Genomic DNA, 72,089 nt, shown 5'->3' with positions numbered 1-72,089 from the left:
TAATAGTCATTTAATGCATCATGCGAGGATACCTTAGCAATTGGGACAATCATCTCATAAGGCAACATCGAGGGAGTTTCAATAACTCTAAAGGCGGCAGGCAACATTGCTTTAGGTATCCTCGGAATCGAGGGACTTTGACTATTAACACTTTTAGAGGCAACAGGCAACAACAAGGCAACAGTATAAGGCAACAAGGCAACCAGAGGGATTACCCTAAAGGTGTGTGGGTGCAACAATCATGTGGTTCAATTCAGTTATTTATCTTATAATTAGTTATCTAATTCTGTTAAAGGCTTGCACTCCCTAAGATTACTAACCACGCAGTTAATATTACGGAAATGAAAGGCAGGAAAATAAAAATCCTACGCTATTACAATAAACACCTGCGGGGATGGGGGAATAAAAACAGAAAATAAAAAAACATAAATAATTAATATGAACTTCTTGAATGCCTTGATCGTCCTCGCACCCTTGATTGATTATCTGAAAATTAAAACGAAAGTAAAACGAAAGTAATAGGGGAGTGAGTGTATGTGGAATTCGTCGATATTGAAACAAACCCTATTTAATTCCATGAGGTAAAATAAAATTAAACTGATAATCAATAGAGAGAGGGTTAGAAACTTAGCTTTTGATTTGACGGCGCGCAGTCGGAGGATACGGGGTAACCCTGAAAAATTCGCACAAAGAAAAAAAAGAAAACTTTTAGTGTATGAATGATTTATAAACCCTAAAGATCTATAAACCCTAAAAGGTTTACAAACCCTATCCCTGAACCTAACATGTTTATTCAAGAAAATTTATTGTGACCTACAGGGTTTGTAAGGCTAAAATATGTGTTAATGGATAACACCTACCAATGCCAGTGATGTGATAGTGATCAAAGGGTTTAAGACGTAAAAAAATCAACTTGATTAATTAATTGATTAAAATATATATACAACAAATAATATTTTTAATGTTAATATTATAAAAAAAATCGAATATTCGATTAACTTAAATTAATTATATAAAATTATTATAGTACAAAAATGTTTAAATTAAATGAAAACAACAAAAAGAAATAAATAAAAGGGAATGAAGAATAACATAGGAATTATGTAATGAACAATAAAATAAATAAAAAGAAGAATTACTTAGCTTTGCATGAGTATGATGCTCTCTTGAGGGTCCATGAAGGGGATTCACGCTGGGGCTATTGGATCTGGCTTTGATGAGATCTGAAGGCTAGCACGCGAGGGTGTATGGTAGGTCCTCATGGCGCGCGTGTATCTGATCTATGAACAAGAGAATATATAAAAATGTTCTTGAACACCTGGGTTCGAACCCAGGTCTTTATGGTTAAAGCAATGTTCTCTCAGCCAGCAGTGACATGCGTTATATTTGTTAGAATAATGATAGAAAAGTAATAAATACAAAATAAAACAACAATATGGAATGGTCAAACATGTGGACCCCAGGCGTCATGGATGATCCAATCACAATGAGAGAGAGAGAGTCAAGGCGCTGACTATCCAATGGGGACCAAAGCTTTGCCACGCGTGTGAGTCAAATCTTCCATTATCACTGTTCATCGTCCTCCTTCCCTTACCTGCGGATTTTATCATGGAGTTTACTGCGGATTTTCCTGCAGAAAAACCTTTGAATAATTCTGTATTTTGAAACCTGCAAAAATCGAATCAAACAAAGATGCAAACAGCCCATGTCACATTAAATAAGCTTCTTATCAAGAATATGGTATTTTCGGGGCCTGAAAACGTCTGTAATCATGGAACCGAAAGCAATTATAGTTCATGCCCTAATAATGGCAGGTTGGGTTTCTCGCGTTAGAGCTTTGAGCTAACTGCCTAAATCTCCTCTAAGCTGCATATTAAACTCAAATATGTAATTAGTTTTGATTAGAACACGAAAATATGCAAGGTATGAAAGTCAGAATATGAATGGAGATGGAAAACGTGACATGCGTGATACAAACGTTTCAAACCTCGGTTCTGGACTCCTTCCCACCTTTTGATACCTCAGGAACGTGATGCCAGGTTCAGGATTGTTTGAGAATGGCCGTGGAGGAAAAGATTTTGTGCCCTAGCTTGAAAGAGTTTTTTAATGTGTAACCCTAGTGTTAATTCTCTCTTTTTCGTTCCCCTCATGATTGGTCTTATTAGGATTATATAGAGGGTGTATTTAGGGTTAGAATAAGCATTGGTTGGTGAGAGAAAAGATTCAAGAAGATTTGATTCAATTTTGCATAAAATCTTTCTCTTTTGAACTCCAATTCTATTTTATGCCCTTATTATCACGTGTCATCACTTTTCAAGATGATTTTGGATTGATTAGAATATTTGGAAATTAATCACATGATTCTTAAGGATCAAGCTATAATTTATTTTGATTTTATTTGATTTAAATTGAATTTAAATAAATAAATTCAAAATAAATGAAATAAAATAATAAATTAAATATCAATTCATCCTTGGGCCTCTTTTGACTGATTAAAATTGATGGGAAATCGAATCCTTGATTAAAAACTAATATTTCACATTTATATGATTTACTCATATTTAAACGAATTAAAATTCAAATAAATAAAATAAATCTTATAAAAATAAAATAATTAGTTTAAAGGTCCATATAAAGCCCATAGACATGTTTCAAACCCATATTTTAGGTCCATTGATCCAAAAAGTCCATTTTGCTCACATTGACTTTTGTGCATTTCTCCAAAATTGACCAACTTCAACAAGTCATAGCTCTCTCAATTTTTATTGTATGGAGGTACTGTAGGACTTTTTAGAAAGCTTAAAGAGTCCTCTAAAAGCTCATTTTGGTTTCATCTCAATTGAGTCTACCATGTTCAAGTTATGAGCTTTGAGAAAAAATGACTTTTTGCGATTCTTTAGAAAGACCTGTAATGTATTGGCTCATATCTCTTATGCGGAAGCATTTCTTGACCTTGGGCCCAACATAAAAGTTGTAGAGAATCAAATTTCCTTGAGAATGAGCTTTGGATGAGGAATTTCTGAGAAAGTATGAGAGAGTTACGGCTGGTCAAAGTTGGGTTGACTTTCTGTTCAAAACCCTAAATTAGAAACTTGGACTTTTGTGGATTTTGATATTTTCTTGATGAATCATGATCAACATCTGATCAAATGATGAATGACACTTCAAAATGAGGATATTGACCAAAAATCAGAAGTTTTGACTGTGGTTTGACCATAATTTGACTTTTAGGTCAACTAGTCGATTATTGATCGTTTCGGCCATTGGATGAGCAATCTTTTGATTCAGAGCTTGAAAATTGATATGAGGATTATTTGAGGCATATAAGAGACCATGGGATCCACTTGAGGTATCAGAAATTGATTTTACTTTGAGAAGATCAAAACCCTAGTTTTGGTCCTCCATACTTAGAAGGAGAATGAATGTGCTTGCAATTAGAGATTGTGTGAGCCAGTGGAGACTACCCGAGCCAAACTATCTTGAAATATAATGGGCAAATTTTGGGGTATGACAGCTGCCCCTGTTCAATCTTCTTATACCTAAGGATGTAGATCGGCTTGTGTGCCTGTCGGAATCTGAAGGTAGAAGAGGATTGAACACTAGAATACCCAGGAATTTGCCCTAGCTGAAGTAGGGACTTTTTGTAGGAGATGGGCTTAAAGATGCCATCTGATCTGGATAAATACGAAGGTCAGAATAAGTCGTACGTTAGACTGTATTCGAGCTTGAAGTATTGAGAGACGTTTGTCGGAGATGGGCTTGAAGATGCCCTCAGGTGTTTGAAAAGTTGTTCGTCTAAAGCAGATGTTTTTCAGACTAGATCATATGCATTGATTTGTACTTGAAGGAGATTCATTAAAATGAAGTAATGTCTTACAGAAGACTACCTGAAGAGGTGCTCGAACAAGATATATCATTGACTGATGTAAAAAGATTAGGCTTTAAACAAAGCTCGAGAAGAAGTGTCTTGTAGAATATTAACGGGGAAACTCCTTGAAAGGGCAGTAGATGTCTTTAGAAGATGTTAGGTAAATATTAAAGGAAGATTTCCTAAAGAGGTTAAGATATGTCTCAAACGAGGCTACCTAGAAAGGCTCCTATAAAGGATATGATATGTCTTAAACAAGACTACCTAGAAAGGCTCCTAGAAAGGATAAGAATCATCTTAGAAAAGATCACCTAGAAAGGTTCCTAGAAAGGATGTGAAACATCTTAGAAAAGATTACCTAGAGAGGTTCCTATAAAGGATAAGAAACATCTTAGAAAAGATTACCTAGAAAGGACAGGAATCTTTGATCGTTTCTGAATTATCTTTGAAGAAAGACCTGGAATGAAGTATCCGAATTGTATCTGTCTTGAATGAGTGTTGAGATCGAATCGTTGATACGATTCTATTTGCACCGTACTTGAATGATAATATTCTTTTGATTATGAAGTGACCTGAAAAGTAAAGATTGGTTTTATGCAATATCATGATGCATGTATTGAGATTCTCGAAATAAACGAGAGTACTGTATGTTATGCATGTATTTATGAATGATGCAGGGATGGACTATATAGTCGAAGCATATTGATAACTCTTGTATAGCAACTGCTGATTGAGAAAACAAATCCCTGTATGCTGTTGGAGATAATGACAAGAGAATTCCTGTCTTTTGTTTGATGATATCCAGCTAGGGATTTTTATCTTCGCTTGGGGATGAGAGTGACTTGAATGATCTGATCCTGATGTATTACGGGGACAAGAGAGATGAGTATACTATCCGACCAGATTTCTGAGCGGCGACTTTAATGGAAATAACGAGTTTGAATAAACCATGCTAGAGAAGGAGATTGTGTCGGAAAACCAGAAATGTCGGAGGTATAAATTCCGTTGGGGAACCAAGTTTCTGTTGGGAATAGATTGCTTGAAGATAACTTCTTAAAGTGCTCTGTGGGGATATATTATGAAAACTGCTTTGTGAGGAAGGTTCCCAGAGATTTTCGATTTTTTATTGCCCCTTGTCTTTGAGTACTTGTTGTTGAAAAACACTTGCGAGAGTATACCTGCCCCTGGAGTCAATAGTTTGGTATGCTCGATGCTTGAATTTGGAATTAGCATTTCAAAGAAGAGACAGATACTGACATCATCTGATGCTAGTAGCTAAATAGCATTCGTTGAGATTTGTGATTGATGCGACATGCCCCCAGTGATGGACTAGCTTCTGATTATTCAGTGCCTCTGAGAGATTATATGAATTGTTACCAGATCTCCCCCAATAGATGGGATAATATGTCATGCCCCTTGTATAAACAAGTTTTTTGCTGATCGAGTCATGCATACGAGATGTCTCTGCAAATTTATATGTTGGGATGACTTTTAGTCGGTAATTATGCCGCATGCAGATTCTTCCTGATGCCCAACATTTGAGATTACGTAGACAAAATTGTTTTATAATGACACTCATTAAAATGCAATGCATATGTCTGTCTTGGAGTTTAAAAACAATTTTAGCAAAACAAGGTATGTAAGAAAGTGATATTTGTAAAAAAATGATATCAACTCAGGATTTTTGGTAAACTTTAAGGAGTCGGGATACCCTTTTTGCGACAGTACGCTTTTTGAACTAACCATGCTTCAGTTAGGACTTTCAAGGGTTGTAACGTGGCTTGGTTCACGGTTTAAGAAACAAAGGATAAAGGCTCAAAGTTTATTTGTACCCATCCCAATCTTCGTGATGTTCTTCGATCTTATGCTCAGTTACCTTTTCATTTAAGTTCTATCAGGTCTTGAAGTCATAATGTTGACATTTGATGATGGTTGAAGCACCGAAAGTTTATTTGAAAAGGCAGCCATCTTTTTTGTAATTTTTTCTTTTGTCGAGAATTTGTAGTAACCTCTTTTTTGACTTTATTATCCCTAACTTTTGCCTGAACTGTTTATTTTGAGATTACAGCCAGCGGGATGTTCCGATTTTTGATGAGTCTCCTTCATAGGTTTTAACTTAACAGTTTTCTTTTTCTTTTATGGATATTGACTGCCTGACTTGAGAATTACGGGAGTCCATCACTTGTGTAAAGCACCTGGTATAATTGAGGTAACTGAGTAACTACCCTGCCCCAGGCTATGATTAAAGGTTTTAATCTGTATGAGAAAGGAAACTTCTACTTCTTAGGCTCAAAGGGGTTGACGAGGGATTAACATCCTTATATCTCCACTGTTTAGGAATTGAAACAATGCCTGTACATCGTCAGCATAGTCCGTTCGAAAGCATACTGTATGAGGTTGCGGTATCATTTTCGTCATCCTCCCTCAAAAGGCTTACCACTTTAGCGAGAGTTAAATATCATAAAGAAAACTAAGTAAAAACAAAGTTTAATATAGAAATAGGAAGAGAAATAAATCAAGACAAACATATGCAATGCATTAATGATTATGATAAAATAAATAGAGTCTGACATAAGACGAATGTTTAAACAAACAGGAAAGAAACTGCGAATGCGAGTAAATTAATGATCTAAATAGCGATCCTTTAGACTTTGTGTGGCTTCTCTGGTTGCCCAAATTCAACGATCCCTTCTTCAATCAAGTCTTGAATTTTATGTTTCAATGGCCCACACTCTTCTGTATCGTGACCAGGACTATTTGAATGGTAAGCACATCTTGCATGATGCTTGTACCCAGGGACGGGATTAGCAGGAGCTGAGTATGGAGGCAGTAGAGTTATCAAACTCCGATCGAGCAAGTGTTGCAAAGCTTGAGCCAATGGCATGTGTAGTGGGGTAAATGACCTCTTGGGTTTTGATTTCCAAGTACGTTGGCCACCTTGTTGCTTGCGTTGATCTTTTTGTTGTTGTTGTGTTGGAGCCAGACTAGAGACCAGGACTGCCCCAACAGTGTTGGATTCATTCTTCTGATTGTATGGTTTTTTCACAGTACGAGAAGAAGTAGCCACCTGAATTTTTCCGCTTCGGATACCACTTTCAACACGTTCTCCAGTCAGTATGAGATCGGTGAAACCAGATGAGGAGCTTCCAAGTAAATGGCTGTAGAAAGGACCAGTCAGTGTATTCATGAACATATCAACCAATTCTCTGTCAGTCAAGGAGGGTTTGACTCTTCCAGCTAGATCTCTCCATTTTTTAGCATACTCCTTGAAACTTTCCTCGGGTCTCATAGACATGCTTTGTAGTTGTATGCGAGTTGGTGCGAGGTCAGCATTGTATTGGTATTGCGGGTAGAAAGCAACAGCCAAATCTTCCCAAGTACGGATGTTGGTACTTTCCAGTTGATAGTACCATTCGAGTTGAGTTCCAGATAAGCTCTCTTGGAAGAAATGGATCCAGAGCCTCTTATCAGTAGTGTGGGGCTGAATCTTTCTTACATAAGACCTCAAGTGCATCTTGGGACAAGAGACTCCATCATACTTAGCAAAGGCGGGAGTTTTAAATTTTGGAGGAATAACGACCCCAGGAACGAGTCCTAGTTCTTCAAAATCCAGCCCAGGTACCTTCTGAATTTCCACGCTTCTCAGGCGCTCTTCTAGTAGTCTATACTTCTCATCAGCATAATCCTCGTCTCGAGGATACTCATCTCCTTCTTCTTCTTCTTCCTGGCCATCAGAACCTATATGGCTTCCCTGATTGTTCTTGACACTAAGATCATCTCCTTCCTCTTCCTCTTCCTCATCTTTAGGAATTCCAGTTTCTGCAGCCTTCTTGGGACGACCCTTGAATCTTCTTCCCAGGTTGATCACTCCTTTGGGCTTCTTGGCCTTTTTCTCCTTCTTAGTCAGAAGGGTTTTCAGCTCGTCTTGCCCCTTGGATAAGTTCAGGATCAGATCTTGAAACTGGGCATTCTGAGCTTGAAGGTCTTTAACTGATTGCTCGAGATTCATGATGCTGAAATAAACAGCGAGGAGGTAAGAAACCTGTGGTAAGAAACCTGTTATGCGATGTTATGAATGCAAATGCAATACTTTCAAGGATCTTTAGGCATTTAGTTAGCAACATTAGAAAATGATTTGGTCGCGTCTTTGTCTTGAAGAAATCTGAATTTTTGTCTTTGAACGTCTTCCTTTGAGAATCAAGCTCACCATATCGAGTGGGTCATCGCCTCTGATTCGGGATACTTCTTAATTTGAAAGTATCTGGCTAGAGGAAAATAAATCCTCTTGCCCCTTGATAGGTACTGTGTTTCTGAACTGGAAGGCACACGGCCAGAGGAAAATAAATCCTCTTGCCCCTTGATTAGGGATTCAGTCTTTGATAAGGGCACCTGAAATTATGCGCCCTAAATTTCTAAGATCCTTGAAAGGGTTAGTTAAATCATGTTATGCTTATGATGTCATGATGTCATGAATGTTATGCGAATGCAGTTCATTAGGCACAACGTGAGATAGTGAGGGCAAACAAATCCCTTAACAAAACCTGCAAGGAAACAAAGGTTAGTAGTAAACACAAACAAGTCACACAAGTGTCCTTAGGTTTAGAGGCTTGCATGAAGTTCGCAGGTAAGTACCCTCCCCACTGAAGTTAAGTTGGTTCAACCTGTCCTATATAAAGATCGGGTTCTAGGGAGCTCATATCATTGACCTTTCTCGAAGGCGCTTATCTCAGTTCGGCGATCGAATCACCAACCGAGAAGGTCCTGAAAGTCTAGTCCATATGAGTGTAGCTTCGAGTATCAACCAACTTCAGTCGGAACCAAAGCCAGCCATCTCGCTACTTTCTAATAGGCCAAAGTCAAGTTCAACTAGGGTTCTAGGGCAAATTAGTGCTTAATGACACCACCCAGCAGCCAAGTGTTTCCTCAAGTCGGATCCCAAGGAACACCAGGACAAACAAATGTGTCACACTAACGATGGCCACCAGATCAACCACATCAGTATACGCTGTGCAGTCTCCTTGGTCTCATGCCATTTACCTAAGGTTCTCAGATCCGGGTTAGGATCTTTCACACAAGCAAATACCCAAAACAGCCTTTGAAATATAAAGCAGACAAATCAAACAATTAAAGTGAATCCTAAACTCTAAGGTAACCCCTCTTTTAATCGAAAGCGTCCCCAGCAGAGTCGCCAGTTCTGTAATACGGTGAACTGACTTTATTCGAAATGTCGCGGATAGCAAGAGTCGCCACCGACTTTTATTTTATCCAATTGGAAAGGCTAAAAGAACAGGAAAGACCTTTGAAAGATTTTGAGTTCGGGGGGTAAGTTATACAAAGGGAAGGTGTAAGGCACCCTTTGTATCCATGGTTATCCATGGGCTCTTAATTGCTTAGCTCACTTTGTTTGAAATGTTTGAAAATGAGGTGTGAAAAGTAAAAACTTTGAAGAAGAACTTTAGCTTGTAAATAAGCGTAGTCTTTTGAAAAGTATTTGAAAATTAGCGGAAAAAAAGTTTGAATTTGATTTTGAATTTGAAAATAGAGCAAGCAATTAATAGCAACTACCCTAAGTTTGAAAATTCGTTCTTTTAGCTTTTCAGACGAAAGGATCTATCCATGCCATAAGAGGGCAGGAAGCCTTTCAATTGGATGTTTGAAGGGTCATCGAGAAATTATCATTCGCCACAAGACCGTCCCTTGCCATAAAGAAGGCAGGTAGTCTAAGGGAAGGACATAATAGTCATTTAATGCATCATGCGAGGATACCTTAGCAATTGGGACAATCATCTCATAAGGCAACATCGAGGGAGTTTCAATAACTCTAAAGGCGGCAGGCAACATTGCTTTAGGTATCCTCGGAATCGAGGGACTTTGACTATTAACACTTTTAGAGGCAACAGGCAACAACAAGGCAACAGTATAAGGCAACAAGGCAACCAGAGGGATTACCCTAAAGGTGTGTGGGTGCAACAATCATGTGGTTCAATTCAGTTATTTATCTTATAATTAGTTATCTAATTCTGTTAAAGGCTTGCACTCCCTAAGATTACTAACCACGCAGTTAATATTACGGAAATGAAAGGCAGGAAAATAAAAATCCTACGCTATTACAATAAACACCTGCGGGGATGGGGGAATAAAAACAGAAAATAAAAAAACATAAATAATTAATATGAACTTCTTGAATGCCTTGATCGTCCTCGCACCCTTGATTGATTATCTGAAAATTAAAACGAAAGTAAAACGAAAGTAATAGGGGAGTGAGTGTATGTGGAATTCGTCGATATTGAAACAAACCCTATTTAATTCCATGAGGTAAAATAAAATTAAACTGATAATCAATAGAGAGAGGGTTAGAAACTTAGCTTTTGATTTGACGGCGCGCAGTCGGAGGATACGGGGTAACCCTGAAAAATTCGCACAAAGAAAAAAAAGAAAACTTTTAGTGTATGAATGATTTATAAACCCTAAAGATCTATAAACCCTAAAAGGTTTACAAACCCTATCCCTGAACCTAACATGTTTATTCAAGAAAATTTATTGTGACCTACAGGGTTTGTAAGGCTAAAATATGTGTTAATGGATAACACCTACCAATGCCAGTGATGTGATAGTGATCAAAGGGTTTAAGACGTAAAAAAATCAACTTGATTAATTAATTGATTAAAATATATATACAACAAATAATATTTTTAATGTTAATATTATAAAAAAAATCGAATATTCGATTAACTTAAATTAATTATATAAAATTATTATAGTACAAAAATGTTTAAATTAAATGAAAACAACAAAAAGAAATAAATAAAAGGGAATGAAGAATAACATAGGAATTATGTAATGAACAATAAAATAAATAAAAAGAAGAATTACTTAGCTTTGCATGAGTATGATGCTCTCTTGAGGGTCCATGAAGGGGATTCACGCTGGGGCTATTGGATCTGGCTTTGATGAGATCTGAAGGCTAGCACGCGAGGGTGTATGGTAGGTCCTCATGGCGCGCGTGTATCTGATCTATGAACAAGAGAATATATAAAAATGTTCTTGAACACCTGGGTTCGAACCCAGGTCTTTATGGTTAAAGCAATGTTCTCTCAGCCAGCAGTGACATGCGTTATATTTGTTAGAATAATGATAGAAAAGTAATAAATACAAAATAAAACAACAATATGGAATGGTCAAACATGTGGACCCCAGGCGTCATGGATGATCCAATCACAATGAGAGAGAGAGAGTCAAGGCGCTGACTATCCAATGGGGACCAAAGCTTTGCCACGCGTGTGAGTCAAATCTTCCATTATCACTGTTCATCGTCCTCCTTCCCTTACCTGCGGATTTTATCATGGAGTTTACTGCGGATTTTCCTGCAGAAAAACCTTTGAATAATTCTGTATTTTGAAACCTGCAAAAATCGAATCAAACAAAGATGCAAACAGCCCATGTCACATTAAATAAGCTTCTTATCAAGAATATGGTATTTTCGGGGCCTGAAAACGTCTGTAATCATGGAACCGAAAGCAATTATAGTTCATGCCCTAATAATGGCAGGTTGGGTTTCTCGCGTTAGAGCTTTGAGCTAACTGCCTAAATCTCCTCTAAGCTGCATATTAAACTCAAATATGTAATTAGTTTTGATTAGAACACGAAAATATGCAAGGTATGAAAGTCAGAATATGAATGGAGATGGAAAACGTGACATGCGTGATACAAACGTTTCAAACCTCGGTTCTGGACTCCTTCCCACCTTTTGATACCTCAGGAACGTGATGCCAGGTTCAGGATTGTTTGAGAATGGCCGTGGAGGAAAAGATTTTGTGCCCTAGCTTGAAAGAGTTTTTTAATGTGTAACCCTAGTGTTAATTCTCTCTTTTTCGTTCCCCTCATGATTGGTCTTATTAGGATTATATAGAGGGTGTATTTAGGGTTAGAATAAGCATTGGTTGGTGAGAGAAAAGATTCAAGAAGATTTGATTCAATTTTGCATAAAATCTTTCTCTTTTGAACTCCAATTCTATTTTATGCCCTTATTATCACGTGTCATCACTTTTCAAGATGATTTTGGATTGATTAGAATATTTGGAAATTAATCACATGATTCTTAAGGATCAAGCTATAATTTATTTTGATTTTATTTGATTTAAATTGAATTTAAATAAATAAATTCAAAATAAATGAAATAAAATAATAAATTAAATATCAATTCATCCTTGGGCCTCTTTTGACTGATTAAAATTGATGGGAAATCGAATCCTTGATTAAAAACTAATATTTCACATTTATATGATTTACTCATATTTAAACGAATTAAAATTCAAATAAATAAAATAAATCTTATAAAAATAAAATAATTAGTTTAAAGGTCCATATAAAGCCCATAGACATGTTTCAAACCCATATTTTAGGTCCATTGATCCAAAAAGTCCATTTTGCTCACATTGACTTTTGTGCATTTCTCCAAAATTGACCAACTTCAACAAGTCATAGCTCTCTCAATTTTTATTGTATGGAGGTACTGTAGGACTTTTTAGAAAGCTTAAAGAGTCCTCTAAAAGCTCATTTTGGTTTCATCTCAATTGAGTCTACCATGTTCAAGTTATGAGCTTTGAGAAAAAATGACTTTTTGCGATTCTTTAGAAAGACCTGTAATGTATTGGCTCATATCTCTTATGCGGAAGCATTTCTTGACCTTGGGCCCAACATAAAAGTTGTAGAGAATCAAATTTCCTTGAGAATGAGCTTTGGATGAGGAATTTCTGAGAAAGTATGAGAGAGTTACGGCTGGTCAAAGTTGGGTTGACTTTCTGTTCAAAACCCTAAATTAGAAACTTGGACTTTTGTGGATTTTGATATTTTCTTGATGAATCATGATCAACATCTGATCAAATGATGAATGACACTTCAAAATGAGGATATTGACCAAAAATCAGAAGTTTTGACTGTGGTTTGACCATAATTTGACTTTTAGGTCAACTAGTCGATTATTGATCGTTTCGGCCATTGGATGAGCAATCTTTTGATTCAGAGCTTGAAAATTGATATGAGGATTATTTGAGGCATATAAGAGACCATGGGATCCACTTGAGGTATCAGAAATTGATTTTACTTTGAGAAGATCAAAACCCTAGTTTTGGTCCTCCATACTTAGAAGGAGAATGAATGTGCTTGCAATTAGAGATTGTGTGAGCCAGTGGAGACTACCCGAGCCAAACTATCTTGAAATATAATGGGCAAATTTTGGGGTATGACAGACTCATATATGTCATGGGCCATTTCCCTGTTAGATATCTTCTCATACTCAGCATGAGAGATAGCATTCAGCAAAACAATCCTGCATTTGTGATGATTTTTGAAATCTTTCTTTTGATCATCAGTCATTTCGCTTCTCGTGAGCCTTACTCCAGTAGCTTTAACAGGATGTTTGTAACCATCCAACAGAAGATCCCATAGATCAGCATTCAGACCAAGAAAGTAACTTTCCAGTTTATCTTTCCAATATTCAAAGTTTTCACCATCGAATATTGGTGGTCTAGTATAACCATTGTTACCATTGTATTGCTCAGCAGAGCCAGATGTAGATGCAGTTGGATTTGATTGAGATTCACCAGCCATCTTTTACTGAAGCGTTTTTCTCTTCCTGAATCTTTTCTAAACACGGATAAGTGCTTGCACCTTAGAACCGGCGCTCTGATGCCAATTGAAGGATAGAAAAACACTTAGAAAGGGGGGGTTTGAATAAGTGTAGTCTAAAAACTTGAACGATAAAAATAATATGCACAGTTATTTTTATCCTGGTTCGTTGTTAACTAAACTACTCCAGTCCACCCCCACGGAGTGATTTACCTCACCTGAGGATTTAATCCACTAATCGCAACAGATTACAATGGTTTTCCACTTAGTCCGCGACTAAGTCTTCTAGAGTATCCTAATCACAACCTGATCACTCCAGGAAAAAATGCTTAGACACAAGCTAAGACTTTCTTAGAGTATCCTGACCACCACGTGATCACTCTAATTACAACTGCTTAGACACAAGCTAAGACTTCCTAGAGTATCCTGATCAACACTTGATCACTCTAGTTACTTACAAATTAATGTAATCAATTCTAAGAGTATTACAAATGCTTCTGAAAAGCTATAATCACAACAGTGATATTTCTCTTAACGTTTAAGCTTAATCTCACTAATATATTACAACAGCAATGTAGTGAGCTTTGATGAAGACGAAGTTTCTGAGCTTTGAATTTGAACAGCGTTTCAGCAAGTTAATTGTTAGCAAATCGTCAACCTTGCTTCACATCAGAACTTCATATTTATAGGCGTTTGAGAAGATGACCGTTGGGCGCATTTAATGCTTTGCGTATTCCGTACAACATTGCATTTAATGTTTCACGCTTTTGTCAACTACCTCGAGCCTTGTTCACGCTGTGTCTACTGACGTTGCCTTTAATAGCTTCCAACGTTCCTTTTGTCAGTCAGCGTAGCCTGCCACCTGTACTTTCTTCTGATCTGATGTTTGTGAATATAATATTTGAATATCATCAGAGTCAAACAGCTTGGTGCATAGCATCTTCTTGTCTTCTGACCTTGAAGTGCTTCTGAGCGTGATACCATGAGAACTTCAGTGCTTCTGCTTCTGATCTCAAGTTCTTCCGATGCTTTCATAGACCCATGTTCTGATTCTGCCTTGACCATCTTCTGATGTCTTGCCAGACCATGTTCTGATGTTGCATGCTGAACCTTCTGAGACAAAGCTTCTGAGCGCTGATTTGTGCATACTCTTTATATATTTCCTGAAATGGAAATTGCAATGTATTAGAGTACCACATTATCTCACACAAAATTCATATCCTTGTTATCATCAAAACTAAGAATAATGATCAGAACAAATCTTGTTCTAACAGGTGGCATAAAGATCTTTTCAATGCAAGTACTACGATATTATATTATTAAGATTCATAAGGAGAAAAAGGCAAAAGCTACAAAAGAATAATAAAAGTATATAAATCATACAATAAAATATAAACTGATTAGAGATTAATTGGAATATATTATCAGTGTAAAGCAATTTTACATCGTCATCTATTTAAAATGAATAATTTTAACACATAAGTATGAAATTAAAAATAATAATAAATAAATTATAATTAAATCATTTTAATAAATATTTCTTCTCTAATTTTATATTCTCATGTGTTAAAATATTTCATTCTAATTGGATGATGGTGTAAATTTGTTTTACACTCACATTGTGCAGATTTTCTGGCTAATATCAGTTTTAATAGCAAAAGCTTCTCTTTGTATAATTTTGTTCATAGAGATATTATCCCAGATTATTTGTTAGACAAGGCGGATACCCCTAAGCTTAGGCTTTGTTCTTAAGAGAATTTGGCATGTTCCTCCTCTTATGTTTCTTGTATTCTTTTTTGTTGGGTTATTAATATAATCTCTTTTTTAGTTAAAAAAAGATTAAGCGGTCTTTAATCTAATGATAATAAAAGGTTTACTTTATGTATTATTATTTAATGTTTCTTTAAATTCATGATGTGCATATTGAAATTTAAGAAATTATTTTCACCCAAATCTCTTAGGGTAAGTAGGGGTGATAAACGGGTATGTCCGCTCGATTTAAGTCTGCAAACAACAGAGCAGGATGTGCAGATATAGTTAAAGTTACAGGTTTAAAATGTTACCCCATCTTGCAAAAAAATGATGGTAGGATGGACCTGCGGACGCTGCATTTTTTAAGTTTAAAAATACAAAAAATTATGTTAATGTCCGAGCCCATAAAAGCCCGCAAAAAATATGGCGGGACATGCACATTAGAGAATGCAGGTCTAGCCTTGGTCCGTTTTACAAAAAAGTGAGGAAAAAACTAACATTTAAAATTCTAACATTAAATTTCAAAAATCTATTTCGATTATTTAAAAATCAAATGTGTACATTATAGAAAATCTGAAAGTGTATTTTTTTAAAAACATTTTGTTATTATATTAATTTGATTAGTATATTTTTGTGGGCAACATGTTCTGATTTTATGCAAGACATATTGTCTCGGGTTGCTTCGTGGTACAGTTGTTGCATGCAACATGCTAAGCAATACGTTTTGACTTTAAGCGAGACATTATGTCTCAGGTTGCTTACTTAGCGTGCGTTTCTTAGTTGATTAAATTTTGTTCCAACAAGATTTGTTTCCTTTTTTGTTTTAATCAAGGATTTGATTTATAATGCCTTTTAATTTGGTAAAGATTTTATTCTAAATCCTTTGCTGAAAATTTTGGAATTTGTATTTATGATAAATGAGATTTCATTATATTTGATTTAGTCAAGATTCAGAATTGGTTTTAAGAAGATTGATTCTTCTTGCACTTTTTGGAAACCAGTTGCTTTCATGACAAAATTCCACTGGGTTTTTATGATGGATGTTGTTGCTATTTAAGAAGAGGTTCTGTCTCATTTGATGACTCAGACCTTGTAACTTGAAGCTTGTCGAGTTATAGTTTTCTTTGAATATTTTTGTGTGTGTTATGTAATCCAATATTCTAAGATTATTTTCTAAGTTAGAAGAATAGAGTATTTGTTTTGTAACTGTGATTTATCATACCATATATTTTAGTAATTATACAAGCACTTGGGAGATTGTTTGAGTGAAAGTAAGAGGAGACTCATATTAAGAGAGAGTCTCGATCAAAGTTCTTGGGTAGTATTATGAAAAGGAGGACTGAGATTGTTTAATTCACTAACAATTATTTTATATATTTATAATAGTTGTTTGATTTCTTTAAAATGGCTCAAGAAATATTAAGAGAGAATCTATTTGCACAAGTATTATCCTCTCTGAAAATGTGAGATATCTTGAATTTAAAGAAATGTATAGTGTGTACATTATTCTTTGATTTAATTAAAAGATGACAATGGATAATATTCATATTAAAAAATGCACAAATGGTCAATGCACAAATGGTCAGCATTGAGTCAGTTCCAAGTCAATGATTTCTTATATTCATCCTATTAGCATATTCAATAGAAACCATGATTCTATACAATTCAGCTTGAAAGATGGGCAAACTCCAATCTTATATGAGAAAGCTCCTAAGAATGTTCCCAAATTATCCTTAAATATGCAACTATTAGTTGATATTTCAAGATTTCCTATTAAAGCTCTATCGGTGTTGCATTTAATCAAATTATGACTAGGAAAGCAACAATTAACTTGTATGATTCTAGGTGCGAAAGGAGTTCAATATTTGATGTCAAAGCATGTAATAATTATAAATTCGTGAATTGAAGATTACGCGTGCCCCTTGAAAGAAGAATGTCTCTATCAAAGTCATTCTTTCCATTTTGAAACATTTTATCATTTCTCATTTGCCTACTTTTTCAAAGAATTGTTATGATAAGAATCACGGTCAAGTTTGTCTTCAATATGGCCTGACATTAAACATTTTTTTCCTTTCTGAAGGAACATAGTAAATGGCAGGTTGGTAATATGAAGGCCATTGATTTATGGATTGAAAATTGTTCGATATACAAAATTAGAGATTAACACATAATATTTCCAGTGAATATGCAATTTATGCAAACTTCTAAGGTCGATTTAATTATCCAAGAAATTAATTGGAGCATTCCTCATGGATTATCTATTTTGGCTCCTCAAACTACTGATGACATTTTGAAGATTAACACACACAATGATTAGAAAAAAGAAGTAAACTTTTAATTCTAATTCAATAAAGAACACATAACCATCTTGTTCCACCAAAATACAACCATGGAGAATATCTGACATGTTAAGGTCTATCTGCACAGGCGCAAAATGCCCCCAAGTTCTTTTTCTTGTAAGCTCGTTAATTGATAAAGGAATGACAATACCAAAAATAATTGAAAATAAAGTAGTTGGGTTCCAAATGCTCAAAGGATAGACCATGCATCCTCATCCACAATTGAGCATGTGTATTCTTTCAATTTTTAGGTCTAAAATTTGGTGTCCACGCAGACAAACACATGAGAGAGGGCTTAACAATCCATGTCCTTTCACTCCAAATTTAGCATCCCCCCTTAATTTGAATGAACATTCAAAATAGTCACGCTATAAAGGAGTTAACTCTCAATTAGTGATTGAACTCCATAATTTCATGATTTTTTCACGTAATTCTGATGCCCTTAATGGCACGCTATCTCTACTAGTGATTAATCTCCCATGTAAATTATTACTGCAATGTTTGAGTCATGATTTGTAATCCTCTTCAGATATCTTGATCGAGAGATTGTTGCCTTTGAGGCAATGCTTGGCAAGATTAGAAATCAGTATGTTACACGCATTTTGAAGAGCTTGTGCAAAAAAATTCTTTAATGTTTGGGGGTTGTGAGGGAGACATATGAGTCATTTGAGTAAGAAGAGTCAGTCGTTGAAGGTCTCCATGCCGATAGCCGACACCTAAGGAGGTTGTGCTGATTAGGTTTTCTTTCAAACCTTAGTAGAATATCCCAAAAAATGGGTGTTGAGCGAACATGTTATCTCTTTTCTCGAACCTTGTTTCTAAAATCCGAATAGTGAAATTTTAGCAATTTGTATCACAAACACTGTGTGTAAAAACTAGTTCGATCCAATGGTTAACGAATCAAAAATCATTATTTTTCTAAAATTGATTAGAGAAAAACGAGAATCTCTAATCATACCCTTCAAGTTGTTCTCTCTCTCTCTCTCTCTCTCTCTCTCTCTCTCTCTCTCTCTCTCTTCTCTCTCTCTCTCTCTCTCTCTCTCTCTCTCTCTCTCTCTCTCTCTCTCTCTCCTCTCTCTCTCTCCTCTCTCTCTCTCTCTCTCTCTCTCTCTCTCTCTCTCTCTCTCTCTCTCTCTCTCTCTCTCTCTCTCTCTCTCTCTCTCTCTCTCTCTCCCCTCCTTGTATTTCTCCTCCAAGAAATTGTTGAGATTTAATGAGCTAAAAATTTTAAAAAGATGCTCAACAAAAATTATATAATCGCTCTATAAATTATATTATTTATATTTTATTATTTAATATCAAATTTGATTATTTATATTTAATCAATTAATTTTAATATTGATCATTGTGACCAATATTGCTTGTCACGGTCCCTAAATTAGTAATAATAATATTTGTAAAATAATCTCAAAAGATTTTCATTTTTTATATAATTTCTACTGTACTGTTAATATTTTTTTTAGTGAAGACCCATTTTGGTCTCTCACAAAAATTACACAATACAAATTAGTCCCTCACAAAAAAAATGACTTGATTTAATCCCTTATAAAATTTAACCGGACCATATTTATCCTTCTATTAATATTTTTTTTAAAACCAGTTTTTAATCCTACTTTTAAACCGCGACTGGACTGCCACATCGGATTTTATTTTTTATTTTTCATTTTTTAAATACTAAATTAATTTTTAATTTGAATTTCATTTTTAAACAATTCTAATTTAATAATATCACAAAAGCCAAAATTCTTTCTTATAAAGAATCAAAATCGAGACTTTTAAACAACATCTTAAGTCTTTACCACCAAGCCAATATTCAATCATGACAAATAATTTCCATGATTTCTAGTAATACTAAATAATTATGAATTTAAAACAAAAATTACAAAATTTGTATTAGTGGGATCTCGAATCTTAGTCCGTTAAATGATAATCACTATATAACTTGACAAATGATCAATTTATATTATTAATATTCTTAATGATGAATACTTAACTGAATAAATTATAATAAATATTTACTAATTTAATCAGATAGAAATAAATTATATTATATTTAACAGAAATTAAATAACACATAAATAAATATTTACTTATTTCAAACTAATTCAAATTAAATAATAAATAATTAATTTAACAGTAATTGAATTAATGGTTAAAATATTTAATCAATTTAAATTAAATAATCAATTAACTTTTAAAATTATTTAGTTAATTCAAACTAAATAGCGATCAATTAGTTTAATATTAATTCAATTAAATATTAATTTATTTATTCCTATTTGATTAATTTAAAAAAAAAAAAAAATACTACATTTAATATTTAATATAATTAAATAAAATTTTAAAAATTATATTTAATCAATTAGAAATCATAAATAATCTTTAGTTGATTTACTATTAAACTAATTGATATTAAATTAATTAATTATTATTTAATTTGAATTAGTTTGAAATAATTAAATATTTGTTTATGTGTTTTTTAATTTCAATTAAATATAATATAATTTATTTCTATTTGATTAAATATACAATTTTATTTTTAAATTTGTATATATTTATTTATATGCTATTTGAAATAAGTAAATGTTTGTTCTAAATTATTCAGTTAAGTATTCATGATTAAGAATATTAACAATAAAAATTGATCATTTGTGTAGTTGTATAGTGATTATCTTTTAACGGGCTTAGGTTCGAGACCCATTTATACAAATTTTATAATTTTTGTTTTAAAATACAAAATTATTTAGTATTACTAGAAATCATGAAAATTATTTGTCATGAATGAATATTGGCCTAGTGGTGAAGACATAAGATGGACTTTAAAAATCTTGGGTTCGATTCTTTATAAGAAACAATTATGGTTTTTTTGATATTATAAAATTAGAATTGTTTAAAAATGAAATGAAAATTAAAAATTAATTTAGTATTTAAAAAATGAAAAATAAATAATAAAATCCGATGTGGCAGTCCAATCATAGTTTAAAAATAGGAAAAAAAATTATAAGGGATTAAATCGAGTATATTTTTTTGTGAGTGGGTTGTGTAATTTTTTTGAGGGACCGAAATGAGTATTCACTCTTATTTTTTTTTGTTTCAATGTTTCGTCTAACCAATATTACAAAAGAGAAAATTTAGATACAGTTTTTATAGGTAGGTTTTACTATTTTAAAATGAAATATGATAAGCACAGACGATTTCAAGGCCCGACTACCCTGGGCAATTGTCCAGGCTCCGGGCCAAATTCATTTGGTAAAAAATAAAAAAAATAAGGTAAAAATTAAATGGGAAAAATTAAAGAAAGGGCAAGAAATTGAAAGGGCAAAACAATTGAAAGGTTAAAAAATTAAACGGGCAAAAAAAAAAAAGGAAACAGAAATAAAAGAAGAGTAAAGCTTCCTTCACGACAGCAGCACCGTAAAAACGTAAAGTTTCTGTCTTCGACGCTGACGACAACACCAGTTCTTTTCCGACTGCCACACTCCCCCCTTTGTTTCGATTAGTAATTATTTTTCTTCAATTGTTTGTGGTTTTATTTGAAACAATCAACACAATTTGTAGTAGCAGATAAATAATATTAGCTCCCTCCATTTAAAACTTCATAACTTTACACCGACTTTACAATGTTCAATATTTTGTTTTATGTTATTTAGAAATATCAATTGCTTATAATCTTGTAAAAATGGGTTCACCTTTTTCAAGTTTATCTAAAATCTCATGAAAAATATATTATAATATTGCACCATTCTTATAACTTTTAGTATTATCAGTAAAAAAAAATTGAAAAACATTTACACTTTAAGAGTGAAGTCTGGTTTATATAAAAAAAATATATATATTTTGTCACTGTGTGTGCTAAGTGTCAGATCAATGCACTGCAAGATTCATTGGTTAAAACTAAAGCATTGGTTTGACAGCACCTATAAAATATCTACAATTTTTTAAGAGTGAAGTCTCACCATTTTTTGGTTATCTAATTTTATTGGTTTCTATAAAAAAATTATAATATAATGCTTGCACCTACTCTTTATAAATCATAAGAAATTACTCTTATTTTGTGAAACTATTTTTATTTAAATTTTGAATTTTTTTTACTGTTAATTGTTAATTGTTGGTTGATAGAGCAAGTATTGAGAATGTGAATGATGTGCAATCGGAAGCCGAATTAGAACCACCAACTAATGTGGTTAATGAGTTTAACCTAAATGAGATTGTGTGTGATCCAGGTCGTAGGAAACAAATTAATGAGTATGCTCCAGATATTCAAGATCAAGTAAGGAGGGCATATATATTGAAGGGTCCAATGCAACCAGATTTGTCAAGCTTTCCTCATACTCTATTTGGAAGTGTTTCCAGAGCATTTAGTAAATCATCGTATGAGAATTACACATGGTTAGAATACAATGAGATCAAGGATGCAACTTATTGTTTTTATTGCTTTCTCTTTAAGCAACTCGGGAGGGTCGAGCACTTTAGTTTTGAAGTCTTCACTAAAAGCGGATATAGAGATTGGAAGCATGCATCTAAAAGCTTGAAAGATCACGTTGGCAGTCATAATAGTTTACACAACTCACGTGTCAAGCATTACGATGATTATAATAATCAAAGACAAAGTGTGGTAAGTAAGTTTGCTATAGCAACCAAGGAATCACAAGAGTTGTATAAGATTCGTTTGACTTGTTCCGTAGATTGTTCAAGATATCTCATGGCACAAGGTATGGCTTTCCGGGGTCGTCCAAGGGTAGAAGGGATGACTATCACTAGTCTTCATCATTACCGTGCAGAGATGTTTTATATTGCTATTGACAAAATATGTGTGGAGATGGATCACCGCTTTAGTGAAGGAAGTAACATTATCCTTGATAGTTTCTCATGTCTTGACCCAATAACTCTTTCTCCAAGTTTGATGTTGATAAGCTTGCTCGTCTTGCTGATATTTATCATGAAGACTTTTCTAATGATGATCGTGGAACAATAAGGGATCAACTTGACACTTATGTTCTTCAAGTGAAAAGAAATGCTTCATTTTCATCTTGTGAATGTGTTCAAAGTTTGGCTATGAAGATGGTTCAAGCTGAGAAACATTTGGTATTTCCATTGGTTTACAAACTTATTGAGTTAGCTTTGATATTGTAGGTGTCTACAGCATTGGTTGAAAGAGCTTTTTCAGCAATGAAGATTATCAAGTCTAAATTGCACAATAAGATCAACAATGTGTTGTTCAATGACTTGATGGTATGTTACACCGAGCGGGAGATATTCAAGTCACTTGATGATATTGATATTATTCGAACTTTCACCGCAAAAAAGTCTCGGAAAGGACATTTGCCTCGTGATTTTATTTAACTCGCTATTGTAAGGTTATGTTTCAGCTCTTTTATTTTAAACTATACTTTTGTTGACAAAATGACGAGTCTCTTTTATTTTGATTAATGACTACTTATACATTATACAATGTGAATTTGCAATCTTTAAAATTTTGCCTAGACTTTATAATTATTTTGGCTCCGCCACGGATGATAATTTTCTCTACATATATGTAATTTCTTCTTATTTTCACTTTCGGAACAGTAATTAAGTATATTTTATTATAAAAATATACTAGTATATTAAAAAAAATAATAAAAACACATAAAAAATTATATCTAAATTTTCTCCTATTAGAAATATCACCGCTCATCGTGCAACTAGTACTAATTAACGTGAATTACAAGGTAAGTTCAAGATTCTATTTCATTAATTTTTAAATTATTCAATTTATATAACTTATTAAATACAACTACTTCCTTCTTCTTTAATCATAAACTTTTTAAACAAAATTCCAAGCGCTAAATTTTTTTTATTAGTTTTATATTTTCTTCACTTTAATAATATAGTATAATAAGAGAGAAAATATATATATTTTTCCATAACAGTTTAAAAAAAAGTCATTAATACATATTAAAATTTATATAAAACAAAAGACTTATACTTTAAATAAATAGTAAAAAAATATATTTAAAAAACAGTTTTATAATTGGAGATAAAACTACTAAAGATGAATAACATTAAGGATCTTACTAACTATTGCTACATGGACACTCTTTAGAATGAAAATAATATTCTACAAAAAAAGTTAACCATTACAATTTCCAAAGCATTAACTATGCACATTTCCAAAAAAAAAAATACTAGTACTATTTTAAAGCCTTAAAAATGCCCTTGGCAGTGGTTAATATTTCCCTAACATTAATATAAAGTCAAAGCATGGTGTTTAAATTAATTCAACTAATTAACGTAAAGGAGAAGACGTGAAATATGGGATGCAACGTGTAGGTTTATAGATACATACGTTTTCCAAATTCCTTTTCCGCCATTTTCGTCGCATTGAAGGGCACAAATTCATTCCATAAGTCACCTCAATTCCCTTCTTTGCACCCCTAATAGGGTTCTTAAATTATTTAATACTCTATTGACCAACTCATTAATTAGGCATCTCTATATTAGAGCTAAATGACACCTAGGACTAGGATGGTGAACCAATAACAATTAATGGTAGGTTATAAATTTTAGGTGGGGTAGTGATAAAAATTGATTTTAGAAATAATTAATATTATTAAATTGAAAAATAAATTTCAATATAAAAATTATATTTAAAGTTAAAAATTATAAATTCTAATTTTAGTTGAAATCAATTCTAAAAACAAAATTAGAGTGAGAGTTGTAGCTCAATTAATTTGAATTAAATGAATTTAAATTATTAGTCCAAAATTTAATCTATAACATCAACATTTTAAGAGAATATATGCACTCATAACTGACATAATGTTCAGGCTGAAATCCTTAAAAAATGGAATTATATTTGATTGAATTAGGATATAATTAGATTTTTTTTTTTTTTTTGCAATAATCAGGTTTTGAAAAAAAAATCAATAATTAGGTTTTAAAAAAATACATCAATAATCAAGTTTCGGAGGAAATTATGCAAATAACCAAGTTTCAGAAACGGCTCAAACGTGCACGTCAGTTGAATTGGCGCATGCATGCAAAATTAACATGTGACGCCATCCCAATTGGCGCATGCGTGCAAAATTTAGTAACATGCGCCAATTGACTTGGCGCATAAGTGTATTTTGTTTTTTAAATTAATAAAAATATTTAAGAATAAAAGAAAAAATTTGATAGTATTAATTAAAATTTAGGATTACATGGTCGGAAAAATAAACGATTACCACAAAGATCTAATTTTTCTGTCTTCTTCGTCCTCTCCTAGTAATCCATTATCTAGGAATTTCCTGTTGTGATTGGGTCGAGGACTCCACAAAATCAATGCGATTTGAGTCCATGAAATCCAACGATTACAACAAAGATATAATTTCTTCCACTTTTTATAAAATTGATAAGACTCGCTAATTTATTTTTATGTATTCACTATAAATTTACATTGTTATTTTTTAATATTTTACCTCTTCAATTTCTTTTTTTATATTTTTTTTTAATTTTCAATTTTTTTAATAAACAAAAATGCAAGTACAAGAGGTACTTAGCCTTAATACGAAGATGATCAAATAAAGGAAAAGTCTCACAAGTCACTCAAAACTGCAACACACAACTCGTCCGACCGATTAATAAGTTAGTCGACAAATTCAAAATCAACTAAACCTCCTTTTAAAGCCCCAAACCACTCACATAAAAATATACTTTGCTAAGGAAACAGTATCCTCAACCCCTTTACAAACCTCTTTAAATAGAAGAGTTAAATATGTTTGTATTCCTCTAAATATTTTAAATATCACTTTTAGTTTTTCATTTTTTTTTAAAAAATGGTCTTTTTAATATTTTTCATCCACATTTTTGGTTCTTTCTGCTGTTAACGCTCATTGACAAAGCTGACGTGACATTGACATATTTTAATGTCATCACGACAAAGATGCTGATTTGGATGCTATATAACATTTTGTTTCCATTTCATATTATTTATATAAGTTTAATTTATAATGACGAATATTCCGTTGATAATCCATCACTAACATGAACACTATACAAAAACTCACAAAATGTAGATAATATGTAATTAATTTATAGTTAACGTTACTCCTTAGCCAATTCAAACACGTCGACCTATACTTTGTTTTTTTTTTAAGTTTATTATATTTTAAGAATCTCTCTCACAATTCTCATGACTTATACTTCGTTTTTTTTAAGTTTAATATTTTTTAAGAAAGTTTATTATATTATAAGAATCTCTCTCACAATTTTTTTTTAATTTGAATTGAATTAAATATAAATTATTTTTTCGAGTCGATTTTCTATTAACATAAACAAGAAAAATACTAGTATATGATTGAGTTTTAAATTATTATTTTTCAGAGAATTATCTCATATATATATATATATATATATATATATATATATATATATATATATATATATATATATATATATATATATGAGATAATTCTTTAAAGAATAATAATTTAAAATTCAATGGTTCAGATTCATTCTCACATTCTCATATAAATATATCATTCTCATATGATATGCCAAATAATCTGAAAACTTTTATTTCATTCCAAATAAGTCTCTATTTATTTGAATATTTGGATCAAAATACATTTTTGTGAAAAACTTTCTCAAACACCTAATACATGTCTTGCATCAATCACCTCTCATCTTTAGGATTATTCCCTGCAACGTTCTAATCAATTATCTTTATAAAATCATTTCTCCATTGCAAAGAAATCGGGAACTTTGAAACACATTCATTTCTCAAATTAACAAATTAATTTCTACATGTTTAAGGAAGAAAGAAATCAAGAAATATCATTGAATACACTTTATATTGAATCTAGCGGGATACCCGTGCCTTCGTACATGTACGCTCATTAGGTTAAGATATTATTTTTATTAAATAAAAGAATAATTAAGTATTATTTTTATTAGTATGCAATAAAAATTAGAAAAATTAATTATTTGGCTTAAAATATTACTGTTTTACCAACAATAGAACAAAATGTGATCTACATAACAAAGAATACACAACACAATGTCGATTGTCTAATGCAATAAACTTAGTCACATTTACTTTTAACATATTAACATCGCTTCCCTTTAACATTCAATATTTTAATTAATAACTTCAAGTTCTCGTTAATATTCAATAGTTTGATCAATAACTTCATGTTTTCGTTAATATACAATATTTTGATCAGTAACTTCATATTTTCGTTAATATTCAAAATTTTGATTAGTAACTTCATGTTTTCATTAATATTCAATATTTTGATCTGTAACTTCATGTTCCCGTTATTATTAAATATTTTGATCAGTAATTTCATGTTCCCGTTAATATTAATATTTTGATCAGTAACTTCATGTTCCCGTTAATATTCAATATTTTTATCAATAACTTCATATTTCCGCTAATACTAATATTAATATTAATATTAATATTTGATCAGTAACTTAATGTTCCCGATAATATTCAATATTTTTTTTATCAATAATTTAATATTTCCGTTAATATTTGATATTGTGATCACTAACTTCATGTTCCCGTTAATATTAATGAATGTAAATATATTATTCCATATATAAAAATATTTGAATCAATCGTATAATTATTTATATATATAAATAATTTTGTTTTGGAATTATCTCTAAAAATATTTAAATCAATAGTAAACTTATTATTTTTATTCAATATTTAATTAAACGTGTTAATATCTGTACCATATAAGTACCTGTATGTATCTGTACTATATTATTTTCTTATTTGGATGGAATTGACCCATTAAAATTTTAATTTGAATATTTCAATTATTTTATTTTATATTATATATATATATATATATATATATATATATATATATATATATATATATATATATATATATATATATATATATATATATATATATAGATAGATAGATAAATATATATTGATCATTGATGAACTTGTCCGATTAAAAGTTTAAATTTTATAAATAAAAAATAAATTGTATGATTAATAAAAAATATCATACAATACTTATGCAATGAAAAATATGAAAAAAATAGATATAACTATGAAAGAAATATTTATGATATTTGTTTCAGAACTCTTTTTTCTTACACATTGACAAGCAAGATTGAACAGAACATTGAGATGGTTTTGAAAAAAGGGATAAAATTCATAAAACAAAATTATGCAAGAAATGCTCTGAGTCCTAATTTTTTTCAATTTGGTTGTCAAATGGTTACAATTGTGGTACTATAGCGTCGTCCTAGTGGAATTTAGAGAAATTGATAATGATTTGCATACACAATTAAGTGAAAATTGTTGTCAAATTGTCGCTTAAGCAGTGCTATAGCATTTAGTGTAGCGAAAATTAACCAGGCTACTATTTTTCCAATATGCAATTGAAGCCATTACTTTCAAATGGAAAAAAGTGTGTACAGATAATCATGAACATGATGGATCACATAATTATAAGAATGGAATACTTGATTTAAAGTGATTTAAAAGCCATACATATTACGTACAATCAAGAAAGTAACCCAAAAGTACGATCAAGAAAACATGGTTAAGTTGCAGAATCTTTATTTATTTTAACTCTTATAGCTTTTCAGTTTCCTCATGTGAATCTCACTTGACATTCAAAGGATGATAAACAAAAGGGAGCAGTAAAAGATCATCTTTTCTTCTCACCGCAATTTCGAATTACTCTGTCATGTCCAAATCTTCACTTTTTGTTCCACTTGGAAGCTTCTAGTCAAAATGATATAACAACACTGCAAGGGTAAGGTCAATATTTCTCAAACCAAATGTGCTCCCTGGGCATATTCTTCTTCCATAGCCAAAAGGAATGTACTCAAAATTACTCCCTTTATAGTCAATATTGCTGTTAATGAATCTCTCAGGATAAAACCTCTCTGGTTCAGTCCAGTCGTTTGGATCTCTTGCAATAGCCCAAGCATTGATTATCACCTTAGTCTTAATCAGTATGTGAAAGCCTTTTATCTCACATGCTTGACCATTTTCTCTTGGTAGAAAAAGTGGGACTGGAGGGTGTAACCTCAGGGTTTCTTTGAAAACTGATTTCAAATAATTTAATTTGTCGATGTAATTTTCATCAACCCTTCCTTTAATTTTGAAAACCTCTCACACCTCATCTTGTGCTTTCTTCATTATTCTTGGATCCCTTATCATTTCTGCCATTGCCCAATCTATGGTGCTTGATGATGTGTCACCTCCAGCACAAAACATATCCTGAAAAGTATCTATCAAGTCAAAACCTCCTGCAACCTTTATATTTGAAGTCAGGTTCTGACTGAGAGTTATCAGAATAAAAGCAGCAACATGTAAAGCTCGTCGTTTTCATCAAACTTTCATGAAACTGCATAACCACCAACCCAACCAATTGTGCATATTGAAGTTATTGCAGTAAATACTACATTCACCTTTAATATTGGTAGGCCAAGAATGCATATTGATGCACATAGCCATACAACATGTATAGGAACCTTGTGTTTTGGATGCAGTTTTAGCCATAAGAATGAAAATGGCACTCCCTTATCTCTTGACAGTGCATAAACCTGAAAAGTAGTTACGTGTTTCGTAACTGTTTATTGTTTCCGAGATAAACTAAAATAAATCAATCATAAAGGCTTGTAGGGTCGTAGTACTTACGAATTTGGCAACACTTGTGGTGATTGAAATTCCACCAAAAAATAATGAACCCCAAATGACAAATAGTAGAACTATTGCTCCTGCAGAATTGTGATACCTTCCATGGAATGCATCATAAAATATCTGAGCTGGCACAAATGTTCCAGCAGTCTCATTGTTTGGATCATAAAGATACGCGAAATCCTTAATCAGAGTTGCAAACCAGTTCTTCTTGATGTTTGTATGGCTTTGTGTATTCAGCTTCCTCCCTCGCATCCACAGGAAAAATTCGAAGCTCACGCAAGTCATTGCAAGTTGCAGGCACTAGCAGAAGGCATTCAACTGCATTTTGACAGATAAACACCAACACACAATTTCATAACAGTAAAATTACATAACAGTAAAATCATGTTTAAATTCATCAAATTATATAATAGTAAATAAGAAGCAGTATATGAGATAAATGCAAATCAGTAAGCAAAATATCTCCCTCGGAAGTTGAATTAGTCATATTTATATCACTTTGTGAGAGCCGTTTTGTTCGCTTCTGGCTACTTTGACGCAAAGTCGATATCCCGTTATACACAGATGTAAAAAGCTAATACTCGACCCAAGTAGAAATGCTATTCGAAAGTGCTAGTGTTATAGAAGATGCTTTTAGGGATACAAAGCTTATTATGAAACCAGTTATAACAGGTGCAAGTACCCTGCAGGTTAGATCGTTGCGTCTCGTAACTGAATTCATCTTTGTTAGTAAATCGGTGGTTGACCTTCGAATATAACCAACAACCTGTATAATGAAAACATAGTTTACACAGAAAAGTCAAAACTACAATCCTTATTAGAAACAATTTTATATCAAAGAAATTTAAACCCAAACAAGCACCAACCATATTTCTATATCTCCATATTTCAAAAATTATTTTCAGATCAAGGCAAACTGAGACATCTTTTTAACCTCAATAACAAATACCAAAGTTCATTTAAATAAGAATGCATGAAGGAGAAATACTTACACCGGGAGTCTCGAGACCTTCTTGCATTGTTAAAGTTTTAGCTTCAGATTGTTCCTCCAAAACCTATACAATACATGTTGAATCACTAAGAGAACAAAAGAATTTGGCTTTTACAATACATTGTTAAAGACTTTAAACTGTTTTTGCTTATGCTAAAGACGTTATGATCATCTCTTGGGACAGATTGTTAGTAACTTGTGGAAGGCCTCTCAACAATCAGCAAACACATCCAATTCAATATGACCTGCATACACACACTAAACCAACATAAGTCATTCATCACGTTCAATGTCCAAACAGTGATGCACATATTAACCTGATGCCAAATTGTAAACAATCATCAAAGTTCTAACCTAAATTCAAATCCAAGCTAAAGCACCACGACTTCATACATCCATATGTTCATTGAGTTAATTCCAAACTTCACCACATTCTAAAGCTGCATAAAACACCTCGGCTTCTCCTCCCATTTATAAGCTTGTACAACAAAAATTAAACACATTCACCAGTCTAAAGAACAAAAATAGAGAGGACAATGGTGTTAATGAGTGAGGGGATTTATCTGAGACATGATTGTGAGGGAGGTGTAAAGATGAAGAAGTTGTGGAACAAATTGAAACGTGGATGGTCATCCCATCAATTAGCCAAAGTGTAACCGGTGGAGATTGCAAATTCCATGATAGTAACTGCAGGAAGTTATGAATTGAAGAATAGAACAATAGTAAGTGCGGGAAGTTATAAATTGAAGAACAAAACATTAAGACTGATGTGGCATCATGAGAAGATTGGAAATTCTTTAAATTATATTGAGTTAAAAATTTATCACCTCTATGTGAGAGTCATACTATAAAAACTTAAATATTTTTTAATCATTTTATTATAATATTTAAGAAGACATTACTCAAATATTTTTTAATCATTTTATTATAGCCAACATATTTGAGAAGACATAATTCAAACTTTTTTTAATCATTTTATTATAGTCAACATACAGTAGAAACTCTTTAAATTAATACTCGGTAAATTAATAAATTCTCTAAAATAATAAATTTGTCCGGTCCCGACTTGGGCCAATGTAAAAAATTGAAAAACTCGATAAAATAATAAGATAATAACTTTTCGGGAGATCCCTTTATAATTTTCGGTCCTAAAAAAATCATAAATTAATAATTCATAGAAACTAAAAAAATAATATTACACTCTATTGAAATATGATTCAATAGTTGTCTGTTTTCCTTTAAAGTTCAAAAGTCATTATTGATTTCCAATGCATATGAACATAGTAGTTACTAATTTACGTTGAGTCTCAAGGTTCGCTGCAACGTAATTTTAAGAGGCATAAACTAATTTTCCTTTTTGTTTGGTATGTATAGTATAATTACTTAAAAACTCTTTAAATTAATAATTATTAATTTATCGATAAATTAATATCTCTCTAAATTAATAAATTTCTCCAGTCCGGATATTATTAATTTAAAGAGTTTCTACTGTATTTGAGAAGACATAGAGACTTAGCGAAGTCAAATTCTTTGTATGAGGAATCTTAATATTTATAATTTATAATATAATAATAATAAATTTAAATATTAAGGAGCTTTAAAAAAATCAATTTAAAAATGATAGTTATAGGAGCTTGAAGAATCAGATAATACAAATAAAAAAATACAAAACAATATTTGAATAAAATAAAACCTAACCAAATTTTCAAATAAAAATTATGGATTTGTCTTCTAACCAGATAGGGGATATACTGATTCCAACTAACATTCTTTTGCAGAAATTAACCTTGAGATAATAAAATAATTCAAAGAGAACAAGAACAGATTTTATAACTAATATTTATCTATGATTTCTCTCTTAATATTAAAATGTCATCAACATATTAAAGATCAAAAACTGTTAGAGAAGAGTCTCCTCCCATCAGATAACATATGAACAAATATGCTTCCACCGACACATTTAACATGACCTTAATTTCGGTAGCTAACAAGAAAAATAAGCATGACAAAGGATTGCTAAAATGATTTTCCAAATTATTATTTTTATATAAATTAAATATTTTCTGTGCGCAACTATAAAAATTAACCTTAGAGTCGAAAAAGATCATAATAGATATGGATGGTAAACAGCCCAAATCCGCGGGATCCATCTGCACTCGAATCCGAGTTAACGGGTGAAAATCCGAATTTATTGAATTTGGTTTCAGGTTCGGGTATCATCCGATATTTCAGGTGCAGGTTTGAAAAGTGTGAAACCTGCATCCGAAACTCAAAATCACACACGCTTAGACCTGAAAATACATAAGTGTCCCTAAATATATATAATTCTATATTATATTTTAATGTTGCTGTTGTATTTTATGCCCCTAAATGTATTTTAATTCTACGGTGTTTTTCTACCCGTTTAGATTGATGGAAAATTTCAATGTTGCTGTTGTATTTTATGTGTTTTGTTGCGGATTCGAGTTCGGGTGGAAAAACTCGAACCCAACGAATGTGGGCATGAGTGTTATTTTGTCACCCGAATAATTTTTGAATTTGAGTTGGAGTTCGGACGATAATTTCGAATACGAATTTAGATAGTATAAAACTATACTCGACCCTATCCATTATCATCTCTAATAATAAATGGTAAAATTCTCTTTTAAAATTTTTATTGTTGACACATATTCATAAGTAAAGTCGAATCAGGACCTCTTATAAAATTAAAGTAGATTTTTATCATGTCAACCAAAATCTTTTGGGTTCCCTAAATTTAATTTGTTGTAATATTAATATTTCAAACCTATCATACGAGTATTAATTTTTCAAAAATGTTATAGTAATAATATCATCAAATCTAGACCCTTGTAATTTTTTATTAGACAAATTTATGCATTGCATGGACTCAAAAACAAAAAAAAAAAAGGATTGTTTTTGTCCTAGCCTGCGTTAAATAATAGTACTTGTGTATATTTTATTTTTTAAAATAAGAAACACATTGTGTCAATTATTAGTACACCTATATAGCTGTGATCATTGTTATTTGATTTGAATTTGAATACTCTTTTGGCTTGACTTAAATTACTTTTCTAATCATGACAGAACAAGAAAAAGAAGTTTAGAAATAAGAATAGTCTTCAACGACCAAAAAAGGAAACCCACTAATTTAAGGGAGATTGAGAGAAATCATTTTTCAACTTTGACCAAGCAATCATGCAAAGATTTAAGGAGTACTATATTGGAGAATGACACTTTTTAGCTATGTAAAGGCTCTTCTGCTCTATGGCCATTTTTTTCTTTGGTATATGTCTTCTTGTCCAAAAAAATAAAGAAAAATAATTAAAATAGAAATTTTATTAGCTTGTGTCAAAGGATGAAATTTATATTGATAATAATAATTTTTAAATTTTTATAGAAATGTTATATAATTATCTATATCAATCTCCTATCAATTATTCCACTATCGGCGTTTGAGATTTCACAATCATATCTTTGCTGAGTTCTAATATATATGGATAGAAGATGATAGGCCGTAAGTGCACAGTGTTATTATAATAGTAAGAAAATATTGTTATGTTATGTATCATTTGGAATATTGAATTTGTCTATCTTACTAATTAGCTAAAATGATCATCAAGTTACTTTGAAATAATTTTAATTGATTTAGCTAAGATTATGATTTCTACTCTCTAGACATAAAAAAAAAGCCGTGTTCTTAACTTTATTTTTAGAAAAATTTAGTTTTAAAAAAATTATTGAAAATGATAGACTTCATCTTCTTTCAAAGCATACGGTTGTATCCTCAATCAATCAACTCCCCTATTTTTATGGCCTGGTTCAAGGACATGACCAATTAAGAGTAGCTATTTGCATTTGTATGTGCTTTCTCAAATAGGCCTAAACCATTTTGATGTGTCGGCCTATTTGTATGGTTTTTAAGATCGGATATAAACCTTCAACTTTCGGTCCATTAGTTGATATTTGAAGTTGTCTCTACTTTCGTAAAGAGATCCGTTAGGTGCATACAAATCATATTGTAAAACAAGGCTTTGTAAATTGAGTTTTGAGACAATTTGTTTTACTCATGTAAAACTCTTGTTTATCAATTCATTATGAGAATTCATGTTTTGCATAAACGAAATAGATAAAATTGATCATACCTCCTTTTGTAGCGTAATTCATTCATTCAAGGTCTTTTAAGAAAAACTATTTTCAAAAGAGTTTCATCAATTAAATCAGAGACACTTTCATAACCTCGGTTTAACTGTCTGGTCTTTTTAGCTCAGATATCAGTCACACTCTTTCAATATACGACTGATGTCTAAGCTAACTCTGCTTTCGTAGAGATATATCCATTAAGTTCCAAAAGACCAGAGCAATCATATTTGGTTCTCATAATAGAAATCAATTTAAGATTAATGAGATAAATGATGAGTTGTAGGATGCTAAAAAAATATTAAACAGTGTAAAATATATTTCAAATACAACATAATTTTTCATATGATTATTTCCAAAATCAATTTAATAGGTTATATGTTCAAAGAGGGGTTAGTGAAGCAAAACAATCGATATTAGATATTATAAACTTAACTCGAAGGAACAAGATGAGATATGCATAAAAAGCATAATCTGAATATCAATATCAATACTCAAACTCAATAACAACAACTAAACTACAACATATAAATTTTCATAACTTTGTGTAGTAGAAAATCTAAACAACAACAACAATAAAATCAACGACTCAAAAACAACAACTTACATTAAAAAAACTCAAAAAAAATCTCTCAACAAAACTACAACAATATCATCAATAAACCTCTAGGATTTAGGGTCTCACAAACAACGACAATAAGATTAGTACTGATGTTTGACGTACCAGATCTTTGAAGAAGAAGTGAAAGAAAATGTTTTGGATCACTGAAGAAGAAACGAGAGTCTTTAACACATATCATCTTCGTATTGAAGATGATATATGTTTATGGCCCTCGTTGTTTATGACTCTCTTTTTGGCTCTCTTCAAGCTAAAACTTTATATTAGGGAAACAATTTCACCTCGGTTGGGAAACAAAACCGAGGTGAAAAGTTGATTATATTTAGATTTAAAATAAAATATTCAATAAGACACCATTTTTAACGAATTAAAAACATTATCTGAAGTTGCTGGTATTTGAAGCGTGTACACTAAATTAGTTTATCCCTCAATTTTCGAGAAAAATTGACGGAATATAGTGTATATTTTTTTAAGAAAAAATAACACGGCGCCTCCAAGATATATACCTCAGTTTTACGATATGTGAGATAAAATAGTTGTCATAAAAAGTAGTTTTTCTAATAGTGATAGTATTGTAACTCTATGTCCTTAACATGTATAACAAGTTTTGATGATGAGAAATGGAATAAAGGAAAAATATCTTAAGCATCATCAAGTGGAAAAAAATGGTTGAAGAAATTAAAAAGCGATAATTTTATGATGGTTGGCCTAAAACAATCATATGCTTAAGAACATCATCAAGAAATAGTGTCATTTGCTAAAAGCTAATTGGTTATCCTTGCTATATGTATTTATCAGTCTTAAATGATCATGTGTAATATTATGTGTTAGTAGGTATCAAATTAATAAGATAATACACACAATCAAAATTTTTCTTCTCGAAATTTCATCTATTTTCACAACCTTCTTATACGACAAAAAATGACCTATAATCAACTATAGATCATATTTAATTGATTATGGGGGTGAGACCACTCAATAAAAAATTATGCTTTTGATCCAACAAAAAAATTCTATTTTACTAAGTTATAATCAATTAGAGTCACAATATAATCGATTATAATATGGATCCGGCCCAACAAATATGAATATTACTTTTTCTTTGACTCTTCCTCTCTTAGAATTTTCATATTCAATTAGAATTAGTTTAGTGATGAAAGAGTGAAACACTTACTAATAAATGTTCTTGCGAAATTGTTGAATAATCTATTTGAGATATAATTGTAAATCAAGATAGCAATATTATCTTATAAAATCTAATTTAATTATAAAGGCTACAAGCTTAACCAAGGATAAAAGCTTGGCATCAGAAGATTGTGGGTTGATCATGTGACAAAAGCTATATTGTTAGTGGAACTCTCAAGGAGAAATCCTTGAGAATTGGAGTAGTATGTGTGGTTTAAGTTGAACTAATATAGTTTCTCATGTGCTATTTCTTTCTTATGATCTCTTTATATTTCAATTATTTATTCTTTGGTGTTTAATCTCTACTTCATCCTTTTTTTAAATAAATCAAGTAACGTCAATCTTTTTTAAGTTTTTAAAAATATTATTAATCATAATCCATCTCCTCCCTTCTTGTGTTTAAAGTCAATTGATCAATAGGTGGCATCAAAGCCTAACTCATATTTAAATACTAATAGTCTCAAGATGTAGGATGACTTTAGATAGTTCACTAAACAAACTTGTTTTTCAATGGTGAAAGGTATGCTTACTCGAAATGATATTTGAGATTATATTTAAAAAGTATGTTTGTTCCTTATCAAATTAATGATGTAATGAAAATCAAAAAGAGAAATCGAAGGACCAATGACAATAATAAAGAGTGCAGTACAGTTTGAAAACTAAAACTATCATCACTATTGCTTTAGGGATGGGTAAATTTTCCATGTTTCACACTATAATAATGGTAAAGAAATGTGAGACAACTTTCAAGCTACCCATGAAGGAACAACTATGGTAAAAAGGGCTAGAATGAAGATACTAACCTATGAGTATGAATTGTTCTGAATGAAACTTGAAGAAAATATTCAGCACATGGAAAAACGATTTATTCACATTATTAATAGTTTAAAAATTATAGGTAAAAAAATTCAAAATGAGGATTTAATTATCAAAATCGAATATGTGGATGAGCGATTAGATTACTACCACGCCAACGAGGCTGTAAAATGCAAGTTTTTGCACTAACTTTTACTAGATCAACAATGGTTTGATATAAAAACCTCCTAGAAAGAAGCATGTATTTTGGGAGAAGTTAGGGCTCAAGGAAGCCCATAGTTTGAAATATTTACTCAGTAAGGGGAAATCTTAGATCAATTATAAGGGGAAAAAATTGGCCATAGGAATCAACCAAGGATCGGGGAATAACAGACCTAACCGACCACCAGAGAGAGATGTTGATCGATACAAAGAAGAAAGATAATGTAGGGCCCCATCTGGATTTGACGCTTACACTCCCAGAATATTTTAAGGGAGAAAACTTGTAAGAAATTTGCAAACAAAGAGCTCAAAGAAGTCGGGATCAAAAACTTGTATCCAGTGAGAGAGTCTTATCATAGAGACAAGTACAAATATTGTCATTTCTATAAGAGTCCCGTCCATAACACGAACGAGTGCATTTAACTGAAGGATGCAATGTATAACTGATTAAGACAGGACGTTTGGATGAGTACATTAGGGATAAAAAAGAGGTCGGGCAGACTCACCAAAGAAGAAGCGCCTCTAGAGGGAATTATCCCCCAAGGAAACTATCGAAGCTGTTGCCAGAGCCAATGGGAAGGATACCAGCAATGGAAAAGAAAAAAGACATAAAGGGAAATACCAGTACATCGGTTCCATCATTGGTGGTTCCCGAGAGCAAGCAATTACCCCAAAGAGATGGTGAAGAGGAAGACTATTGAGCTGATGGCTGTTAGAAAGAAGGAGGGAAGCAATTTAACCAAGGAGTCAAAGAGGTGGATCCTAGATTCTATGATAGCGAGAAAGTACGGTGAGTCTTGAACGAGATCTTTCCATTAGTGATAATGGCCAAAATCGCTAACTTTGATGTCTCCTGGGTACTTATTGATGGCGAAAACTCCTATGACATTATGTACTCATATATTTTTTAGAAGATAAAGCTAAAAAAGGATAATTTGTGGCTCAAAGAAGGGTTTGACCTATAAGCCTTCAACAACACAGTAACTTGTCCTTAGAGGTACATTGAGTTAATGGTCACCTTAGGATAAGAAAGGGATACCAGAACAATTAATTCCCAGTTACTGGTAGTCCTTTACAAAAGCGTATACAATTGAATTCTAGGCAGAGCCTTTTCTGCAACCTTGGAAGAAGTAGCATCCCTAGTTCATCTCAAGGTAAAATATTACATTGTACATGATGAGACGGTGACAATAAGCGTAGACTTCTCCAAGGAAAATAGGAACTACAAGGCTTTGTAGCAAGACCAGAAGGAAGGCGAAGGCAAAACTATGGAGATTATCATAGCCTCCTTGGTCAAGCAATTTCATGACATGGCTATTCGCCCCCTATAAGTAAGGCAAATCATTCTAGTTGGGTGCCAAAGTGAAGCCGAAGGCAACACTCACAACCCTAATGGTTAATAAATTGCAGCTACACCACTTGATTAATTTCAATTTAATTCTTATAACAAAGCATTAACACATTGATATATGTGCAATAATGTTCCCTAAAGAAATAAATAAATTTCCATAAAACTATTTATTTTCCTTCTGATTATGAAAGGTAATAATGGGTCTAGGGAATGACAAAAGGTATCAAAACCCCATTATGTCAATGCACACACACACACACATAAAGAAAGTTGGACACAAAGTGGAAAATACATATTCACTCCCCCGTTGGTAGCTAGCCACTCTAGTGGCAGTGGTGAGTCAGCCTTATGTCGATCTCGAACTAGGTTTTCACATGGGGAAAAATGGTATAGACTCTTGGACGGGCATGATCCTTAGCGATGTTCAATAAAATTTTGAGCACAACCTCGGAGGAAAAGTTACGTCCTAGAGAAACAAACTCGGGATTGGAAAGAATACAACGTAAACAGGTAAGAACACTAGTAAGTAATACATTGAAATGTAAATTGCAAGACAAGAGCGAAAAAAGTTACTTATTAATTGAATTAATAAATGTCAAGTACAAGAACACCAATCAAATAAATACGACTAACCCACCAAGGAAACCACCTTCCTATCTTCAACGGCTTCATCAAGACAAACTTGCTCTTGGGAGATCGGCTAAGTAGGATAAAAACGCTTCACCTGCTTCAAGGTACTTTAAAAATAGTCCTGGGAAATAAAGAAACTTTCTTCTAATGATTTGTTTAATTCCTTAGACAATGCGAGATTCTTCATACGCATCCCAGAGGTCATCCTCAACCTTTTTCCAACCTTCTTAAGATTTCTTTAAAGACTTTTCAACCTCTTCTATCTTTTTTCAGACAATATCCTAGGAGTGGTTTGCTTCATTGACAATATCCTCCATCTTAGATAAAGATGTATGAGCAGACGCTAAATCCTTGTTCTTTTCCTTCACTTTATGAGCAAGCAATTTTACCTTCTTGTTGCACCCCAATTTTTGACCTCTGAGATCCCATCATTTTTCTAAGTATCATGATCATTATCATTATCATTTATCATCATGCATATTTTTATTTACTAACAAAAAATAAAAAGAAAAAAAGTTTGTTGCTTGTGTGTTAAAAAGACAGGAGAATGATCAAGAGAAAGCTGAAGAATTCAGGGTTTTGAGGCCCACAAGAGGTTCAACATTCTCTCAAGATTCAAAGGTTCCTTCAATCAATATTCAAGTCCAAGGATGGCTCAGTTTAAGGCAGACAACTCTCAAGATCGCCAGAAGCGCCAAATTAGGGTTTTTGTTTTTTTCCAGGAGAACGAGTTTTTGAGACCTCAAATGGATTTCATGGATCTACATACGTCTCAAAGTACCACCAGACAAATTTTCAAACTTCGATTCGCTCGGACGCACAGTCAACAGCTCAAACAGTCAACAGACGACCAGTTTGACCAAAAAGTCAACAGACAGTCAAAAATGCAATTTTTTGTCAACATCCATATTTTTTCAAAAGATTCATCATGTGATCAATGGTTGATCATAATTCATCAAGAAAAGTTCAGAAATCGACAAAACTCAAAATTGCAAAATTAGAGTTTTTTAGCTAAAAGTCAACTGAACTTTGACCGACCATAACTCTCTCATAATTTATCAGAAAAATTCCAACCAAAGCTCATTCTCAAGGAAATTCAATTCTCTACAACTTTGATGTTGGGACCAAGGTCAAGAAATGCTTCCGCCTAAGAGATATAAGCCAAAACATTACGGGTCATTTTGAAAGTCAACAAAAAGCAGTTTTTTGTCAAAGCCCATATCATCAAAATAACTTCTCCAAATGCAAAAACGCTTCCAAAGTGGCTTGTAGAGGACATCTTGGGCTTTCCAAAAAGTTAAAGAACACTTTCATAGGATCAAAATTGAGGGAGATATGCCTTGATGAAGTTGACCTTTTTTGGAAAAATGCATGAAACAAGTAATGACCAAAATTTGATTTTTTTTCAAAAAGGCCAATTCTTTTGTGATTCAATCTTGATTCTCATATGTTTATAGGGCATCCACGACCCATCCATGATTCATGACATTTTTATTTCATTTTAATTAAATTTTATTCATTTAAAGTTTAATTAAAGTGAGATAATTCAAAGATATTATCAAAGATGCTTATGGTTGCCAATCAAGACCAATTCAAGATGCTTAAATATATTATTGCAAGATTGAAGAGAATAATACTTGAGTGTTTTAACCATGGTTAAGAAATACACTCATTGAAAATATTCCATTATCATATTTTTTCCACAAAATCAATCATGACAATTTCCACTTGCAAGGCTTCCAAGATCAAACTCTTTGCCTATAAATAGAACTTCATTTTCTTCATTCAAGGAGGGGAAAAAAAGGGAGAAACAGGAGGAGAGCACAACAATCACCACAAAGTCATAACTTAAGTTTATATTTTTGCAAAAGTTTCAATAAACTTGTAAAAATCAAGGCTCATTCAAATAGCCACTTTCAATCAATTTCAATCACTCTATTCCACTCTTGGGACATCATAGAGTAAGTACAATGTAATTTTTAATATGTAGTAGTGTTAGGAGTTCATGAATTAAAAACTCCATATTTATGCATATTTTCAATTTCTCAAAAAAAATGTTTTAATTTTAGTTTTAAGTTGATAAAATGTTTATTTAATTTTTAACATAAAAATATTTTATTTCTTTTCATAATTAATTTATTTTGCTTAATTAATTAGTAATTATGTAAATATTGCTTTTTTTAATTATTTTCAACCAATCAAAAAACTCCAAAAATATTTTCCTTTTAGATTTAGGTTTATATTTTTTATAATCTAATTTTTGACATATAAAATAATATTTTTCTTGTTAAGTTTAATTATTTGTATAATTATTTGTTTAATTAGCTTGTTAATTAACTTAAAATCAATTCCAAAAAAATCACAAAAAGAATGAGTTAAGTTTAATTTGTTTTATATTTATTTTTGTATATTATTTGATATTATTTCTTATCTTTTTCCTTTGTCCCAAATCAGAATAAAAGATCAAATATGGCAGAGATTGTATGCAGTTGATTTAAGACTTTTGGAAATTTATCGTGTAGTCGCTATGATTCTATCAAGCTTCTGATAATTTTTCATTAACTTTAAATCCGAGATCATCATTCACTCACCATCGATCTTCACTAACATCGTGAATATACTTGACTAGCTTCAAGATGATTCACGTGCTAACATACTAACAATTGACTTTAATTTCCGCATTTTATTATATTGTTCTTTATATTTCCTGCTTTATGCTTTATTTTATTATTTATTATTTATGTTTCTGTTATTTTTTCTTTGTCCATTTGGACATATTATTTATATTTCTGTTATTTTTTCTTTGTCCATTTGGACATATTATTTATATTTCTGTTATTTTTTCTTTGTCCACTTGGACATATTATTTATATTTCTGTTATTTTTTCTTTGTCCATTTGGACATATTATTTATATTTCTGTTATTTTTTCTTTGTCCATTTGGACATATTATTTATGTTTCTTTTATTTTTTCTTTGTCCACTTGGACATATTATTTATATTTCTGTTATTTTTCCTTTGTCCATTTGGACATATTATTTATGTTTCTGCTATTTTTTTTCTTTGTCCATTTGGACATATTATTTATATTTCTGTCAATTTTTCTTTGTCCATTTGGACATATTATTTATATTTCTGCTATTTTTTCTTTGTCCATTTGGACATATTATTTATATTTCTGCTATTTTTTCTTTGTCCATTTGGACATATTATTTATATTTCTGCTATTTTTTCTTTGTCCATTTGGACGTATTATTCATATTTCTGCTATTTTTCTTTGTCCACTTGGACATATTATTTATGTTTCCGCTATTTTCTCTTTGTCCATTTGGACGTTTATATTCCGCTATTTTCTCTTTGTCCATTTGGACGCTATGTTTATGTTTCCGCTATTTTCTTTTTGTCCACTTGGACCATACTTTACTTTTATGCTAAAACACTAATAAACAACAAAAAACTAAAAAAAAACGCTTAAGGTTCTCTCTTGGACTACTGGTTACTATCCCTAGCATTTTGGAGATTCGGACTTATGGACTTAGTGCCTCTGGACCCTTATTCTGTTATTACTCTGTGGTTGTTCTGTCTGGCATTGGATTGTTGTCTGTTTGCGTATGCAGGTATTTCCTTGAAAGTCCTTGATGGTTAATTCCAAAGCATTGAGATAAGGATTTTACCCGAAAACAACCGTTACTCTGCCCGATTTTCATCAAAATTTTAATGTGCTTAATGCAAAGTGGTGCTAAAGATAATAAGTTCATCTGGATCCCCAAGTGGTAATGCGTCGGTCAACTGTTGGTTTCTTATTTTGGTCAGATCATTCTCTCCTTAAACTTTTATTTTATGCACTAGGTTAGCCTCTTCATCTCCTCCACTTCTTATATTTTCAAAATCTTCTTCCTTTTTTTCCAAAATCTTCTTATGTTTGTAAAACCTTTTTTTTAGAAACCTTTCTTAAAAATGTCTTTTGCCCTTAGTGGCTTTTCTGCAAAAGTTTAGACACGATTAATTGTTGTAGTGAGTTGCGATACCCCACGATTTTGAAATTGATTGATATAATGAGATCTTTTCTGCGTGAGAGAGCTAGTGGCATACTCGTTGATTTTATCCGAGTTGGAGCCCTTCTTTCATTAGCGATGCAAAGAACTCATTTGTTCTCATGCTCAAGATCAATGGCCGAGTATTTCTCTCCGACGATGATAAAGTGTTTATTCGTTTTTTTTTAAACCGTTTTTCCTTTTAAGCGGAACTACATTAGCTCTGACTTCTCCATTGCACCGAGGAGGTATGTAGGCACAAGGCTTAATGTCTTGCCGAGCTTATTTTAAAAATCAAACAAGAGCAAAAGTGATCTAAGCAAAACTAAGAGCCCATGGATAACCATGGATACAAAGGGTGCTTAAAACCTTCCCTTTGTATAACCAACCCCCCGAACCCAAAATCTGTCAAAAGGTCTTTCCTGTTCTTTTATGCCTTTCCTAAATGTTGGATAAAATAAAAGTCGGTGGCGACTCTTGCAAAAAAAAAAAATAAAAATAATAAAAAAAAGAAAGAGCAAGGAGTCAGTTCGCCTCAAAAAACCGAGTTTACAGAACTGGCGACTCTGCTGGGGATTTGAAAAATCTTTTTAAAAGAGGGGTTACCTTAGAGTTTTTGTTCACTTTAATATTTGCTTATACTTGTTTATTTTGTTATTTTTTTTGCTATTCTGGATATATGTGTGGTTCTATTACAAGAGATACATTATGGACATATCCTAACCCGGATTAAGTACACATAAGAATTAGGTGGAGGGTATAGTCATGTATGGCATACAAGGAGTCAGTCCTTAAAAAGCTGGCATGAGAATCCTTCCGCTCAGTGGAGGTTCCTTGTTGGTAGTATATGTTTAGCAAGTTCAGTTGCGAAGACATTATTGCTTTCATTGAACTGTAGAAGCTGAGTTGGCCGTAGAACCCCAACCCATCCTGGCCTTATTAGGTTGTGGCGCAGAAACTATTCAGGTGAAGACTTGGATTAGTTGTCATGCGGAGAGCCACACTCAGACGAGTTTTTCTTGAGAATATTGCTAGCTCACAAGTTCAGTTGTGCAAGCCGGTAATATCCGAAAGAAGAATGTGGACTCTGACGTATCAGTAGAACATGTTGTGCAGGTGATTAACCCTTAGTACTATCCCATGTTTGGTTCTTTGACCTCATGCTCGTGACGTTGAACTTTTGAACCTATCTTATGTGCACCATGTTTGTGTTACCATTTCTGTATATGTGGCATTCATGCATTCATACATTCATAAAAATCTTTTCCTTTGATTTCCAATGAACTCAGAGGTCCTTTTTTTTGTAAACATCATAAGTTTCATCAAACTCAATGGATCTTGGGTGTTGATGGGGTGAAAACTCTAATCCACCAAAATGGATGATTGATTTTGATGATAACTTGATCAATGCTTTAATCCAATGCTTGAATGTTTGCAAATTAATATTTTAAGTTCTTTGGAACTCAAATAAAAAAACAACAATTACATCATTTGCATACATACATCCAGGTCATCCATGAAAATTATCCTTGTCTGTCTCCATCTTCAGAGTTGTTTGTCTACCATCGAGTTGATTCTTCCACCTCGGATTCCTCTTCCATAAGGTTTTAGGTCTAATTTTCATTGTCCTTTCCATCAAGGGGCAGCGGGCCATGATTTAGAAAGATGTTTCCCTACTGTTTGCATTTCCTCAGTTGTATTGTTTGCTCTTAAACTTTTTTCATTCCTGAATGTTAATTTTAATGAAATGAGCATCGTATGTTTGAATTCATTTTCATCTACTACGTCAATGTTTATGCTTCTTTTACAAAACTTTTTTTTTTCTATTTTGCTTTCTCTATCAAACTTGTGTTTTATGCAAAGATTGGAGGGAGGATGATGACAACGAAATACCCAGGTTGTTGAACTGTATGCTTTCAAATAAAACTTTGCTGACGATGTACAGGCATTGTTTCAATTCCTAAACACTGGAGAAATAAGGAAGTTAATCCCTCGTCAACCCCTTTGAGCCTAGAAGTTGGTGTTTCTTTCTATACGAAATAACCCACATTTTAACCCGGGGCAGGGTAGTTCCCAGTTAATTTGGTTGTGCATTCTATTTTAAGAGAATCATTCAATACACCTTTCAACAAGTGTTTTAATCACAAGCTTTCCTCCGCATACATCAAAGAAATGTTGGAAACGCCAAGCAAAATTCGATGATGGTTCGTTATAATCATTAAGCAAGGTAGTCACTATCTTTCAAAAAAAAAAGGTATCAAAAAAAGAAAATAAAAGAAAAGCCTGCTAAGTCAAAATCAAAAAATGACTTAGGCAAAAATTAAGGCATCCCGCTGACTGTAAGTTCAAAATAAACAGTTCAGGCAAAAGTTAGGGATATCAAAAGAAGGAAAAAAGAAGAGATAAGTCAATAAATTCTTGAACCACAAAATGTTGTGACTATCAAAAGGAAAAGGTGACTGTCATCTCTAAGTTTTCTTGGCTTGTGAACTTTCATCATTACAACAGGTAAAAAATTCCAAAAGTATCTTGGTACCTGAATGCATATTTTGAATTAACTGGGTTTAGGAATGAAGATCATCACGAAGATGGGGTGGGTTACAAAAATTTTGAGCCTTATACCTTTTGTTTTTTAAACCGTGAACCTGACCACGTTACAACCTTCAAAAGCCCTAATTGAAGCAAGGTTTATTTTGAAAGCATACTACAACAAGGTTGCGTAAGCTGACTCCCAAGAGATTTACCAATCATTTATGTTGATACCATATCTTTGCTTTATCTTTCACGTTGATTGTCTTAACCTTTATGTTTTAACCAGTGATTCCATTTTCTTTACAAAGTGATTTTGATTTCAAAAATATGTTTTGAGCATTGCATTAAAATTACCATTCTTGAATGAACACTTTATTTGAAAGTAAGTACTTATCTTTCGGGAAGTTCAAACAGTCGAGAAACTTGATCAGTGATCCTATCAGGGGCACGTTCCTTCAAGATCCTGTTGTTCAGATGTTTAATCAAGATTTGTTGATCAGAATATCCTCTTCAAGATGTATACTATGGCAAGTCTTCCCAACATTCATTTCAAGAGTTGAATCCGTGATCAGTTCATCCCCAACATAGTTCAACTGAAGCCATGATCAGTTAACTTGCAACAATTACTCAATCAGGGGCAATCTTCTTCAGCAATACTCAAGCCTAGTTTATCAGTTATTCTCAAAGGATCATTTGTTTGATACAGTTATCAGTGTGACAAGAAGTTTGTTCATGCATCTTCTTTCCAAGCGGATTTTTTTTTTAGAGTTCCTGTGTTGAGGAATCAAAGCTCCAATCTTGCCTCACAAAAGAGTCATTCTCAGTTGTCATAAATAACTACATTGCATTGAGCATTCATCATGCATAGAAAACTTTAACATCATGCATAAAAACAAAATCATGCTCATTTACATTCTTCTAAGGTCCTGTTGTTGTCAACATCTTACCTTGAGATCAAAGTCCAACTTACTTGGCACCTACCCAAACAAATTTATCCTTTTGATTCGTTTTGTCTGTATCTATCTGATATTCTTCATGATATGTCTTGTTTGTTCTGACAATTTTTCAGAACTTTGTCACCTTTTATTCAAAGCTTCTATGGATGTCCCAATTCCCAATAAAGTGTTATTACCTCATTCAATGTCACTCTTGAATGTCTCTGAGTTCAATCATGTTTTATCTTGATTGTCGTTTGATGCTGCTGCATTCATGGTTTATCTTAAAACGCTTTTGATATTTTCTTCTTAAAGTTCAAATCATGTTTTACCATGATTGACCTTGGTGTTCTCTAATCATGTTTTACCTTGATTGTCACTTGGTATTCTCTAATCATGTTTTACCTTGATTGTCATTTGGTATTTTTCAATCATGTTTTACCTTGATTGTCATTTGATGTTATCCAATCATGTTTTACCTTGATTATCCCTTAATGACATCCAATCATGTTTTACCATGATGGATCTGTGACGATTATCTAATCATGTTTTACCTTGATTGTCCGTTGATGATTATCCAATCATGTTTTACCTTGATTATCATTAATGACATCCAATCATGTTTTACCTTGATGGACCTGTGATCATGTTTTACCTTGATTGTCCGTTGATGATTACCCAATCATGTTTTACCTTGATTGTCATTCGATGTTGCCCAATCATGTTTTACCTTGATTGTCATTTGATGTTGTCCAATCATGTTTTACCTTGATATTCATTTTATGTAGCCACATTCATGTATGCCTCAGATATTCTCTTCTCAAAGTTCAATCATGTTTTATCTTGAAAGCTTTTGTCGACTGTTTCTTTCTTTTGTGAAGTCCGATTCTATTCCTGGATGACGTATACCTTTTCCCTAGCGGAGTCTGTTTACTTCTCCCCATTGGTGTCCTGTTTCCCTCTCGTGGAAATCATGTGAATTCATAATCATAAGCATTACATTGCATCTCAGGTTCAAAAATTGTGTTTTTTTTTTTATATATTTAAGTCTCTTCCATCACGTTAAAACGAAGATTTACAATCATCGTGTCTCCGGATAGAAGAAACTTAAATAGGGGCATCTGTTGCACCCCAATTTTTGACCTCTGAGATCCCATCATTTTTCTAAGTATCATGATCATTATCATTATCATTTATCATCATGCATATTTTTATTTACTAACAAAAAATAAAAAGAAAAAAAGTTTGTTGCTTGTGTGTTAAAAAGACAGGAGAATGATCAAGAGAAAGCTGAAGAATTCAGGGTTTTGAGGCCCACAAGAGGTTCAACATTCTCTCAAGATTCAAAGGTTCCTTCAATCAATATTCAAGTCCAAGGATGGCTCAGTTTAAGGCAGACAACTCTCAAGATCGCCAGAAGCGCCAAATTAGGGTTTTTGTTTTTTTCCAGGAGAACGAGTTTTTGAGACCTCAAATGGATTTCATGGATCTACATACGTCTCAAAGTACCACCAGACAAATTTTCAAACTTCGATTCGCTCGGACGCACAGTCAACAGCTCAAACAGTCAACAGACGACCAGTTTGACCAAAAAGTCAACAGACAGTCAAAAATGCAATTTTTTGTCAACATCCATATTTTTTCAAAAGATTCATCATGTGATCAATGGTTGATCATAATTCATCAAGAAAAGTTCAGAAATCGACAAAACTCAAAATTGCAAAATTAGAGTTTTTTAGCTAAAAGTCAACTGAACTTTGACCGACCATAACTCTCTCATAATTTATCAGAAAAATTCCAACCAAAGCTCATTCTCAAGGAAATTCAATTCTCTACAACTTTGATGTTGGGACCAAGGTCAAGAAATGCTTCCGCCTAAGAGATATAAGCCAAAACATTACGGGTCATTTTGAAAGTCAACAAAAAGCAGTTTTTTGTCAAAGCCCATATCATCAAAATAACTTCTCCAAATGCAAAAACGCTTCCAAAGTGGCTTGTAGAGGACATCTTGGGCTTTCCAAAAAGTTAAAGAACACTTTCATAGGATCAAAATTGAGGGAGATATGCCTTGATGAAGTTGACCTTTTTTGGAAAAATGCATGAAACAAGTAATGACCAAAATTTGATTTTTTTTCAAAAAGGCCAATTCTTTTGTGATTCAATCTTGATTCTCATATGTTTATAGGGCATCCACGACCCATCCATGATTCATGACATTTTTATTTCATTTTAATTAAATTTTATTCATTTAAAGTTTAATTAAAGTGAGATAATTCAAAGATATTATCAAAGATGCTTATGGTTGCCAATCAAGACCAATTCAAGATGCTTAAATATATTATTGCAAGATTGAAGAGAATAATACTTGAGTGTTTTAACCATGGTTAAGAAATACACTCATTGAAAATATTCCATTATCATATTTTTTCCACAAAATCAATCATGACAATTTCCACTTGCAAGGCTTCCAAGATCAAACTCTTTGCCTATAAATAGAACTTCATTTTCTTCATTCAAGGAGGGGAAAAAAAGGGAGAAACAAGAGGAGAGCACAACAATCACCACAAAGTCATAACTTAAGTTTATATTTTTGCAAAAGTTTCAATAAACTTGTAAAAATCAAGGCTCATTCAAATAGCCACTTTCAATCAATTTCAATCACTCTATTCCACTCTTGGGACATCATAGAGTAAGTACAATGTAATTTTTAATATGTAGTAGTGTTAGGAGTTCATGAATTAAAAACTCCATATTTATGCATATTTTCAATTTCTCAAAAAAAATGTTTTAATTTTAGTTTTAAGTTGATAAAATATTTATTTAATTTTTAACATAAAAATATTTTATTTCTTTTCATAATTAATTTATTTTGCTTAATTAATTAGTAATTATGTAAATATTGCTTTTTTTAATTATTTTCAACCAATCAAAAAACTCCAAAAATATTTTCCTTTTAGATTTAGGTTTATATTTTTTATAATCTAATTTTTGACATATAAAATAATATTTTTCTTGTTAAGTTTAATTATTTGTATAATTATTTGTTTAATTAGCTTGTTAATTAACTTAAAATCAATTCCAAAAAAATCACAAAAAGAATGAGTTAAGTTTAATTTGTTTTATATTTATTTTTGTATATTATTTGATATTATTTCTTATCTTTTTCCTTTGTCCCAAATCAGAATAAAAGATCAAATATGGCAGAGATTGTATGCAGTTGATTTAAGACTTTTGGAAATTTATCGTGTAGTCGCTATGATTCTATCAAGCTTCTGATAATTTTTCATTAACTTTAAATCCGAGATCATCATTCACTCACCATCGATCTTCACTAACATCGTGAATATACTTGACTAGCTTCAAGATGATTCACGTGCTAACATACTAACAATTGACTTTAATTTCCGCATTTTATTATATTGTTCTTTATATTTCCTGCTTTATGCTTTATTTTATTATTTATTATTTATGTTTCTGTTATTTTTTCTTTGTCCATTTGGACATATTATTTATATTTCTGTTATTTTTTCTTTGTCCATTTGGACATATTATTTATATTTCTGTTATTTTTTCTTTGTCCACTTGGACATATTATTTATATTTCTGTTATTTTTTCTTTGTCCATTTGGACATATTATTTATATTTCTGTTATTTTTTCTTTGTCCATTTGGACATATTATTTATGTTTCTTTTATTTTTTCTTTGTCCACTTGGACATATTATTTATATTTCTGTTATTTTTCCTTTGTCCATTTGGACATATTATTTATGTTTCTGCTATTTTTTTTCTTTGTCCATTTGGACATATTATTTATATTTCTGTCAATTTTTCTTTGTCCATTTGGACATATTATTTATATTTCTGCTATTTTTTCTTTGTCCATTTGGACATATTATTTATATTTCTGCTATTTTTTCTTTGTCCATTTGGACATATTATTTATATTTCTGCTATTTTTTCTTTGTCCATTTGGACGTATTATTCATATTTCTGCTATTTTTCTTTGTCCACTTGGACATATTATTTATGTTTCCGCTATTTTCTCTTTGTCCATTTGGACGTTTATATTCCGCTATTTTCTCTTTGTCCATTTGGACGCTATGTTTATGTTTCCGCTATTTTCTTTTTGTCCACTTGGACCATACTTTACTTTTATGCTAAAACACTAATAAACAACAAAAAACTAAAAAAAAACGCTTAAGGTTCTCTCTTGGACTACTGGTTACTATCCCTAGCATTTTGGAGATTCGGACTTATGGACTTAGTGCCTCTGGACCCTTATTCTGTTATTACTCTGTGGTTGTTCTGTCTGGCATTGGATTGTTGTCTGTTTGCGTATGCAGGTATTTCCTTGAAAGTCCTTGATGGTTAATTCCAAAGCATTGAGATAAGGATTTTACCCGAAAACAACCGTTACTCTGCCCGATTTTCATCAAAATTTTAATGTGCTTAATGCAAAGTGGTGCTAAAGATAATAAGTTCATCTGGATCCCCAAGTGGTAATGCGTCGGTCAACTGTTGGTTTCTTATTTTGGTCAGATCATTCTCTCCTTAAACTTTTATTTTATGCACTAGGTTAGCCTCTTCATCTCCTCCACTTCTTATATTTTCAAAATCTTCTTCCTTTTTTTCCAAAATCTTCTTATGTTTGTAAAACCTTTTTTTTAGAAACCTTTCTTAAAAATGTCTTTTGCCCTTAGTGGCTTTTCTGCAAAAGTTTAGACACGATTAATTGTTGTAGTGAGTTGCGATACCCCACGATTTTGAAATTGATTGATATAATGAGATCTTTTCTGCGTGAGAGAGCTAGTGGCATACTCGTTGATTTTATCCGAGTTGGAGCCCTTCTTTCATTAGCGATGCAAAGAACTCATTTGTTCTCATGCTCAAGATCAATGGCCGAGTATTTCTCTCCGACGATGATAAAGTGTTTATTCGTTTTTTTTTAAACCGTTTTTCCTTTTAAGCGGAACTACATTAGCTCTGACTTCTCCATTGCACCGAGGAGGTATGTAGGCACAAGGCTTAATGTCTTGCCGAGCTTATTTTAAAAATCAAACAAGAGCAAAAGTGATCTAAGCAAAACTAAGAGCCCATGGATAACCATGGATACAAAGGGTGCTTAAAACCTTCCCTTTGTATAACCAACCCCCCGAACCCAAAATCTGTCAAAAGGTCTTTCCTGTTCTTTTATGCCTTTCCTAAATGTTGGATAAAATAAAAGTCGGTGGCGACTCTTGCAAAAAAAAAAATAATAAAATAATAAAAAAAAGAAAGAGCAAGGAGTCAGTTCGCCTCAAAAAACCGAGTTTACACTTCTCAACTAGAGTTTCATGATATCCAAAAAGCTCAAAAGTACCTTTGTAGCCAGAAAGGAGTCAGACGTATGCCAAAATTTTCTAAGCAGTGATTTCGCTCCACGATGAGGGCAATAACCCATTTTTTGAACAACTCGATCTCTTTTCAAAGACGGTCAGGCAAGAAGATTTACCCAGTCCGGCATCCCCAATAGCCAAGTCGACATATTCCATAGGGTGTGATAGGGTAACTTTGCTAACTCTCATTGGTCAGTCTTGGGACATAATGAGCCAGCAGCATGGGAGACAACCCTGTCCATACCAAAAAGTGTTCTCCATCAAATTTAAGGCGGGTGCATTTGGTAAGCGACCTCTCAACCCGAGGTTCTTCAATTTCAAGGCTAGATGCCGAACCTCCCTCGCCCTCTAGCTATGGTGGGGGTAAAAAATCATTTAGAATGGTTCGATCAGGTAAAACCTAAACTTCAACTCAAAAAAGAGGCAGAAGTAATCCGATCACTGAGACCGACTGGAGTACCCGAAGTAGAAGCTTCCCTACTGGATAGAGTATTTGTAGTACCCACTAGAAGATATGTAGCTCGAAGATCCCTCCTCATCTATCACATTATTTCTTCACTCTTCATCACATTTTCACAACCAACGAGGGAGACGTTAGAGGAAGGGTAGGTCAAGAAATCAATAAAGAAAAATGAGATATCCGTGTCACTTAACAAATATATCCTTCATATATCCACCAGCCAACGAGTCTTGATGAACCTTATCAAACGGTTCCTTGACGCCGATATAGCCAAGCTCCCTGTAGAAACCCGTAAATTACCTATTCACATATAGCTCTTCTTGAGACAAGTCATGCTTCTTGTAAACTTAAGATCCAACTTTCATCAAGAAATGGATCTAACTCCAAAACTTACAAAATAAATTCTTCCACACAGGTGAAGGCCCATGTTCTAGTTTACATATCTTTGTGTGAGCCGCTTCAGTAAGAGGGGTAACCAGAAAGAGGCGATCGTTGAAATACTTAACATTGTAATAATAGATATCAATGAATTTGGAGTTCTACCTCAAAGAAAGTGGGCATGAACCGTGCACATGATTTGAATTGTTTTGAGTCTTCAAGAGGTGGAAGAACAACATCATGGTCGGCTAACCCCTCTGTACTCACACCAATATTAGAAAACTTTGAGAAACGTCCAACTCACCAAATGAAAATGCAAAGGTGCAATGATCAAGTGGTTTATAACACTGGTCTCAAAATCATTAAAAGAAAGACGAAAATCTATGAGAGAGAATAAGCACTCATGAAAGGGAATGACGCACCCATCATATTTGTTGCATATCCTCTTATTTCCATTTGGGAGGAAACACTCCCATACCAGACGAAGGATCCATATTGATCGAAGTATGTTCTAAACCACCGTTACATATGAAAGCGGACACGGTCCCTAATATTTCTCGATCCACCGAATCACCCGATATATCTTTGTTCACCTTCCTAATCATAGTTGATGCAATATCCATAGATTGAAGTTCTACAAAGGAGAGTTAGCTACAAACAATATATGATAAGTAAGAAAGTTCATACGCAAACACTCCTAACAAAAATTACCAACAACATAAGAAATATTTCGAAAACAAAATAAAGGTACCAAAGGTCCACTCTTTAGAAAACCCGACAAAATGGGACAAAGTAGGAGAAAAATGTTAGCTTTATCTTAAAGAATGTCAACTGCCAGTGTACAAGATCATATGAGTTTCACCAAATCTTAAACAAGGAAGCTCGCAAAAAAGAATGACAAGGAAAACATAAAGGAATTATTTTGCAAGTCGCTAATGGCAGAAAAAGGTCAAAATGACGCTTTGAAGGTCTCTTATAAGTTACTCATCCATTAAGGATTGTACGATCCACCGTGCACCACCAACAATTGGTCATAACAAACTACTTGAAGTACTCAAATGCTCTAAAAAGAGGAAACATCATAACCAACTAGCATGGGGACACATGTCCCTCATTCCTATTAAAACGTTACATATATCGAGATGAGCATTAAATGCACTTGTTTCGGACGACATTGATGTCATATCAAAGATTTTCACTTTCCTGGATCTAGTAACTTGGTTGGAACACGTATAGAAAACCCTTGTTTTGTAAATGAAAGACAAGGCTTGAGGGTTAGTTGTTATGGGCCGTTGCAACGCCAAAGACAAAGGCTCAATGATATAGTGAAAAATAGTCAAGCGCGTCAAATGAGTACACCTTTTCCTCCATGGAGATAGGTTATTCTGCTCACGGGAGCCTTACCGACCATCCAAATCCATATGAGAGTTGGCCGTCCACGCCCTACTCCACGCTTTCAATTATCAACAATTTCTCCTATTTAAGAGGGAAAACACATTATTTCTCAAGCATTCAAATCCATTATCACTCATATATATCACTTTTCACCCTCTTACTTACTTGAGAGCATTAGAATACTAGTCTTGTAGGTCAACCCCTCTCCACAATATTAGAAGCTCAAGATCACCGCAACAAGCTCAACTTTTCCGTTTATCGATCTATTATGATTCTACTATGAAACACTAATAAATAGTTAATTTTTTTTCCACATTTCCAGACGTCATAAAAATGTAATCATTGATGTAAGAATTTTTTTAATAAAATTGTCATTTATCCTTAAAGTTCAAAATATTTCACATTTTCAAAGAGAAAAATGCACGTGTAGGTAGATTAATAGATAAATTTTTTTGGTTAACTACTAAGCCTGGCGGGATTCGCTTCCCATTTGTATTTTTTAAATAGTTTTTTGAAGGAATATTTGCATGTTCAACTAGTTTCTCTCAGCTATATAATAGGTTAGATTTTATATTTCATCTTTTCTCTTTCTTTTTTTAATTTAATATATATTTTTAAAATATGAAGAAAATAAATTAAATAAATTAAAACAAAAAAATATTTCTAAAAAATATAATTAAAAAATAACATTAAAAATACATTGGTACAGTAAAACTACACATAATTTGATACAATTGTTTTCGTAAAATATCCTAAAACTAAAAATGAAAAAGAGGGGTGATTTAGGATCAATTTTGATCTAAAATCACCCCTCCAAATCGTTTTTGTTTATCTATTACTTAAATAAGTGATTTTCACACCTTTTCTTTTTGTTTTTTTTTATTTCGTGGGTCATCGTTTGTTTTGATTTCTCATATTTCTGTGGTGTATTTTGATTTCTCGTCTTTGTGCGGGTATTTTGTTTTTCCGTTTTTGTGCGGTGTTCATTTGGTTCAGGTTGAAAGATTAGTTTCGATCTAGTGCAGATTCAATCAATGACTTTGGTGCCGTCAACGCTACAGATCCGAAAGCATGAATATTTCGGACATCTCAATACAATCAATACATTAATATTTGTAGGCATATGCAATTTGCCGTTTTATGCTATTAACATGGATGCTGTGGATTTGTTCGCAGATTCATCCTTTTTGTTTTTGGCGATTTGAATTTGTATTACAACGATGTACTCTATCGATTTGAATGAATCAATATCATTTATTTTCAAAAAAAAAATAAAAATGAAAAGATTAGCTTTTAGTGTTAAAAAATAATTAAAGTAACCTTACTTTTGTTTTAATACGGTGTATTTACATTAGTAATAATAGTTAGTGATTTCTTTCTTTTTTTTTTAAACTTTGATAGCGAGTTAATGATTTCTTATCAAAATTAATTAGTTGAATATTTTCTTTTTCATGCATAGCAGACCAAACAAAATTATATATGTTATATTTTAACATTTAAATTAATTTTAATAATATACACTATATTACTTTAAAAGGTAAATAATTCCACATATGAAAAAATTATTAATTACTTTACAAACTTATACAAAATTAAAGTAGTTAACAACACCTTATAACTTTTAAAAATTAAATAATTGTGTACAAGAAAAAAATTCTAAATTAATTTACAAACTTATACAAATTAAATTAGTTTTAACGGTATACACCATATTACTTTAAAAAGTAAATAATTTTATATATGAAAAAAATTATAAATTACTTTACAAATTTATACAAAATTAAAGTAGTTTTAACACTATACACCATATAAGTTTAAAAAGAAAAATGTTAATATTTACTTGATATTCTAAAATGATTTACTAATTTAACATTTTTTTTTGTAAAATAAATCATAATTTAAGCCAATAAAGTGTTTCTTTTTTAAACTCATACCATAAATTTTAAACTGAAAATTTCATTAAACAAACGTAATTAATACTTTTTTTTAGGTTTAATTACATTTTTAATTCCTTATTTTTTCTATACTTTAAGGGGAGCAATCTGTAATTTAGTTTTTTTACTGAAAAGAGTAAAATATTCAGTACATATACTAATATTTGTTTAATAGTTTGATAGTCAATACATTATTGTTAGTTAAGCAAATGTTAATGTTTCATTATTTGTTAAGCAATTTTGTTTATATTTGTTTAATTGTTTCATTATTATTAAGCAAATGTTAATATTTGTTTTTAGATTAATAGTCAATACATATTTAATTAAATATTTAAAAAGAAAATAAAAAATAGATGATCCAGATACTATCACAAGTTAATGTAACATTTTGAATTAAAATAATAATGAATGTAGCATTAATATGTTGATTTTATATAATAATGTATGTGATTTATTTAACAAATTTTAATGTGGTTTTCTAAAATTTAAAATAATTTTAATTATATATGGCCTATCACTTTAAAAACTCCATTAACCTTATATAAATAAATTAATTACAAGTTACCTTATAAATTTAGAAAAATTTAATAATATGAAAGATATATTAATATTAAAAAACTTATAGAGAATAACTGATAAAATAGAAAATTAAATTTTTATTGTTTCCTAAATTAAATAGTTTAACTATTTAAATAAATATGAAAGTAAGGAAATAATTTATTTATAATATTTTTTTATTAAATAAATACATGAAAAAAAGTTAAAAAAATAAAAACTTAAATATTATTATTAAAAGATGTTATAAGTTAGTAAAAAAAATAGGATAAAACTTAAGTACAATTCTTTAGGTGTAGTTCTTACTATTTTCCAATAAAAATATGAAAAATATACATAAATATAATTTAATGGGTGAAAATAGAAAAAGTTTGCATACATGTAAGTGAAAATTATACACTTATCTTATTTTTATAACAAAATAGTAAGAATCACACCTAAAAAATTGTACCTAAGTTTTGTCAAAAAAAATATAGCTATAAACATGAGAAAAGCATATTTCCTGCCATACAAACCCATTTTGATCATAAATATAAAGACAATTGAGTTAACAAAAATAAATGTATTTATTTTAAAATTTAAACTAAATACATAAACTTTTAGATTTTGATTCAAACTTTGAATTAAATGATCTAAGGAAATATATTTTTATTTTTATTATTTTTTTAATCTTTTTGAAAGTACTTTTAGAATTAAAACTATACATATAAAACACTTCAAAAAATTTAAAAACTTAAATGTGATTATTAAAATATATTATAAGTTAATTACAAAAAAAAAAAAAACTATAAACATGAGTAAAGCATATTGCCATACAAATCCATTTTGATCATAAATATAAACACAAATTACTCAACAAAATTAAATGTATTTATTTTTAAATTAAATTAATACATCAACTTTTATATTTTGATTCAAACTTTGTATTAAATAAATTAATGAATATATATATATATATATATATATATATATATATATATATATATATATATATATATATATATATATATATATATATATATATATATATATATATATATATATATATATATATAAAATGTTTTATATATTTGAAAATATATTTAATTGAAATTGTACATAAAAAATTAAAAACTTAAAAGTTATAATTAAAAATGATTATAAGTTAGTAAATAAAATAGCTGTAAACATGAGTAAAGTATATTGCCCTATAAACCTATTTTATTCAAAAATATAAAGACAATTGATCAACAAAAATGTATTCTAAAGTTAAATTAATAAATCAACTTTAATATTTTGATTCATACTTTGAATTAAATTATTCAAGAAAATATCTTTTTATTTTTCTTATGTCTAAAAATAATTGTCACTTTATAATATTAATACAATATTAGTATTTTAAAAAAAGCTGTAAACATAAGTAAAGCATATTGCCATATAAACCCATTTTTAATCAAAATTCATAAATATAAAGACAATTGAGTCAACAAAAATAAATGTATTTATTTTAAAATTAAATTAATTCATCAACTTTTATATTTTGATTCAAACTTTGAATTAAATTTTTCTAATTTTTTTTTATTTTACATTTTTTAGCTGTCTAAAAATAATTGTCACTTTATTAATACAATATCATAATTATTTTTCTATTAATATATATTCATTCATTAACTTTGATTCTATTAACTATAATAATAAAAAATTGTAAATAATATTAATTTATCATTAAAGTTATTATATATAATGTAATTTAAACATGATATTATTTATGAAATTAAATTGAAATAATTTTTAAAAAAATATAAGGAATAAGCTAATGGGAAAAGCTAACATGTGCCCCAAGGGCACAAGATAAAGAGATATTTATAGAAATATTTTCTTGAAACGCGTATATTCAATGTATCGAAACTTTAAATATGACTTTATTGCATTTAATTACATTTAACTTTTTCTAATTATAGTGTCCTTAACATATGCCCTTAGGGCACATGTTAGCATGACCCTAAACTAATAGCTAAAAGAGTGTTATAGGTAGGGTGGTTTTTTTATTTTATTTTAAAATTTACTCAAACTAAATTATATAAAAATTTATTCGAATTGAACCGAACCGTTTCAATTTACATAAAACTGAATCGAACCATAACTATTGGTTTGATATACCGTTTCGAAAATTTAAACAGTACTAAATTGTTAGAAGTTAATTTTCTCAAATCGAACCATTTATTAAAGAATCGAACCGTTAAACTATTTTAATTTTTTTTAAAAAAATTAAAACTTATTTTTTAATTTTAGTTTCAGTTCGATTCGATTAAAATTTTGATTTCAATTTCGATTCTGTTCTAGAATTATTTGTGCAATATAATTTGATTTACTAACCAAACATAATAGTTCGATTATTTTAACTTCGATTCGGTCGATTTATTTTAACAACCCTAGTTGTAGTAGTATTGATATATGAATAATGGAATGGTCCATTTAGTAATAAGTATTGAAAAAGTGATTCCAAGATTTGTAGGGCAACCAAACAAAACCCACCAAAATTTGGAAAGTTTGAACCAGTCTCCCTTAACCTTTACAATTCCTACACGTGTCTTCACACAAACCCCTTCACTCGTGCCGCTTTCATCGCATTCACACGTGCCACATTTTCCCCTACATAGTCTCCTTCATGTCCCATCCCATCCTTCTCACATTCATCTTTCAAATCTCACTCTCTCTCTCTCTAGAATTTTCTCTCTCTAGAATTCACCACTGCTGTCATGGCTTCACCGACACCGTTGCTGAAAGATGAACTCGACATTGTGATTCCGACTATCCGTAACCTCGATTTCTTGGAGATGTGGAGGCCGTTCTTCGAGCCGTATCATCTCATCATTGTGCAGGATGGTGACCCTTCCAAGACGATTAAGGTGCCGGAAGGGTTTGATTATGAGCTCTATAACCGGAATGACATTAACAGGATTCTCGGTCCTAAGGCCAATTGTATCTCGTTCAAGGATTCTGCGTGTCGGTGCTTTGGGTATATGGTTTCCAAGAAGAAGTATATCTACACCATTGATGATGATTGCTTTGTGAGTATTTTTGAATTTCGTGGTTTTGAAATTTTTGATTTTTTTTTAGATCTTGATCTGGTTTTTTGAATTTTGAATTTTGGTTTTTGAGGAAGTTTTGGATCTTGTTATGATTTTTTAGATCTTTGTTTTATTGTTGTTTCATGAATTGGATCTTCATTTCATACTACATTGACACTCAACATGATGATAGTGATATATAGATATTGACTCTATAGCACAGACACCTCTGGAAAAACTGTGTCTGATACTGATACGTTGATACTGATACCGACACTTGTGATTATTATTGTGTTAGATGTGTGAGCATAGATACTTGTCATGATACTGATACTGACATGTTGACGCGTTAAGTGACATTGATAGATACATGTTTCAGATCAATTATGAATTATGTGATATATAACTTTTAAGTGTAAGTTTGGATGACATTGATGCACATTTTGATCAAAATTGCTTTGAAAAACCGTACAAACTCAAAAGCTTTCGAATATATACTTCATTATTTTTCATGTTTTGATATGGTTTTCGACCATGTTTTGATTTTCTAATGTAGATTGGAACACTTTGCTAACTAATGTTAGAATTTAAAATTGGGAATTTTTATTAGATTTAGGGATTTGGATTGTGTGTGACTAGCTAATCATGTCTATATCTCAATGCTTATTTTGATTTTTTAAATCTTAAATATGGATCAGCTGATTATGTCTCCATGCACATTTTGATTTTTTAAATATAAAATAGTGAGATTGGAATATGGATGGTTTGATCTAATATGGACATGATTGGCCGGTGACACACTATCAGCTAGTGATGTCCATATCTCAATGTACATTTTGATTTTTTAATTTAAAATATCAAAATTGAAATATGGACGATTTGATTTAATATGGACATGATTAGCTGATGTTACACGATCAGCTAATCATCTCCATATCTCGATTGAATTTTTAAAATCTAGAATACCGAGTTGAAATATAGATTGTTTGGTCTAATACGATCGGATGTGATTGACTGCACTCAGTCATTTTCATTGGGTTGCGGGTTGTAACTGAGCACAACCCAGATCTTTTTTGGAGTTTGTATCTAATACATAATGTGAAATAGATTGAATCATTTGCTACTGATTTGAAATGTCAGGATTCATCATGGTTTTATTCTTATTATATATTTTGTTGTTGGTGTGGTTTAGGTTGCCAATGATCCAACAGGGAAGCAGATCAATGCACTTGAGCAGCATATCAAGAACCTTCTCTGCCCATCAACCCCTTTCTTCTTCAACACCCTTTATGAGCCTTACAGAGAAGGTGCAGATTTCGTCCGTGGCTACCCCTTCAGTCTCCGTGAAGGTGTGCCAACTGCTGTTTCTCACGGTCTTTGGCTCAACATCCCTGACTATGATGCTCCTACTCAGCTTGTGAAGCCTCTTGAGAGGAACACTAGGTACTTTTACTACCACTTGTATTCATCAACATTTAAATAGTAATTCGATAATTTTGATTCTGAGTATAGAATATTGATTCTGAGCTCTGTAGCCCACATTTGATTTATCATTTTTCAAACTATTACCGGTGTTGACGTGTTAGTGTTGGTGTAGTGTTTCTGGTGTTTGCGCTTCATAGATTCTAAGTACTTCTGATTGTTGTTTTGAAGGTATGTAGATGCTATTCTGACCATTCCTAAGGGAACTTTGTTCCCCATGTGCGGAATGAACTTGGCTTTCGACCGAGAGCTCATTGGACCAGCCATGTACTTCGGTCTCATGGGTGATGGTCAGCCTATTGGACGCTACGACGACATGTGGGCTGGCTGGTGTATCAAGGTCAGTTGGCTCTTTCTCTCCCTTAAATCTATTGGAAAATATTCAGGGTTATATTTAAACCCTGTTTTGATAAACACTTAACTAAGTGCTGATCGAATAAGTGCTTAATTGAGATATTTCAATGATGATTGTGTAGGTTATCTGTGATCACTTGGGATTGGGAGTCAAGACTGGTCTTCCCTACATCTACCACAGCAAGGCCAGTAACCCATTTGTTAACCTGAGGAAGGAATACAAAGGTATCTTCTGGCAAGAAGACATCATTCCATTCTTCCAGAACGTTGTTCTTCCAAAAGAAGCTACCACTGTTCAGAAGTGTTACCTCGAGCTCGCCAAAGAAGTCAAGGACAAACTTAGCAAGATCGATCCTTACTTTGACAAGTTGGCTGATGCTATGGTTACCTGGATTGAATCCTGGGATGAGCTCAACCCAGCTGGAGCATCAGCTGCCAACGGCAAAGCATGAGTCAATTTTGGTTCGCTTCAAATTACTGTCACGTAATTTGAAGCGAAACTATTTCTATAACTATTTTTTTAGTATTTATTTCAAAATTTTAATGTTATTCATGGATTGGAATTTGCAGCACTGTTAGCTGTGGTTCTGCTTAGTAATTTCATGTTTTGAGCTTAGAAGCAATAAAAGAGTATGCGGTCTTAGGTCTTAGGGCGAACGGAAGCATCTGGTTTCACGCCATATGAGTCTCATAGGAAGGCTTTTTGACTTATGATACATTAGCTTATGTTTCTGTTACTTGTTTTTACTTAAAAGTGTCATTTTTGTATTATGTATCGTACAATTTATAATAAGATTTCATTTATGATTCAGAAAATTGTTATTGCTATGACAGGGAATTTGGTCTGGAAATGATAACAAACACATACAACATAATGAGCCATTTTCGGAGTATTTTAGATATAGAATTATTTCAAAGCCAACTTTAATACAGATATAGAATTATTTCAAAGCCAACTTTAATACAGAGCTGTTATTAGACAATGTTTCTGAAGTTTGAAACTGGTAGATAAAAAGCACCAAATGCATATGTTGTCTTTTGAAAATGAGAGTAGTTTCTGCATCATTTGGTTTAAACATATTTCAGTGACAGTAAGATATATTTGAATGTAGATGCTATAGGACTCTCCCTTGTGGTATTAGGAGAAGGTGACGTACCTAATTCTCAAAGTGTTTGTGCATAAGTTATCTTTGTCGGTAGGGGTGGCGGCATGCGCATCCCGTTTTGGCACGTCACGGACGGATGCACATCCCATAAGCCTGGAAAAACGGAACAAGCATAGTAAGGTGTGGGCTTAAAACTTTGTTCTATGAAAAAAATGAAAGCGTGGGTGTGTAGGTCTTGACTTTCTAAAATCTAATAATTGCAAAAGTTCTTGTTAACGTTCCTGTTCGCAAAAGTCCGATAAAACGGGATGAAGCGGACAGGATGAAGCAAAAGTTCTTGTTAACGTTCTTGTTCGCAAAAGTCCGATAAAACGGGATGAAGCGGACGGGATGAAGCAAAAGTTCTTGTTAACGTTCTTGTTCGCAAAAGTCCGATAAAACGGGATGAAGCGGACGGGATGAAGCGGAATGGACTCATACCTTGGTCGAGGTCAAACGCAGTATTTTACCATTCCTATTAAATGATCCATTATACACAACTGATATCATAGTAAACGAAACATTAGATATGAGCCAGATTGAGCTGATGAATCCAAAAACACAATAATAGGATCAAGATGCAAAAATGACTACTAAAAGTACTCTAGAAAGTGTATTCACTAACCTCATCAGCAAGATGAGACTCCACTTTTGAACATACTACTGAACAATTATTGTATTTGAAAGTGTTGCATTCTTGAATGGCCTAATTTGGTTCTTCATCGGCTTCACAATCCTTATTAGGTCTATGATCCCTAGATAAGAGATGAATAGGTCCATCCTCAACAAGAGGTCCGAAAAAATTCCGCTTTTAAAGTACGATTCTCTAAGAAAAATATGGAAGGTGAAAATCAAGTGTTCATTAAGAAAAATATGGAAGGTGAAAATCAAGTGTTCATTAGCATAACTTGGTATGTTTTGTGTATGTTGTTATTGAGAAGATGATAATGTGTTAGAGAGTGATGCAAGCAGTAGTTGGAGTGTCGTTTTGATCAGAAAGGAACTCAGTAACTCTTCTTACTAAGTTTGCTTGATTCAAACTCATTCCTCTGACTCAACATGGACACTGAAAAATTAGTTGGCAAGGTGCAGAGAAGTGAGAGTGTTACCTAATATGATCAAGATGTGTACACATGAAGACCATAATATCATACGAGGTTAACTGTTACGTATTATTAACCGCATAAATACTAGTTATTGAAGAATAAAAATTAAAAGAGAGCGGAATTCAAACTTGAAATTTTAAAAGGAACACACTCTCAGGACTCAAACCTTCACCAACAGACCAATTCCTGATATTAAGCTCAGATCTCTTATGTAAACCTAAGGTCGAAAGTTTGAGCTTCGTAGTTGGAGAAATTGCGGTTTTGACATTAGAGACTAAAAAAATATTCATTTTGATCAACCAAATTTCTCGACGAAGATTGGTCATTAGTAACCATTCAAACACTACCTTTGAAGTGTTATGTTCACTCTTGTATTGTATCTCCAAACTCTACCTTATTTTAGTCAATTGCTGTTGCTTAAAGAAATGAAAATTTCAAAGATAAAACATCAAATATGTCAGTGATAGAAGTATATAAATTTGCATGTACCTAACAACCATTAGGTAAGCCATCACTAAAATTTCAAAGAGAATTTCCTTGGTTATAACATTGGACTGAAGATTACTACAATCTTATTCAAATAAGGTTACTAAACCTTGCAGCAGATTATCATAATTTGATAACATTATCAAAGGCACATATTCAAAGAATGAGGCTTCTTATATCAGCTCTATGTGTCACTGTGCTATGTTCTTATGCAGGTATTCTTTATCATTTTCTTGGTTTTTTCATTTTCCACATTCGTATTCAACTGATTTCTTGAACGCGTTTTGTTTGTAGCGGCATATGATCCTTTGGATCCTGACGGAAACATAACGATCAAATGGGATGTTGTCTCGTGGACACCGGATGGCTATGTGGTCAGTACAAACTTCATCCTTATTTGCTTTATACCAGTATTGAGAACCTGTGCAAATGCGAGAATAAATTCGTGATAAAATAGATATTACGAATGCATTTTAATATCTGCTAGAGATACTATCAGTTAAGGCATGACAGTTAGCGTTTCTGCCAGATGACATGTTAGTTTTTGTTATAGAAACTAACAACATGTCATCTGGCACAAGCGCCAGTTGCCATGCCTTAACTGACAGTATCTCTAACATTTTTACATAGTGACATCTTTCACGTTACAAGTCGGTTTTGAAAGGTTGTGTTAGGCCTAACACACAGTTCTTAATAATATCAACTCGTGAATTCCCCATCAATGATTCATATAACTTACTTGATTCTATGCATTTCATTTTCCACCAGGCGGTGGTAACGATGAGCAATTTCCAAATGTACCGACACATAATGAATCCGGGATGGACATTAGGATGGTCATGGGCTAAGAAAGAAGTCATATGGTCAATGGTAGGATCTCAAACAACTGAACAAGGAGATTGTTCAAAATTCAAAGGAAATGTGCCTCACTGCTGCAAGAAAACTCCAACAGTTGTAGACCTTCTCCCTGGTGTACCTTACAACCTACAATTCTCAAACTGTTGTAAGGGTGGAGTTGTAGCAGCATGGGGACAAGACCCTTCATCAGCTGTTTCATCTTTTCAAATCAGTGTTGGGCAAGGTGGTACTTCAAACAAGACAGTTAAACTTCCGAAGAACTTCACGCTCTCGGCTCCCGGACCTGGCTATACGTGCGGTCCGGCTAAGATTGTTCCGTCCACCACTTTTCTCACATCGGATAAGCGCCGCAAAACTCAAGCACTTAGTAAGTTTCATATCTACATATACAAAATACATCATGCGGTCAACCCTCAGGTGCTGGCCTGCTGATGAAAGCTTGAGTCTTGAGAGTGTGCTGCTCTCAATGTCTCAAGATCATGATATTAAACTATTATCGAAGTTTAATATTTTTTGTTTCTACTTCATGCAGTGACATGGAATGTAACATGTACATATTCACAATTTCTTGCAAGAAAGAACCCAAGTTGCTGTGTTTCTTTGTCATCTTTCTATAATGAGACTATTACTCCTTGTCCTTCTTGTGCTTGTGGATGCCAGAACAATAAGAATTGTGTCAAGTACAGTGTGATCTTTCAAAACAATTAATGATCTTTCATTTCTAAACAATATTTTAAGAGTCAGACCAAACTAACTGGTTCAATTGGTTAAACCGAAATTATTTGAGCTTTCTGATTGGCTTTTTGATTCGGTTTAACCAATTTAACTGACCGAGTCAACTAAACTATGATTTGAAAATTCAAATTCCGGTTCAACTAGAAAAACTAATTATTTTCTAAATTGTTTTTATGGTATGCAGGGGTCATTCTAAATTCCTGGACATGGTAGGGTTACATACACCAAAGAGAGACAATGAACCATTGCTACAATGCACTCATCATATGTGCCCAATAAGAGTACACTGGCATGTGAAGGTTAACTATAAGGACTATTGGAGAGTCAAGATAGCTGTGACAAATTTCAATTATAGATTGAATTATTCTCTTTGGACTCTTGCTGTACAGCATCCAAATCTTAACAATGTCACCCAAGTTTTCAGCTTTGATTACAAGCCTTTGCTTCCCTATCAATCCATAAGTAAGTTTTAACAAATAGATCTGTTAAGAGTCTCACATCAGACAATTCATAAGATTTAACAAATCGATATGTTAAGAGTCTCAATTCATAAGTAAGTTTTAACAAATCGATCTGTTAAGAGTTTTATATCAGACAATTATGACTTGAACATGTAATTATAAGTGGAGGCAATCATCACCCTACAAACTAGCTTTGTAGGGATAAGTTAGGTCCAGCCATAATTTTTAACATGGTATCAAAGTTGGGTTTGAAATCCATTGGACCACCTGCTATCAGACTTAGGCTATCGAGGCACGCACCATTTATTTCTATGCTCCAGATATCTAGTAACAATGTGAATGACTGATTAAATGTTTTTTTCGTTTTGAATACAGATGACACAGGTATGTTCTATGGCATGAAATTCTTCAATGATCTCTTGATGGAAGCTGGACCAAGTGGAAATGTTCAATCAGAAGTGCTTCTTCAAAAGAACAAGGAAACATTCACTTTTAACCAAGGATGGGCATTTCCTAGAAGAGTTTACTTCAATGGTGAAGAATGCATGATGCCACCACCAGATACCTACCCTTACCTCCCTAATTCTTCCCCTATGAATGCCCTCAACTTCCAAGCACTCATCACCTCATTCCTTCTCTTGCTAGCTCTTTGGTGAATTGGTACATAAACATGTTTGGATTTTCATATGAAATTTTGAAGCCAAGTATTGTTATCGTCGAAATACGCGACAACAGGTATGTACTATGAAGACTCTTAAGACATTCTTGTAAAACATCACAAGCAAAAGACTCATGAATGTGTTGTGTAATTCATGATCATTAGTAGTAATAGGATGATAAGTACAACTCATCCATGACTTTTGTTTAATGTAAATACTTGTATTGCAATGTTGTAATGAATGCCTCGTTTGTCTCTCTGATACAAATTTTGTAGAATGTGTGTTAGTGTCAGTGTCGGTGTCTCAGAAGTGTTGATGTCAATAGATAAGCTCAAAGACAATATAAACAGATACAATAATGATTCCAAGAAAGATAAGAAAAATATATGATTCCAATTAGAAAGACCATTAGTATTTCAAATTCACACAAGATTCATCAAGTTTATATTTTCATGTAATGTTGTTGTATATATTTGTTATAATTACAATGATGATACATGTAACATTGCATCACAGAAGTTACAGAAGACAGCAGTAACATTATTCTACCACCAATATGTCGAATCCTTTGTATCAATCGCGGCCACTCGGGTGCTGTCCTTCCGATTGCCTTAAAAACCAAATTGACATCACAAATATGAAGCCAAAATTGGTTCGACCGAAAATTTTCTATTGAATCTTAAATGTATGCGTAAAATACAAGGACTACTAAGGAGGTCATCAATAAAGCTAACAACGAAACCTCGTGCCGAGAACCAGCATTAGGTAACCATGGATAAGCATCGGGTGGTGGCATCACACAGTTGTCGCCGTTGAAGTAGATTCTGCGAGGGAACGCCCAACCCTTATCGAAAGTGAAAGTCGATTTATCCTTTCGGAAGAGTAACTCCGATTGAACATTGCCACTAGGGCCGGCGTGATTAAGAAAATCGTTATAGAACTTAACTCCCCAAAGCATTGCCGTATCATCTGTTAAAAGCAACTTATATCAGTAAACGCGACGCGGATTAAACATGAAACGAATAAGTCAGGAAAATACTTACTTATCGAACCATAAGGATTTAATGACTGGTAGTTGAAACTGAACAGCTGAGTAATATTTTCGAAGTTCGGATGCTGAACAACCAAGTTCCAATCGGAATAATTCATACGGTAATTAAAATTCGTAATCGTAACTTTCACACGCCAGTATTCCTTGTAGTTAACTTTAACATGCCAATGGATTCGGATCGGACACATATGACTAGTACATTGAACCAAAGGCGATAAACTATTCCTTCCGTTACCAGAAACAACCGATGCCAAATGCGGTGTATTTGGACTGTAATGTAACCACAAAGAAAATCAATATATGAGTGTACAAATCAAAATAAGAAGGAAAACACCGTAGCCCGAGTAAGAGAAACATACTTTACGCAAGTCCCCGACTGAGACGCATTACTCTGGCAGCCACACGCACATGTTGGACACGGTACGATGGTTTCGTTATAGAAAGACGAGAGCGATACGCAGCAAGTGGGAGTTTTCTGTGCTAGAAACTGTGAATATGTGCATGTAACATTCCATGTCACTGCGAAAAATCAAAACGATGATAAGAGGCAGAGAAAATTTAGATAAAATATTGAAAACTGCGAAACATCGATTAAAAGTTCATTAACTTACTGAGTGCTTGGGTCGTTCTTCTTTTGTCGGGTTGAATAAACTGAGTAGGTCTAACTACTTTCGCCGGGCCACAAGTATAACCCGGTCCGGGTGCTTTCAATGTGAAGTTTTTCGGGACTTTAACGGTTTTATTCGTGGTTCCAGCTCTACCGACACTCACTTGAAACGACGCAACTGCGTTGGTAGGATCCTGAGCATATGAACTAAGCACCCCGCCTTTGCAGCAATTCGCAATTTGCTGGTTGTAAGGTGTTCCGGGAAGTAGATCAACAACGGTTGGATCCTTTTTACAGCAATGTGGCACATTTCCTTTGAATTTCGAACAGTCACCTTGCTCGGTCGTCTGCGATCCCACCATTGCCCAGATTACCTCCTTTTTAGCCCATGTCCATCCTAGCGACCAGCCAGGCGAAGCAATGTGACGATATTGTTGGAAGTTATTCATTGTAACAACGGCCTGCACAATCACCGATACACTTGATCAATAATTAATACAAACACAAAATCAACATGATCAAACACTTATAGCATAAGCGCTTATTATATAAGTGCTTATGTATAAGCTATTTCTATAACAAAAACAAAACAAAATCGAATTGGTTTCATAAGTTATCTTAACGCGTTTATGAAAATAAGTTGAAAACAGCTAATGGACATAATCATAAGTTGTTTTCACAAGCTCTCTCAGATAATCTTACAAGTACTAATATCGACGTAAAATTCTCGAATGAGTCTAGAAATAGGTGATATTGTAAAAGAAAAAACTTACAACATAACCATCAGGTGTCCAATTTATAATATCCCATTTGATTGTGATATTTCCATTTGGGTCAAGTGGGTCATAAGCATCTGAAAAAGTTAAAACCACCAACAACAAGTATATCAATTAATGATCAAAGAATAGAAACAAATAACAAATACATTGATCAAGTCTTAGTCAATGGCTATTTTATGAAATCATAATTTTCCATTTTTCATATTTAATTTCTATAAGATGAATGATTCATAACTCTCACCTTTTACACCCAAGATAATCTATACTCTTAATCACAACCTATACTAATTTTCCCTTATTATAGGATTTTTAACCACAAACTTCATATGAACAATTATAATTTTAACTTTCGCCTTGATCTGATTCTACGGTATAAAATTGATTATAGTTAAAAGTGAGTTGAAGGTAAAATGATTAATGTTTAGATAAATTTTTGAAAAACTCAGTAAAAAAGTAAATTTCATAGTAAAAATCACGTTTAGGCTCAAAAGCTACAAATCCTAATATTAAGTAGAATCAATTCTAAAAAGCATAATTAATTCTACTCGAGAGCAATCAAACATGTTAAAATCAATTTTACACAATGATAATCAATTCCTAGTGCACCAAACATACACTTATAAAAGGCTTATATAAGTGTTTCTCTATAATTTGTGTATATAAAATAAAATCAAATAGGTTTCATATAAGCTATAAGATTTTTTTACAAAAACTACAAAAATAAAAATTACTTATGGACATGTTCATAAGCTATTTCTATAATCTCTTCTAAAAAAATATAAGCGCTTAAATTAGTAGTAAATAACCTCAAATTAAACCAATATAAACATCCTTAAAACACATTCCAAACACCAAAAATAGATAAACATAACATACATAGTACTACCTACAATTTACTTGACAAACCAAACCAAAAGCTAAAACAAAAATTCCACAATTTTTTTTGTTTCATATGCAAACTTCATAGCAAGTAGCAACAAATAGTCATCATCATCAACAGAAAAAAATTACCAAAAACTAATACTTGATAATGAAAAATTACAAATTTATAGAAAAAAGTGAACCTGTTGAAGTGAAACAAGTGAAAGAGAGTAGGAACAAGAGCAAAACTATACAAGGTGTTGTTGGTTTTGATAACAAAGAGAAACCCATTTTTTTTTTGTTGCTTGAAAAATGTACGTGGGGGATTATGGGGTTTATAAGAGAAGAAGTTAAAGTTTAAGATCTGTGGAAGAGACGAGAAGAGTCGGAATAAAGAAAAAGAAGAGAGAGAAAGTGATGAGAGAGAGAGAGAGAGAGAGAAATACTGACTGTGTTGTTGTGTCTCCCAGTTGGATCCTCTCTGGTTAAGAAAGGTATTTTAGTTAGACCATGTTTTTGTCTCTCAATTTTTTTTGGAGTTAAATATGTTTGTCACTACAAACATTTTAATTTTGAATTTTAATTCTTTTAAAAAGTTATTTTTTAGTTTTTAGTAAAAAATTAGTTAAACACGTAGTTTAGGACAAAAATATCGTGCAAAATCAATTTTATAAGGATTAAATTTTTTTTTATAGGAATTAAAAGTCAAAACTTAGATATTTATAAGGACAAAAATATCCATTTTTTTATATATAGAAAAATTTCTCAACCTATCACAAAAAGTTATATATCTTTAAATAATCATAAAATACTATTTAATTTTAATATTTTTAATTATTTATTAAATAATATAATTGTTTATTGTTTTCAAAGAGATTTTACTTTATTCAACTTTTTGAATTGGTAGATAAGAACTCATTTTTTTTATATTTGTTTAATTAAGAAACAAAACGAAAATAACAAAGGTTAAAACTCATCTTTTTATAAAAATTTTATATATATATATTTGTTTAGTTAGGGAACAAATCAGTAATCGAAAAGGTTGAAATAATGCGTTGTTATGGTGTTACAAGGTTTTGATGAACCGACTTGTAAAGTTAGCGATGTCATATTATTCATTCCCTTTTTTTTATAACGGTCAATTTTTCTCTTTTTATACATATTAAAAAAAATAATTATTATTATTGTTTTTTAAATAATAACTTTCATTTTATCTATAATACTCTTAACTTTATTTTTTTTCTCTCTCAATAATCAATATTATGGATAATTTTAACAAAATAATAATTATTACTACTCTGAACTTTGAAAATAACAATTAAAAAACATAATTTTTTTTTATTAAAAGTGATCATTAAAAAGGAACAGATGAAGTAAATAGGTGAGACTAAGAAATGTAATATTATTAAGAATGAAATTTGTACTTGAATATGGTACATTAGCCGTTTTTTAAATAAAAGAGTTTGTTAACAACTAAAATGATAAAACGAGCGTGGGTACAGATGACCGTTACATGGATTTAGACTGTGGAAATGTACTTTTTGGATGAGGTGGTATAGGGGCTTATCGCTCAAAATTTCTATATCGTTGACTTGCTTTTCCTTTCCCCAGTGTTTGGCTTTTGTGCTTTTTAGGGCATTTTGTTAGACCAGAAGAGTTACCCCTTCCCAAGCTCTTGTCTTCTGTTAT

The 72,089-nt window shown here is 32.1% G+C and overlaps 3 protein-coding genes and 1 long non-coding RNA gene across 4 annotated transcripts; 2 read left to right on the top strand and 2 right to left on the bottom strand.

Moving 5' to 3' along the window:
- The first annotated feature begins 59,428 nt into the window (after positions 1-59,428).
- Positions 59,429-62,468, top strand: LOC131608918 (UDP-arabinopyranose mutase 2). The gene is made up of 4 exons (XM_058880513.1): positions 59,429-59,816; positions 61,009-61,259; positions 61,470-61,638; positions 61,775-62,468. The coding sequence occupies exons 1-4, from the start codon at positions 59,505-59,507 to the stop codon at positions 62,102-62,104; spliced, it is 1,062 nt and encodes a 353-aa protein (XP_058736496.1). The 5' UTR covers positions 59,429-59,504; the 3' UTR covers positions 62,105-62,468.
- An 89-nt stretch (positions 62,469-62,557) lies between these two features.
- On the bottom strand, positions 62,558-63,734 carry LOC131608919 (uncharacterized). Its single transcript, XR_009285887.1, has 3 exons — positions 63,423-63,734; positions 62,810-63,297; positions 62,558-62,709 (listed from the first exon to the last, which is right to left on the bottom strand). It is a non-coding gene; the product is annotated as an uncharacterized LOC131608919 (long non-coding RNA).
- Positions 63,735-64,401: 667 nt separating this feature from the next.
- Positions 64,402-67,379, top strand: LOC131608917 (COBRA-like protein 4). Its single transcript, XM_058880512.1, has 6 exons — positions 64,402-64,604; positions 64,684-64,763; positions 65,158-65,614; positions 65,780-65,927; positions 66,167-66,444; positions 66,819-67,379. The coding sequence occupies exons 1-6, from the start codon at positions 64,553-64,555 to the stop codon at positions 67,097-67,099; spliced, it is 1,296 nt and encodes a 431-aa protein (XP_058736495.1). The 5' UTR covers positions 64,402-64,552; the 3' UTR covers positions 67,100-67,379.
- Positions 67,380-67,523: 144 nt separating this feature from the next.
- On the bottom strand, positions 67,524-70,879 carry LOC131608916 (protein COBRA-like). Its single transcript, XM_058880510.1, has 6 exons — positions 70,604-70,879; positions 69,534-69,613; positions 68,765-69,221; positions 68,513-68,672; positions 68,146-68,423; positions 67,524-68,071 (listed from the first exon to the last, which is right to left on the bottom strand). The coding sequence occupies exons 1-6, from the start codon at positions 70,689-70,691 to the stop codon at positions 67,782-67,784; spliced, it is 1,353 nt and encodes a 450-aa protein (XP_058736493.1). The 5' UTR covers positions 70,692-70,879; the 3' UTR covers positions 67,524-67,781.
- Between the last annotated feature and the right edge of the window lie 1,210 nt (positions 70,880-72,089).

The sequence above is a fragment of the Vicia villosa genome, linkage group LG6 (assembly GCF_029867415.1).
Source record: "Vicia villosa cultivar HV-30 ecotype Madison, WI linkage group LG6, Vvil1.0, whole genome shotgun sequence".
Classification (NCBI taxonomy): Eukaryota; Viridiplantae; Streptophyta; class Magnoliopsida; order Fabales; family Fabaceae; genus Vicia; species Vicia villosa.
The sequence above is the reverse complement of the archived record's forward strand: the minus strand, read 5'-3'. Positions and strand labels throughout refer to the sequence as shown.

What these genes read in the sequence shown, in the direction of transcription:
- LOC131608918 (XM_058880513.1), top strand. Translation starts at nt 59,505, where the DNA reads ATGGCTTCACCGACACCGTTGCTGAAAGATGAACTCGACATTGTGATT. An exon ending in CCATTGATGATGATTGCTTT is followed by an intron (nt 59,817 to 61,008) that starts GTGAGTATTTTT and finishes GGTGTGGTTTAG; the next exon opens with GTTGCCAATGATCCAACAGG. An exon ending in CCTCTTGAGAGGAACACTAG is followed by an intron (nt 61,260 to 61,469) that starts GTACTTTTACTA and finishes GTTGTTTTGAAG; the next exon opens with GTATGTAGATGCTATTCTGA.
- LOC131608917 (XM_058880512.1), top strand. Translation starts at nt 64,553, where the DNA reads ATGAGGCTTCTTATATCAGCTCTATGTGTCACTGTGCTATGTTCTTAT. An exon ending in GGACACCGGATGGCTATGTG is followed by an intron (nt 64,764 to 65,157) that starts GTCAGTACAAAC and finishes ATTTTCCACCAG; the next exon opens with GCGGTGGTAACGATGAGCAA. An exon ending in CCGCAAAACTCAAGCACTTA is followed by an intron (nt 65,615 to 65,779) that starts GTAAGTTTCATA and finishes TACTTCATGCAG; the next exon opens with TGACATGGAATGTAACATGT.
- LOC131608916 (XM_058880510.1), bottom strand. Translation starts at nt 70,691, where the DNA reads ATGGGTTTCTCTTTGTTATCAAAACCAACAACACCTTGTATAGTTTTG. An exon ending in GGACACCTGATGGTTATGTT is followed by an intron (nt 69,222 to 69,533) that starts GTAAGTTTTTTC and finishes GTGATTGTGCAG; the next exon opens with GCCGTTGTTACAATGAATAA. An exon ending in CAGTCGGGGACTTGCGTAAA is followed by an intron (nt 68,424 to 68,512) that starts GTATGTTTCTCT and finishes GTTACATTACAG; the next exon opens with TCCAAATACACCGCATTTGG.